General features: G+C 37.1%; 2 protein-coding genes, 2 long non-coding RNA genes and 1 pseudogene across 6 annotated transcripts; all 5 read left to right on the forward strand.

Annotated features, from left to right (window-relative positions):
- Nucleotides 1–4078: 4078 nt before the first annotated feature.
- On the forward strand, nt 4079–6262 carry LOC145222830 (G-protein coupled receptor GRL101-like). The gene is made up of 5 exons (XM_080089047.1): nt 4079–4421; nt 4683–5220; nt 5283–5460; nt 5523–5734; nt 5791–6262. Exons 2-5 carry the CDS (start codon nt 5175–5177, stop codon nt 6081–6083), a joined length of 729 nt encoding a protein of 242 aa, XP_079945173.1. The 5' UTR covers nt 4079–4421; nt 4683–5174; the 3' UTR covers nt 6084–6262.
- A 1293-nt stretch (nt 6263–7555) lies between these two features.
- Nucleotides 7556–24150, forward strand: LOC145223783 (ankyrin and armadillo repeat-containing protein-like; annotated as a pseudogene). Its single transcript, XR_013859500.1, has 23 exons — nt 7556–7641; nt 7794–8019; nt 8389–8457; nt 8884–9056; nt 9604–9763; nt 14308–14501; nt 15979–16086; nt 16506–16623; nt 17012–17065; nt 17248–17452; nt 17732–18162; nt 18362–18487; nt 18549–18736; nt 19088–19280; nt 19376–19551; nt 21101–21245; nt 21283–21444; nt 21501–21610; nt 21667–21789; nt 21844–22142; nt 22285–22461; nt 22674–22728; nt 22785–24150. The product of XR_013859500.1 is annotated as an ankyrin and armadillo repeat-containing protein-like (transcript).
- Nucleotides 24151–24296: 146 nt separating this feature from the next.
- LOC145224564 (uncharacterized) lies at nt 24297–32784 on the forward strand. 2 transcript variants are annotated; one of them, XR_013859690.1, is made up of 5 exons: nt 24297–25506; nt 26834–27071; nt 31212–31371; nt 31923–32011; nt 32144–32784. It is a non-coding gene; the product is annotated as an uncharacterized LOC145224564 (long non-coding RNA). The 2 variants fall into 2 exon arrangements; XR_013859689.1 differs by lacking the exons at nt 24297–25506; nt 26834–27071 and having other exon boundaries at nt 30517–31371.
- Nucleotides 27098–30064, forward strand: LOC145224563 (uncharacterized). The gene is made up of 3 exons (XR_013859688.1): nt 27098–27527; nt 28220–28407; nt 29294–30064. It is a non-coding gene; the product is annotated as an uncharacterized LOC145224563 (long non-coding RNA).
- A 944-nt stretch (nt 32785–33728) lies between the features above and the next one.
- LOC145224059 (uncharacterized) lies at nt 33729–51960 on the forward strand. Its single transcript, XM_080090487.1, has 14 exons — nt 33729–34013; nt 34287–35022; nt 35327–36958; nt 37431–37468; nt 37589–37826; nt 38055–38156; nt 38603–38801; nt 39565–39632; nt 41087–41244; nt 49004–49209; nt 49293–49401; nt 49603–49819; nt 50005–50185; nt 50279–51960. The coding sequence occupies exons 10-13, from the start codon at nt 49023–49025 to the stop codon at nt 50047–50049; spliced, it is 558 nt and encodes a 185-aa protein (XP_079946613.1). The 5' UTR covers nt 33729–34013; nt 34287–35022; nt 35327–36958; nt 37431–37468; nt 37589–37826; nt 38055–38156; nt 38603–38801; nt 39565–39632; nt 41087–41244; nt 49004–49022; the 3' UTR covers nt 50050–50185; nt 50279–51960.
- Nucleotides 51961–72089: the final 20129 nt, after the last annotated feature.

Here is a 72089-nt window from a genome sequence, read left to right on the forward strand (position 1 = left end):
CATAGAACGAAACATACCTGACATGTGTAATATTTTGTTTAACTAATGCCATATCTTGTTTTTTATGTGTCCACAAACTGTACGTGTGAACAACCAACAATAGGGGGTAAGTTATTACTATCCATCGAACGAAACAGACCTGACATGTGTAATATTTTGTTTAACTAATGCCATATCTTGTTTTGCATGTGTCCACAAACTGTACGTGTGAACAACCATCAATAGCGGGTAAGTTATTACTATCCATAAAACGAAATAGACGTGACTTGTGTAATATTTTGTTTAACTAACGCGATATCTTGTTTTGCATGTGTCCACAAACTGTACGTGTGAACAACCATCAATAGCGGGTAAGTTATTACTATCCATAAAACGAAATAGACGTGACTTGTGTAATATTTTGTTTAACTAACGCGATATCTTGTTTTGCATGTGTCAACGTGAACAACCAACAATAGCTGGTAAGTTATTTCTATCCATAGAACGAAACAGACCTGACATGTGTGATATTTTGTTTAACTAACGCGATATCTTGTTTGCATGTGTCCATAAACTGTACGTGTGAACAACCAACAACAGTGGGTAAGTTATTACTATCCATAAAACGAAACAGACCTGACATGTGTGATATTTTGTTTAACTAACGCGATATCTTGTTTTCATGTGTCCACAAACTGTACGTGTGAACAACCATCAATAGCAGGTAAGTTATTACTATCCATCAAGGATGGCAGTACCGTACGTATTGCGTTGACCGTACCACGTACCTCGTTACGTAGAGCGTACCGTACCAAATGTCAAAAATCAAAACGTACCGTACTCAAGGTACGGTACGAAAATTTGCGTACCGTACCTTCAAATAAACCAATCGGGATCAAGTTGGATACATTTTATGACAATATAACATGCACTTAAAGGAGAGGTGTCTAAACAACAAGCTGTCCCATTACAACCAGCTCATTCGAAATGAAAGGTTGATGCGTTTTCTACGATGGTCTCGTGCAGTGACAGTGGGTAATTTTCAACAGCATGTTTCTTAAAAGACAACACCACTAGCTAGCTTTTTCAACTAACTGGAGAATCAATTACAAATGCCGAGTTGATCTCTGTTCTTGTCACGTGCGCGTTTTAATAATACGTCTACGGTACGTGTAACCACAGGCGCCGAGTTTTATAAAAATGCAAGGTGGCGGACGTAAATTATGACGTCACTTTTTGTCACGTCACTAATGCGTGCAACCATACGAACCCACTTCAAAGCCCAAGAAACTTTCAATGGAATGCAACATTCGTTAAATTCTTTTAAAAAAAACATTTTTTTAAATAATATTCAGTTAAAAAAGTTTGCTTTAACGTTTTATTGGTTTAGCAACGTTTAGAAAAAGTTTCATCAAATTGTTGCTCTTGTATCACCCAAAGTCTAAACTAAACTATAACCATTCATTACAGTACAATCGCATTGTACATAATAATGGCCATACATTCACTGCCAACAATTTGTTTGACGTCATAAACAAAGCTCTAACCTAAACACGTTGCAGTTTCCACGCGTTTTGTTGCTTTTATGTCAGCATGCTTGTTTAAGAGCAAAATTGTTCCCAATTTTTTTCATATTTTACGATGTTTCATACTATACCGCTACAGACAAATCAAAATATCCACGGTGGCCGCCACCGTGCTTTACAAACCCACCCCGCCACCGCCCACTCGGCGCCTATGCGCGTAACCCTCCTTTTGCATGTTAAGCACGCATTATTAAACAGTGGCGTCATAAACTTTTTTGAGCACTATTTTGGTACAGGGACACTGTGATGGAATCATATTTTAAACAACTTAAATTCAAGTTTCAGACAATTTTGATATTATCTGCAAATGGTAACAATTCAAAAATGACCGTTTAATCAACATTTAATATGCGTACCAGTACGGTGGTACGGTACGCTTTTGGTACGGTGGTACGCTCTAGTGAAGGACCGTACCACGTACCGTAACCGTACCAAAGCTTTCTTTGCGTACCGTACCTACGTACCGTACTTTTTGATAAAATTTGCTGCGCACCGTACCGTACCATCGTACCGTACTGCCATCCTTGCTATCCATCGAACGAAACACACTTGACATGTGTGATATTTTGTTTAACTAACGCCATATCTTGTTTTGCATGTGTCCACAAACTGTACGTGTGAACAACCATCAATAGCGGGTAAGTTATTACTATCCATAAAACGAAACAGACCTGACATGTGTGATATTTTGTTTAACTAACGCGATATCTTGTTTTGCATGTGTCCACAAACTGTACGTGTGAACAACCAACAATAGGATGTAAGTTATTACTATCCATCGAACGAAACAGACCTGACATGTGTGATATTTTGTTTAACTAACGCGATATCTTGTATTGCATGTGTCCACAAACTGTACGTGTGAACAACCAACAACAGTGGGTAAGTTATTTCTGTCCATAGAACGAAACAGGCCTAAAATGTGTGACATTATGTTTAACTAACGCGATATCTTGTTTTGCATGTGTTTTCGCAATCTGTCCACGTGTGAACAACCAACAACAGTGGGTAAGTTATTTCTATCCATAGAACGAAACACACCTGACATGTGTGATATTATGTTTAACTAACGCGATATCTTGTTTTGCATGTGTCCACAAACTGTACGTGTGAACAACCAACAATACGACGTAAGTTATTGTTATCTATAGAACGAAACAGACCTTACGTGTGTGATATTTTGTTTAACTAACGCGATATCTTGTTTTGCATGTGTCCACAAACTGTACGTGTGAACAACCAACAATAGCCGGTAAGTTATTACTATCCATAGAACGAAACAGACCTGACATGTGTGATATTTTGTTTAACTAACGCGATATCTTGTTTTACATGTGTTTACAAACTGTACGTATGAACAACCAACAATAGTGGGTAAGTTATTATTATCCATAGAACAAAACAGACCTGACATGTGTGATATTTTGTTTAACTAACGCGATATCTTGTATTGCGTGTGTTTACAAACTATACGTATGAACAACCAACAATAGGGGGTAAGTTATTAGAACGAAATAGACCTGACATGTGTGATATTTTGTTTAACTAACGCGATATCTTGTTTTACATGTGTTTACAAACTATACGTATGAGCAACGAACAATAGGGGGTAAGTTATTACTATCCATAGAACGAAATAGACTTGACATGTGTGATATTTTCTTTAACTAACGCCATATCTTGTTTTGCATGTGTCCACAAACTGTACGTGTGAACAACCAACAATAGCGGGTAAGTTATTACTATTTATAGAACGAAATAGACCTGACATGTGTGATATTTTGTTTAACTAACGCGATATCTTGTATTGCATGTGTCCACAAACTGTACGTGTGGACAACCAACAATAGCCGGTAAGTTATTACTATCCATAGAACAAAACAGACCTGACATGTGTGATATTTTGTTTAACTAACGCGATATCTTGTTTTACATGTGTTTACAAACTGTACGTATGAACAACCAACAATAGGGGGTAAGTTATTACTATCCATAGAACGAAATAGACTTGACATGTGTGATATTTTGTTTAACTAACGCGATATCTTGTTTTGCATGTGTCCACAAACTGTACGTGTGAACAACCAATAATAGCGGGTAAGTTATTACTATTTATAGAACGAAATAGACCTGACATGTGTGATATTTTGTTTAACTAACGCGATATATTGTATTGCATGTGTCCACAAACTGTACGTGTGAACAACCAACAATAGAGGGTAAGTTATTACTATCCATGGAACGAAACATACCTGAAATGTGTGATATTTTCTTTAACTAACGCGATATCTTGTATTGCATGTGTCCACAAACTGTACGTGCGAACAACCAACAGTATGAGGTAAGTTATCACTATCCATAGAACGAAACAGACCTGACATGTGTGATATTTTCTTTAACTAACGCGATATCTTGTTTTGCATGTGTCCACAAACTGTACGTGTGAACAACCAACAATAGTATTGGTGCGAAAAATCCAACGCATATTTATTTATATTTGTCGTTTAGTGGGATCCTATCAACAGCGAGCTGTTGTGCGACGGGAAACAAGATTGCCAGGTTCTAATTCGCAATGTTGATCAACGATGGTTCATCCACGACGAGGATCCTCGTCTCTGTGCGCATCGTAAACATTGCCCAACAACAAACCATCGTCTCAACATTCCCCAATCCAAAGTTTGCGATGGCGTTTCGGATTGCAAAGACGGAAGTGACGAAACCGTGGTAGAAATCTCTGGAAAGTTTCGTTCAAAAATCTGCAATGGTTTTATTGACTGCAAAGACGGAAGTGACGAATATTCGGAAACTTGCACAAAACAAGGAAGGGTCAATTGTTCCGCGTTAAATAGAGCTAAGGTATGTTAGCATTTGTGGATTATAATAACAACCCCCACTCTGTTTGTCATTGTAAGATAGGCCCATGTGTTTATCTTATAGGTGAATGTGTTTAGGTTTCCATAAGTAAATCAGAGATTTGTGATTTTACGTTAAACTGTGATGATGAAAGCGACGAAACTAACTGCACGAGTGACGGAAGGCTTGGCTGAAACAAAGCACTTGGTTCCAAGTTCCGACAAACTAGGTGGTTTTTGCAAATATCTGTTTTTCCCTTTTCAGGTTGTCATGGTTACTGAGATGAAACTGTTGGTGACGACAGAATCACAATCGGCCTCATTTCAAACCAACCATCTTCTTGTCTTGAATCTGTCGATTTCTGACCTGCTCATGGGAGTTTGTCTGCTCATGCTCGGCGTTGCTGGTGTTCAATATTCTGGAAACTACTGTGCCATCGACCTTGTTTGGAGGTCAAGCCAGAGGTGCAATTCAATGGGCATTTTGGTTTTGCTTTCCAGCGAAACATCAGTAATTACAATGGTCCTACTGACAGCATTCCGACTTTACGCTGTAAAAAGCATTTTTTAGTGTACTGTATATGTGCTCTGGTGTTTGCAGCAAGCAACTTATGTTTTGCAGCCGTTTAATGCGCCATATTTCCCTAAACTGAAGATTATTGTCCTTACCATCATCTTATCTTGGACAATTTCATTCACACTGGCTTTTATTCCTCTCACGTCTCAATTTCAACATTTGTTTGAAACCAAAGCGTGGATGAAAGAAAATCCGTTCTTTAAAAGTCATGTCGTTGACTTTTCAAGTGAGCAATTGCAACACATGTGCATATTTAATAGTTTTTATCCATCGTGCGTTTTCGTGCAGGCATGGACACTTTCATGAAACGGTTTGTGAAGTTTCAAAACAATTTTACCATTAACGATTCTCAGACACTCGATGGCGCACTGCTAAGAGTACAAAATGTTTATTCTTGGGCGGATTTTGTGGATATTCTTGAAGATTATAACTACACTGAACTGTTTGACATTACAGGATATTTAGGGTATGTAGTTGCAAGCAAATGGGATTATAATAGTTGTTGCTGTAACTGAATGTTATTCTCAGGTACTACAGCACCAACAGTGTTTGCATCAGTAAACTTTACGTGACACCGACCGACAAGGCTTGGCCATTTTCACTTGCCATCATCACTCTAAACTTTTTGGCTTTTATGTTTGTTGCTGTGGCGTACGTTTGGATTTACAAGAGGTCGGCTGCCAGTGGCAGGCAAGTGAATGAGAGGGCCCGAAATGCGAGAGCTGAAAAGCAGAACCAAGGTAAATCTCAAAAGCGCAACTTAAATTTTGCTGCTAAAATCTGGTGTTTGTTGCAGAAATGCAAAAGAAAATCATCCGGCTGGTCTTCACTGATTTCTTCTGCTGGGTGCCAATCTCAATCATGGCTTTCCTAAACTTCGGTGGAACAACTGTACCTCCAGTGATTTACGCCGTGTCAGCAATAATTCTGCTTCCCATCAACAGCTCTCTCAACCACCTCATCTACTCCAACGCCCCGAAAATGCTCTACGATCGAGTTCGGAAGCGTTTCCATGACATCCGACGACGTCAACAGCCACATGACAACCGACGAGTTAACGTGGCAGTTGTGGCTGAAGCCGCCCTCTGACAATCAAACGACAAGCGACACACATGATTGACAAGCGAGCGGCTTAACCGCACAAACCACCTCTTGTGCGGCATGTACATATTTATTGTAATTTTCAGTTGTTTGCGAATGTTTCGCAACTACGTGCCACTTTGATCCTTTTTGTTATTTTGTGTAAAACTGGGAGTCAAATACGTGTTTTTGTTTTGTTTAAAATTTTGTTACAATGTGACTGCTGGGAACTGGCATTTACCGTTACTGTTCATTTACCAAATCCCGGATTGGAGGCAGGTGTTTAAACCCGTTGTTTAATTTTCAGAATATCATTATTTTGAAACAATCATACAATGCTGTAAAGCACACCGCGGCAGAGTTTGGCGCAGTAAACCCGAAAAATATTAAAATCAAAACGCTAGTTTATCATTGTACGGCGAGCCGGACTATTAGTGATTGGGTTTTTAAAACCAGCCTAGAAGTTTGAACTCTGCCACGTTTAAGTCGTAATTTAACTTTCTGTTCACGATCGATTGGTTGCACACAACCTGCATAAAAAACGACAACAAAATGATAAACTTCCAAAGTATTAAGCAAAGTGGATTGTACAAACAATTGTGACACTAAAACGCTGATGTTTATCAGAATCTCAGGAAAATTGTGACCGTTTGGTCGAATGAATTCAAGTGATTGACCGAAATTGAGTTTTTTTTAACTTTTAGATTCGAATTCCGCGCAAACGTAACAAGCAAAGCGTTTTCACGAAAAAATACCCTTCAAAGTTGTCTGACTGTTTGTATGTGTTAAGTGTTGTAAATCACGTGGGATAGATTAGCACGTGACCATGGCGGACCGCGGTCCCCAAAAGGCAACTTGATCAAAGTCAACTGATTAATTAGTTTCGCCCTAACACCATTTCTTTGTTTCTTATGAACACCAGAAATTGTAGCTGTAACGCTTGCGGAAGGTAACAAAAGGAGAAGGAATGAAAACAGAGTTTGATGCGCGAACGTGAACACAAAGTGCCAGGGAAAAATACTTCAAAGTGCATAAAGGTATAACAATGGCGAATGGAAGATAAACAAATCAAAAACAAAACGTAAACGTGGAAAGAAACAGAGAAATTGTACTAAAAACATGTTTTTATAAGTTACTAAAAACAAGCTTGTAAAGGTTGGGAAGCACTGTTGTGGTAAATACATTTTACTGAGCTATAAACAAACACACAACGACAAATGCTAAAACAGATTTTGAAGTGCACCACACGAATCACGTCTGTGCTAATTATGTTTATGCGAAATCATCTGACACAAGTCAGTGTTTGATTATGTTGTCACTTCTTTCCACTGTTTGTAAACCAGTTGTTTTGTTCGGTCAAAACGCGCGGTATACTGATCAAGTAATCGTTGCCCGAAAATTCCACAGGCAGAAAGTTCGGGACTCCAAAGCTGACTTGCAGGGGCACCGAGGTTGATTCGGGACTCCAAAGCTGACTTGCAGGGGCACCGAGGTTGAAGTCAAACAGGTGATTTGCGGCGTTACAAGCACGTGTTGCTGGAAGCGGATGGAGGAAGCCAAGCTACAGGTTCGTCGTTGTTGCTGGATTTTGTTGTTATAAAAACACGCTTTAAGTTTAGGAACCTACCCAGAACCTTGTTTTGCTATTTTTGTTTTTCTTTGTTGCATTTCTCTTTTACGTATTTTACTCCCAACTTTTTTAACACGACGTCGCGCCAGTGATGACGTCATTTTCTGAAAAGCAGCCCACAATCGAAACCCGTATGCATTGTTGCACGATGCGTTTTAAGCATTGTTGATTTGGAAGCGACGATGATCGGATCCATTGAGCGGTTGGATTCCTGGCTTGTCTGCAATACAACCGTGATGACGTAAGATGACTCGGCAAACCAGCGACACCATAATATGGATTTGTCCTGAGTGGAACCGACATTTCAACTTTAAGGTAATTGCACTATATATATATAACGACCATTTTTAATACTAATAAAGTTGTAACATATACGACGTGTTGATGATTTTCATAATTTATATTTCGTTTTATCCAACAGTTTTAAATCCTTCAAAGACATTAGAAAGCTGTATTAAACTCGTTTATTAGCGAATTTCTTTTTCTGACCTCAATTATAAAATCAGCTTTTCAACTAACTGCATAAAATCGTACTTAATTATTTTCACTTTTTTATTTTTTTAAACGTAGTGCTTGGTGGTGTACAGTTTCTTTACGATATCACACATTTTTAAGGCCGTAATTTTTTAAATAGAATGTTTGTATAAAATACATTAGTTATTGACATTATCGCTTTGTTTTCAGATTGTGTTTTTAGTGCGTCAGTCTATTTTCTTCGTTTCAAGTCTGTGGTCAAAATGTCATCGTACAAAAGTGAGTGTTTTCAAAATAATATTTTGCAGCAATTTTATATCAATTTTCTATTATTAACACAACCGTTTAAATTAAACCACCAATATTGGATTGGGAATTTTCGTTGCGCAATAACTGCCGAGGAAACGTCAATCAATATTAACACTAGCGGGATTTCCTGGATATTTATTGTTGTGATCAATGTCAGTTCGAGCTGCAAACATGCGATCTGCAATTGGTTTGCCGAGAAAGAAAATCGGTTCTTCAACACCTATTCGGTATTTTGCCTCGATTTAATCACGTGACGTTCGGCTGGTAAAACCTATTAGCATAAAAACATGTTGGTATGTTTGTAAGCAGTTGGTTCCTTAATTTAATAAGCGTTGAAAAAACATTAGCTTACTAATGCGCTGTAGTTTGTTTAAATACTTCTTTTTGTCCTTTCAGAAATCGTGAAATGTGTCTTGTCTGTGCACATGTCGCGCGTATGAGTGTCTCCTGTCGCGAACGTACTTGCGCTACAGGCGACATGCGACATATCTTCCGCCGTCACGCTTTCTGACCACAACCACATCCACCCGATGTCGCTGCAACAATGGCGTCGACGATTACGTCATCACGTGAGTGACTTGAAACAGTTATGACGTGTATGTAAGGGTTTAACCGGGGTTTCTATACATGGGGAGGATTGTTAATAAAGTCACGAAAATATTGGTGACTATTTTACGGCACAAAACATCGCAAGTCATTTAGTCCTTGTTTGGACATACGTGATTTAAAAGTAATTGTGACGCAATAGAGTCGATCTTTGTAAAAAAATTCATTGCAAAATTTGGAGCTGAAATAATCAAACGCACAAATTTACCGAGCAAAATAACATTATGCAGGAAACCAGTTTTTCAGTAGCGTAGTGAAAATTCCCGTGTTAATTGTTCTTACTTGCGTCGTAACAATCGTGTGACAAAACATCCATTTTATTTTCGTCACTGCTTTTTAAACATTTTAAGGCAAAACCGAGTTTCCTAAACTAAAAGCGAAAAATCTCAGTTACCGTCTGACTTTCCTGTTGAAAATTTTAAACATTGTCGCATTCTAAAAGTTCCTTATATGTTTGCAATAAGATCCTCTGTACACAATATTTACGAGCTGTGGTTTAAATGTTTCCAGGTTGAACTGATTCGTGCAGCGATGGAACGCGACCCGGTGACGCAGAGAAATCTGAAACTTCTGCAATTTATCATCTCTATTTCTGTCCTCTTGGTGGCGCTCCGGCGTCGGTTGATGAAAATCCCTGATTTGGGAGGATTGCCCACCCCTGCTCTATCAGGTGACGAATAATTGAACGGGAAGAGTTGAGTTTATTTCGCGTGGTGAACATAGCGACACAATATTTGCACTAAAACAATCACCAAGCCGGAAATAACTGCGCAACGTTAAAACGTTATTGAGCGCAATACAGTGAAGGGAACAATTGGTGGGTCATGACTAATCCAGCTGCAGGTACACCGTATCGTGGAGCGTTATGTGACAGGGACTCACAAGAAAGTGAGTTTGGTGCATTGTGGTAAACACGACCGGGGGAAGACTTCCTTATTTCACCAAATGTTAATGTAAACATTTGTGGCCTCGTCAGTTCATGCAGAGAAATATAAACCGGTTATAAAGCGATTAACGACTGGATTGTGCGGTTATAATAAAGCGTTACTTACAATCAACTTTGTTGTTTGTTGTTTCATTTTCATGCTCTGGGCGGGCAAAGCCTGAATGCGTCATGCTCGCAATAAGTCCGCCGTATAGCTGCCTGTTTTTATTGTAAGTCGGTTAAATCTTTTTTTATTTAATTTTTTTGACTTATGCAGTTGGTAAGTTGGTGATTTCAATTTAGTTTAACCCATCGGAAACCACTAGGTTGGAGCAATGTGATTTTAGTTTCTTGCTCAGAAAACACAAGCGACCGAGATAGGATTAGAACTCACAACCTTGTGAACATAATGCGGTTGCTCGTTTCTGTGATTTTGTTTTGACACAAAATACTTTATTTCAACCAATTTATGCGGAAGCTTTAAAAATAATCTGAGTTAATGAGGAGTTGCAAGAAATCAGACGTGAATTGGCAATAGCTGCCGATAACAACGTTGCCAAAACGCTCGGATATGTTTACAACAGGGGTCGGCAACACTTGGCACGCGTTCCAAGGTTACCTGCCTTGGTAATTTTCATGGCACGCCAAACGATTTGCGTGTTTATATTGAAGTAACAATTTAACCTGTTACACCGCTTGTTTATAGTTTTTATCATGTCATTGTCTTAAAACTCAGCCTTACAAAACACTCCGCTTTTTATTATTATTGATATCTGCTGTTACGAACCACTATTATTTAGAAAAAACTTTGGCACGCGATGTCATTAAAATTTTAAAATAACATGTAACTTGGCACGCGTCCAAACAGGAGAACGATGTCATCTTGCATCAGCTCACGGGGAAATTCAGTTTGACCTTGACACAGGACATTGAGGTAAGCGTTGTGACGTCAGAATCGTGTAACGTTATAAGTTGAGTGTGTTCTAAACACTGAAGCCAGGTTCTCTGCAAATAAGTATTATGTGCTGGTTATTTACTCGATTGTAAGCCGCATTTTGTGATGTTCTATACTAGATTTGGTTTGGCCAATTTCGTGGTAAGGTCTTGGCTGAAATTTTCGATTGATTCGGTTTAACACTACTTATTTGGGTAGAGCTACTAACATGATACGTTTCTCCTGAACCAAAAGTGCTTAATTTTTGATAGGTGGCGTAAAGAGCTGAATTATTTATTTAGCGGCTATAAATGGGTTGGGCTGGAAAATATTTACATAAAATTTTTACATTAGTAACTAATTTTTTGGGTTAGTTTTATTGAATTTTAAGTGCTAATACCTTACCCCAACCCTAATAGCCCTAACCGTTAGCATTTTTTGAGATATACCGTTTTAAATGAAAAAAGTGCTCTTTGCGCCACCTGTCGAAAATTAAGCACTTTTGGATCAGGAGAAACGTATCGTGTTAGTAGCTCTACCACGTTTACAGACGTTGTCCGATGACGATTTTTTTTTTTTTTTTTTTTTTTTCAAAAATTTTATTAGCATAAAAAATACATACACAAAAGATACACAAAAGAAAGAAAGGTGAAAGATAGAAGAAATCGCACTTAGGTAGGTAGCGAACGAATCATTACAGACCTGCCCATTTTGCTTTATACATCGGGAGTTTATTTCTATTTAAAGCCACAATGTATTCAGAATTCTTTACTGATTTCACTGTGTGATGAAATAATGAAAGTCTAGGAAGTATTTTCGCGTACTTACAACGGTAAATTACGAATCGAGCGCATAAAAGTAAACAGTTCAATAATTTCGATTCGTTGCATACTCCAAATAAAGCGTACACAGGATTAACATCAAGGGAGATTAAAAATTTCGCCGAGATCCATGCAAAGACTTCTTCCCAATAGCTCTGCACACGAATACACTTAAAAAACATATGGCTTATCGTTTCAGTTTCCGTTTCACAGAAAACACATTGGTCTGTATCAGTAATACCAAATGAATACAAAACATCGTTGGTCACAACGGCATGTAAATTTAGTTTTATCTGAAGGGAGCGCAACTTTGTTTCCATTGTCGAATTGTAGTTGGTTTCGTACAGTTTTTCCCAATGGGTAGTATTTGAAGCAAGACCCAAATCCCGTTCCCAGCTTTGTTTTTGTTTTTCCGGGAGAACCGTCGTGTATTGTTTAAGTTTGGTATAAACCGCTTTGGGAGAGTCAAATGTTTCAAAGAACTCGTTGCACAAATTTACCAAACTTGGTTTTTCGCCGGAGTCGTCATTTGTTCGATCCCAATTTGGTGGCAGCGCAGCTATCATTTTAATAAAATTTTTGAATTCGTGATTATTTGGCGTAAAATTGAATTTTGTCGCCAATTTATCGTATGATAGATATTCTCCTGCATTATCTAACAAATTGGAATGGTCCAGAATCCCAGCGTTGACGAGCGATTTTAAATAAAAGGTTCGAGATTTAACCGCAACGGTTTTGCTGACCCACAGCGATCTAGAAAAGGGTTTGGTCGATTCCATTATTTGCATTAACTGTCTGCAATCAGTAATGGTTTTCCTAACTGTTCTAAGAGGAATAATTTGCGAGCATTGTTTTGATGTTGTAGGCAGATTGCCTCGAAACCAACATTCTAACTCCATTTTAGTTATGACACTTGTTTCCAGGTGCTTCCAAGGAGCGCTATAGTTTTCGTCGAAATATTTTGATCCCCATTTAAGGTTTAAGGCCATAATGTAAGTGTCTACATCTAACATATTTGCCCCTCCCTGTTCCAGGTTTGCGATAAGCGTTTTCCGTTTGACTCGTTCCCATTTCAAACTGGAACATTTTAGTTTTTAGTTTGCGTAAAAACGCGCTCGGTAGGGTGATGGGGAGCACACTAACTTTATAAATCAACATGGGAATTATTAGGGTTTTTAAAATACAGATGCGGCCCAAAAGGGTCAAACCACGTGAGGACCAAATATTTAAAATTGTGCTAATCTTGTCGATTACATTCCCAAAGTTTAAAGAAAACAGCTGTTTGGGGTCATTAATGGGAATTTCAATGCCAAGATATCGAAAGGATTCGTGAGGCCATGAGAGACCTTTGTCTGCGTAGGGTTTTTGGTTGGACAAGCGTTTTGACCCCAAATAGAACGCTAGCGATTTTTGCATGTTAATTGTGCAGCCTGACATCTCTGAAAACTTGTTTAATACGCGAAATATTTTGTCGAAATCTGATGGTTCTCCTCTTACAAAAATTAGAGTATCATCGGCAAGAAGTGAAACTTTAGATTCGCGATTGTTTAGTCGTATTCCTATATAGGAATCGTTGCGCAGGGCCGCAGCCAAACATTCTATACACAACAAAAAAAGTGTTGGGGACAGCGGATCGCCCTGTCTTACACCTCTTTCGATCCTAATCTCCCGCGATAGGAAATTGTTGTTAATAATCCTGCTCGTAGGTCGAGCATAACAGCATTTTATCCATTTAATAAGATTCTGACCAAACCCAAAGACGTTTAATACAGAATACATATATTCCCAGTCCATGTCCGATGACGATTGGTGTAATCATGTTGCGGATGAGGCGGGGCGACATCTAGCGAAACTCCTGGCAAACCGACCGCGACAGGAGTATTCCGTCCCGACAACATCGCTCGGTACAAGCGGTGACATGGAGTTGCGAACTTAACACAGAAAATAAACATAAGTGCAAAAAATACTAATATCAGCATATTCCAGGTTATTAAATCAATGCAGAACATTTCCTTACTTGTGGCGCAGGACATCAAACCGCAGTGGGCTATTTTGTTTGAAATTAGTCAACGCATTTGCTTTCCGTCGCCTATCTTTTCTGCTGTGAAATGTAACAGAGGAAGTACTTGTTAGACCAAGTATTGCTCATCCAGCAGTTTTTATTGTAAACAATCGACGTTTCGACGTCCTATACAAGACGCCTTCATCAGGATAATGACATAACTTGCAAGACGAATGTCTTTTAAAGCGACAAAATGCAAAACACACACATGTAAAACAGCGATAACAAGATCGCGCGCTGCAAACTCGCACCACCGTAGAGATAAAACAAGCTCAGTGGTGTAAAAGCGACCGATAATTTATCGGCATTAGAACATCTGTTTTAACGTTCATTGTGTTGGCGCGTGAATGGATGGTCCAAGACTCTAGGAAACTTCGCTTGTGGTAATCAGTTTCCTTCACCAACACCTGAGCAGCGGAAAAATTAATGCTGTGGTGGTGAGTCTTATTTCATGAAGTACTTGTTGTTGCAGATGGGAGTTTGTACCACGTGATCCGTATCCCTCTCACCACTTATTACCCAGCAACTCCGCCCATCCCAGCGTGGCTTCATGCAAGATACCAGCTACTAAGCTCCTACAGACCGAGAAAGCTGCCAATGAACGATCAACAACTCGACGAAATGATGAAAAGAGTCTTTGGGTTCCGCCAAGCTTTGAACAACAAGGTAAGCACGTATGCGCGGGAGTTATATCTACGTTATTAATCGGACAAGTAAGTCTTTTTGTAAGTAAGTAAACTGCGTTGTGGTTTTAAGAGTTCTGGACACAGGAAGTAAGTTTCAATATCTGCTCATAAAAACTGCTACTTCTTGTTCTTGTTCATCAATCTCAATCTGAACTGACTCTTCAAGCGTAGGTGGCTTTCACACGTTTACCGATTGTGCAGTACTATTGTATTGAAACAAAATGTGACAAAGTCATGAGCAACTGCAATCGATTAGTAGCATCAGATATATCACTTTACTTTAGAAGTAAACAAGCTAGGTGAAGTATTTAAAATGAGGCAGCGCAGGTGAAGTATTTGAAGGAGGCAGCGCAGGTGAAGTATTTAAAATGAGGCAGCGCAGGTGAAGTATTTGAAGGAGGCAGCGCAGGTGAAGTATTTGAAGGAGGCAGCGCAGGTGAAGTATTTAAAATGAGGCAGCGCAGGTGAAGTATTTGAAGGAGGCAGCGCAGGTGAAGTATTTGAAGGAGGCAGCGCAGGTGAAGTATTTAAAATGAGGCAGCGCAGGTGAAGTATTTGAAGGAGGCAGCGCAGGTGAAGTATTTGAAGGAGGCAGCGCAGGTAAAGTATTTGAAGGAGGCAGCGCAGAAGCATCTTGGTTGCCTTTTTAGACTAGTGTTGCTCTATTATTCGATGACAGTGAATAGAGAGTCAACAAATAATTTATGCTGCGGTATTGTGTTGATTATGCGAGCTTTTTGACAGTTGGTATTCTATTTTATTGTTGTAGGTTATAGAGTAAAAAAGTGGCGTGACCTGTATGTATTTATTAATATTTTGTTTCAGCTTGTGAGATAAATAAGGTTTTTTGGTGCAGAGTAATTTATGACGCTACAAGTTCTTCCAGTGCATCCAAAATTATATTTACACTCAAGACTTTCCTGCCGAATTTATACAAAGTCCCAGCAATAAATTATATACAACATCTGCAGCTGTACAGTTTATTTCGATTTCTTGTTGACAGTCACAGAAAAAAAACGAGCACACAAATGAGTTAGACAGCAAGTGAGCCACAAATCCCAGGCACTTTGCAAACGTTTCTGAGGAAAGTCAACAGCGATTTTTTAAATGAGGTAACCAAGGCATTTTTTTTCTGCTGAAATTCTCTGTACAAACATATTTTTCTGGTTATTAATGAAAGCATTTTGTCTGGCATGTGTAGTTGAAATGGTAGAGCGCGAGTCCCGGAAAGACTCGAATCCCATCGCAGATTTTTCTAATTTTTTTGTACCCTGTGCCTTGCTGGTCGCTGATTTGTGTTTATGTTTACTATGTCTGACACACAATATTTAAATATTTTAGTTGGAAGTTATTTGTGCGATTGTCAACCTACTAAGTGCGCCAAATAGTGCTCTCAGGTCGGGCAGTTGATGATTGTCACCCACAATAATTTTATAGGTCGTATTTCACATTTGCAGAGAATGGAAGGAAGTCTCAAACTCTCATGCCGTCGTGAACTTGTCACCCCCTTTATCGCCATCATGCGGAAAACTGCAAGCTCGAGTTTATTTTCCCCAGATGTGCAGGTTTGATGGTGACGTTGTTGTTTTTGTGTAGGGCATGACGCTGTTGTTTGTGTGTAGGGGATGACGCTGTTGTTTGTGTGTAGGGGATGACGCTGTTGTTTGTGTGTAGGGGATGACGCTGTTGTTTGTGTGTAGGGCATGACGCTGTTGTTTGTGTGTAGGGGATGACGCTGTTGTTTGTGTGTAGGGGATGACATTGTTGTTTGTGTGTAGGGGATGACGCTGTTGTTTGTGTGTAGGGGATGACGCTGTTGTTTGTGTGTAGGGGATGACGCTGTTGTTTGTGTGTAGGGGATGACGTTGTTGTTTGTGTGTAGGGGATGACATTGTTGTTTGTGTGTAGGGGATGACGCTGTTGTTTGTGTAGGGGATGACGCTGTTGTTTGTGTGTAGGGGATGACGTTGTTGTTTGTGTGTAGGGGATGACTCTACTTCACCACGCTTGCATTCACAACCGGCAGATGATCCTGAGTATTTTTTTTGGGCAGAAACCGAACTTAAACGTGAGACGAACCGAGATTAACCCGCGTTCTACACGTGAGTAAGCACTTTTGTATTATTTGTTTATATTTAACTGCTTTTCGTCTATAAACATAACCTGACAAAAATTTTAATGCCATTACATCATATTTGTTTTCTGGTTATTGCCCGTATGGTCAATACAAGGTCAAATTTAAGACAGGTAAAAGTTTGAATAAACTGTTGCTGCCAGGCATAACGTATCAACAAAATTTTTAGCTCTTCCAGCAGTTTTTTATTGTAATATGTCGACGTTTCGACGTCTCATACGAGACACCTTCATCAGGTTAATGACATAAATTGAAAACACAAAGTTGTAAAGTATCTTGTTTCTTAAGCTAGAAATATTTTACAACTTTTAAATATGGTCGCCATTTTTTCTGAAACGACTTTATGTTGAACTTAGAATTGACAGGTTTCAACGATATACCTGATGACGATTTGTTTGTTGAAAGGACCGGTGAGATTTTTATGAATGGAACTAACCCGCTTGTGTGACGTAATAACCTGCTTGTCGTCATTCAACGTCATCTTTGTTGTTGTTCATTGTAGATTTGTGTTTTTCGCCGACTTTTAATGTTTTGTTGACTGCGTTTTAAACAGAAAGTGATTTTGTTTAAAAACCTTCAATTTTCATGACAGGCGCGACCCCCCCCCTGCACTTTGCTGCCAGATGTGGCGCCCTCGAGTGTGTTACAGCGCTCCTAGCGAGCAAAGTGAACCCAATGGTGAGCGATGCCCGCAATCATTCAGCGATCCACCACGCATGCGCAACAGGTCACACGGCCATTGTGAGGTCACTACTGCGACGTCACCCGAATTTACTGGAAATGCCAGCAACTGGGGGGTGAGTTACGTGGATTAATTTGTTATTTGCGCGAATGTTACCTGGATATTGTTTTTGTGTTTTCAGTGAAAATTCGTCGAGTTTTAACTGAAGGTATTTTTACTTCACTCGTATTCATGCTTCAATCGTCACTAACAAAGCAATCACGTCATAGCGCATATTTAACTCATCAATATTACACAAACGACACTAATCTCAACCAAATGCGGTGGTTTTTTCCCGCCACAATTTATCTTTATGCTACACCTTTACATGCTATGTATAGACAATGTGACCCCCCCTGCTCGCTGCTGCCTCCAACGGCGCTCTTCAAACACTTAAGTTCCTCCTCAAATGTGGTGCAACAATAACTGCTTGTGACGTCAACAATGACGGGCCGATACAGCGCGCTGAGTTAAAGTACCACACTGACTTCATCGAGTAGTTGATCGGGCGCACAAAAAGCCACGATGTGTGGAGAGGTGTTGTTGGTACGTATCAGTCTGTGCATGCGCGCGGCTCGGCCAATAAAAAGCCTTTGTTGACAGAAATGATGGCTGGTCGTCACATGACAAAGCAGGACGCGTCACTTCGGTGTTTGGAAGTTTTGCTCGATCGTTCACCCAAATTCTGGAAACCTCTTCTCGACTCCGGGGCTGTCCCTCATCTTGTTAAGCTGCTCCAAAGTTCGTAAAGAAGACCGAAGTCGGCGACACTGTCGGTTGATTCAGGTCGGTTTTATGTTTCCTTAAAGTTTTGCTACACACGACAAGTACAACTGTCGTTTAATCGTCTCAATTTATTTTTTAAATCCAAAACTTGCACTTTAGCTGTTGTGCTATAGTGTATTAAGCGTTATTACTTGTTTTGCTCTGCATTAAGTTCGGTTGAGTGGATAACTCTCTCAGTTAATGCTTTGTTGTGTTCCAGGACTCGGCAGGGATTTGGACGATGAGAATTGTTCACCGATCCGCTCCTTGGCCTGCTCCGTTATTTGTCTCATGTCAGAACAGGATTCTGTACGGGCCGAAGTTACAAATGCTGGCGCAATGCCAAGTAGGTACCCGGAATTCCCCCAAACCCCCTCAATAAGTTTGCCACATCTATTTGTGTTCAGCTTTGATTTCTTTGTTGAAACCGAGCAACGATGATGATCCGGAGCACCGAGGTTTGGATGACGAGAGATGCGAGATCCAATCGCGTTCTTCTGTCGTTCTCTCGGATCTCGCTCATGTTGACGACAACTCGTCACGCATCGCTGATTACGGTGGTATCCGGCCTCTTGTGGAACTTCTGCAAGTTGATGTGAGTTTACATCGAAATGTTTTAAGTTGAACTTATAAACTTAATGTATCATCAGCGCACAAATTTACGATATTGAAGTCTAGCAGCTGCAGCGTCACATTGACCTCTTATATAAGGCCTGCAGTTTTGTTCTGTTGATTTGATTCTTCAGTAAATCGTTTAGTTTGTATTCCTTTAAAAATCTGCCGCTTACTTGATGCGTGAAGTCGGTTGTTAAATTGACTGCTTGATTCTTGTTTGCATAACCTTAAGCGAGCCCGTTCAGTTTACAAACCGACTTGTTGTTTGTTCCCGAATTCTAAACTTTCATGCAAGTGATTTGCGACCCAGCTAATACGACTTCTACATCAGGTCGTCGATGTCTTAGTGAACGTCATCAACACTCTTGCCTCCCTGTGTCGGGGGGACAAGTCCGGTGCTGGCGACATCCAGCGGAGGATTATGGAGTGCGGAGCTTCAATTTTCTCACGGACGTGACGATGCGTTGCAGACAGCCGCTGCTGACGCAATAGCCGCCGTTTGTGACGAAAACAATGAGAACCAGGTAAACAGTTCTGGAAGGGCATACCCATTCTTTTTCGGTTAATAATGTCTGTTACAGATATAAATCTGTACGATAATGTGATTGTCTTCTTATAGAACGACTTTGTGAATATCAGAGTTCTACCGCCACTGGTGGCGATATTGCGTGGTCACTGCATTCCGGCTCAAATGAAGGCGGCACTTGCAGTTGGATGCATCACCAGAGGGAACTGTGTGCACAACAGGAAGCGTCACTGGAGGGCGCCCCCGCATCGCTCAGCAGGATTTTTCAGGTTTTTGATTCAACCAAATTGAATATTCGTAATGCGTGGCTACAAAGAGAACTACGACACAAAAATAAAATCTAACAAAATTTAAAAACGCGTTATACCGAGTGAGAAGGTTTTAAATGAAAATCGTCTTTAGTGTTTAACGACGAGAATTTTTGGCATTTTCACGCTAATAGCTCTTGACGAGCCAACACAACCTGTACGGAGCCTGTACGATAAAATACTTGCGGCCTGTTATTCCCATAAAAAAAAAAACGCAAATTGGATATGCAATAAACGGAATTCGTCTGTGTTCACGTATTATTGACAGTGAAGCACCAGCCTCCTTAGAGCCTGTTGGGCGGCAGGTATGGTGTCTCAAGGGAATGGATAGATTGATAACACAAGATTCTTCTCCGTTAGGACGCGACCACAATGGCCTTGCAGGAGCTGCGTGCGTTAGCGTGATCCACTCAAGTTGCTCACGATTAACCCGTTGATAGAATCTCACAGCTTTACTTATTTCGTCTGGGTTGTTGCCGAAACTAGCCTGTTCAAGATCTGTGCTTGCAATTAAACCTTGGAAGATTTCACACCTTATCTCCTGCAAACGTCGTCGTAGACCTTCAGCCAGAAATTGATCTCGGTCACTTGTGAATTCGACTAAAGAGATCTCTTCCTCCAAAGAACAAGGCTTGAACTTCAAATCAAACTCTCCAAAGTTAGAATTCCAGACAAAGGTTGGAACTGCGTTCTGAACCACAGTCAAACGATTTATCTCACGCTTAGCGACAGTAGAAAGTTGCAGTGTGTGATTACGGACACGATTTATTTGCTCTTCTTCCTCCTCACGATTTCTGGATTGTCTGTACTGTCTGGAATAGTTAAAGAGTCTTGCGAACCGGATGGAACTACGTCGGAATGAGCCTCTCGCTCGATTCATAGCATTAGCTCAAATATTAGGCACACCAGAGTTGATTAACACTCTGTATTCTTGAATATTTGCTTTAGGCGATATCGTCAGATTAGCTCTTGACCAGCTAACAACAGCAGTGAGATAAAAACCACAATTAGCATCCACAAAAAGAACCCACAAATAGAAGGGCGAAAACATCAAAGTCTACGCTTATATAACAATGTGAAACATTGGCCGGTGTACGAATTCTTTTTCTCATATTACTTATATTATTTATTTTAAGGTAGCCATGTAATTTATAGTGCCATAGCGCCTTTTGGTGAACACCATATGCTTATTCACAGGGTGGAAACGTCGCGTTCTAATACGAATCACAACTGCGGAAACATTGCAAATACCGACGGAAATATGTGTCATAAGGGAATAAACACTATGTTTACTGTTAGATCTTTCTGGAACCCGAAAAATGGCTGGAAATAGCTTATGACTACCATAGAACCGGAACTATAAACATTAGTCTATGCAGAAATGAGGGTAAACATTTCCATTTCGTGGTGTGAAACGTTATTGCGAAATAGCATGCAATAGTTTCCATAAACATTGCACAATAGTGTCGTAAACGCTACAACAGCTACGTCATGAAAACTATTTGTGCAGATTTGGTCGGATGAGGTAAAGGAATGTGGCGCATGCGCACTGTGGGCGTTGGCTGGCAACCACCCGGAGCAGCAGAGAGCTATAGCTGAAAGAATCGGGACCAGCCAAGTAATTGACATGCTGCTTAGCAAGTCCGACAGCAAGTGTGACGTCATTGTCGTACTAACTGATGCCGAATACAGGTTGCCAGGCGGTGGCAGCATGGGGCTGGAAAAGTTCGTCAAGTCAAAGTCGCTTGTCACGTGACAACACCATTCCTCCGCTCATCCGATTGTTGCGATTGGAAAGATCGACTCGGAAGGTCGTCATGGCAACCCTCGACGCTTTAAACAACATGTGCATTGGTGCGTGACAATTGTACTTAAATTCGTAAAGTGTAACTAAACTCACATTGGTTCAGGCGTCGCTCACATTAACAACAAACAAACACAACTTCTCATTGCCGAAGAGGGCGCCATAAAGCTGTTGCTCCACCGGGTCTGGAGGACGTCACGTGATGAGACGATGCAGGTAACACGTCAACATGAAGATGTGTGGCGTCACAACGACACATTGTCTATTGTCAGGTTTGTCAGTTGCACTGCTTGGCTTGTTTGGTGAGCGGATGCCAGGAGAATGAGGAGAAGTTGAATGACCTGGATGGATTCGGATTCGAAATTATTTTGGAAATACTCAACTCCGCCAACCTGGTGCGTCATTATAGTTTTGTTCGGTTGTTTGTGGTAATATACAGTTGTTTTCAGTCAGTAAAGTTTCAAGCAGCCTCAGCTGCGCTCAGCACTTGCTGGAATTTCACGCTTGGGTGGCTTGAATCTCACAACGTTGGAGGATTTGTTTCGCTGCAATGACCCTGGTGGTGATGGCAGGTGTGACGTGTGGAAGTTAGTTCCTGTTGCAAAGTATTTACGGCGTGTTTTGTTTCAGCGGATTACCTGAGCTAGAGTACGCGATGCCATTGTGACGTGTGGGGCAGTACCTAAACTGCTGGAGAAACTTAATTCGAGTGATAAGCTGCTTCGGCAGTCGGCCGCGCAGGCTTTGGGTGGGTTTCGTGTTTACTTGGAGCAGTGATTATTACCTGTTTATGTATTTCTCTGCCTCAACTTTCGATATTTTGTATCTTAACCCCTGCTTTGGTCCTTTACATGTACGTTTGGTTAAATCTCCCACTTGGTACTTGACAGGTTATTTGTCGTTCAACCGAACAGCGAGTCGGGAGTTGATGGCAGCTTGCAGGGCAACAGAAGGAGTTCATTCCAATCTCACTGTGAATTTGGGGGAAGATGGTCGCATTTCCGATGAATTTGTGGCGGAATTCACGACAAGCAACGATTGAAATCCCATCGCTAACAACAAGAAAAGTAATACAGTTTTTTATTTATAGAATTGGTGTGTAAACTGAGTGTAGTGACTGCAAGAGCTGCGTTTCTAGTTTTTAATTTACGAGACAGCACAATTGATAGAACTGTGGGAAGTTTATAATGTGGGCTCGCAGACGTAATTTTATAAAAGGAGCCGATCACTACAAGATTATTGGGAACCACTGACTTGTATTGACCGATTTTTACTTTAGGGATTTCCCGACCTCAGACAGCTTGCTCCACAGCAAACAGGCCTCATGAGAACAGGTGGGAAAGTTTTGCAATCACTCTTTTCTTCGAATTTTATCAAATATTTTATGCAGAAATCCACGCAAATTGTTACGATCAAGATCCATTTCTCCTGCTAATATAATTGTGACGTTAAAGAAGTAAAGTATGACGTCTTAAATCATGATGTCATCCTGTCAAAGACACAGAACAATTTTTTTCATTTATTTTTGCTTAATTTCCGAAAGGAAATATTTGCTTACAATTTTACTTGCAAATATTTACAATTTTAATTAAATTAAAGTTTTTACCTTTTCAGTCACAAACTGTGATTTTTGATACTTTTGTTAGTTTGACTTTATCATTTACTTGATATTGTGTAATATTTTTATCTATGCCTTTCTTTTACCATCATGCATAAGAATTTATGTTTTCGTCCACCACTATTTTTGTTAACATTACTTTTAGCTGCAAACGTTTGTCGTCAATGCTTGGTTTGGCACAAATTGTAATTTGTATCAGCCTGAAGGAGGGCTTTAACCTGGAAATTTCTAAACCTTTTTTGTTTTGTGCCAATAAATGGGTAATAAATTCTTTTTTTTTAATTGATCGCGTGATGACGTTTTGCCGAATGTGTATCGGACTTTGGACTTTCAATTCAAAACATTTTAATTGCATGTAATTATCGTGACGTATTGGCCCGGTCAAACCCGATCATAACTCGCCTTTTTTCTACACAAAAGTTTGACCGGCTATTAAACCGGTTTAAACCTGTTTTCTCATCAACACACCGGTTATAAACTGGCTGAAGGCTATCGTTTTATCGCCCCCCTTACGTGTTAACGTGAAGCAACGTCTTAAACTGCTTCCAGCCATGTTACACTTGACGTTTCTGTAAAGCAGGGGTGGGCAACCTGCGGCCCTTCATCAAAGGTTGTGCGGCCCGCAGAGACGCTAGTATTTTAAAAGTACTGGCAAAAGAGTCCAATTAATACATATTTTTAAACTGATTAATGCGCCTCATGCTAGTTTTCTCCAATGTGGCTAGAACCAAGTACGAATTATACTTGTAGTTGAGCATATTTGGTAAAAAACAAAGCAAAATCACTTTGTGTTATGCACATGTGCGGCCCGCGATCCAATTTTGACATTTGTAATTGGCCCTACAGTAAAAAAGGTTGCCCACCCCTGTTGTAAAGCATTTTAATGAATAATTGCGGTTTAGAACTCAGTTAATATTCTCGGCCGTACACGTTTTACAACCATACCAGTTTTACAACTTGTAATAACATGTGACCTGACCGCTATATAAGCTAGTATCTTTTAGATCTAAAATCAGTTTTTACTTTAGACTTGAAATCTCACAGTTGATTCGTGGCGCGTTGACTTTTGCGTTGCGTGTTTAGCCGCAATTGGCGCTCTCGTGGTATGGTTTATTGAAATATAATGTGGGAACGTTAATTTAGCTTTGCGTCTTTTTAGGTTTGTTTAGGCAGCTTAGTTTGTTTATTGGAGTCAGATATACGGCAGTGTTTTATATTGTCTATCTTGAACAGGGGCGGGCAACATACGGCCCGCGGGCCGGATCCGGCCCGCGACGCGGTTTTCAGCGGCCCGCGGACAGTTTCCGGTCTTACATGATAATGTGGCCCGCGGCCACAGTCTGCCACAATCACCCACTACTTGCTAACTATGTCAAATTATAGTTGTAACGGACAGTCGCTCCCCAATAATAAAAAACTTTCCCGCCGTTGTTACCATTGCACCATACGTCCATTGTTACGACATAACCGCCAACCTTGTGTGTGGCCTGCTTTCACGGTTTCCTTTGTTTCCACACGTGTAGCCTAGTTAGTGTTTCAGCAGTACCCAAGTCTGTGGTGTATGCATTAAATTTGCCGTGGTGAAAAAAGAAAAAAAGTTATATCAGTTAGATTGTTTGGACTGTATTGTAATTGTGACGTTCTTAATCAGTGGTTCTCAAACTCGGTTTTCGGGGCCGCATGCGGCTCCCAACTACTTATATTGCGGCTCGCACCAGACCTCAGAAAACCACCAAACATTGCTATTTTAGCTTTCAAAGTAATAATCTTTATTGATTTTCTCAAGGTTTCGTTTTTTTTGCGGCTCCCTACACACTTAAAAAAATACCATTTGGCCCCGACAATAAAAAAGTTTGAGAACCACTGTTCTTAATTGTATTTGGTTTAGGTCAGGGTTCGCCAACCTTTACCACTCAAAGAGCCATTCGAACCAGTTTCACATAGTACATAAACCCTAGGAGCCACAAAGTCGTTATGAAATGCAACTTCATAAGCGTTTTTTAATTGCATATTATAGGGCACATTGGTAAACCAGCCTTATCAGCAGTGAAAGCAAATTAATCTCCCCATGTAGCGTTAAATGTTCTGTTTTCTTCAGACGCTCATTTTTATTTCTTTGTTTAACACGTTTGTGTCATAACAATTTCGAACAGGTGTTGTTGCGCGGGCACACACACTGCAAACCAAAACAGTATTTAACAACTTGCGCGCCGCCAGCTTGCTTCTTTTTAGAAGCGCGGTGTGTCCGGCATAATCGTCACAGATTTTAAAATCAAATGTTTCAAACATTTGGTAATTTCAAAACCTGAGCCGATATGGAGGGACCAAAGAGCCGCGGGTTGGCGACCCCTGGTTTAGGTGGTCAATAATCCGTTTTAAATCACTGGATAAATACGCGATTAATGTATCGATTCAGGAATCCGGCCCGCCAAGTACTTCATTTTCCCATATCAGGCCCGCCGACTGGAGAAGTTGCCCGCCCCTGATCTTGAAGGTCAGTACAAATGCAAAGTCAAATAAAGAAGTACCGTTTCATTGGCCTAAGAACGATAGTAGGATGCGTCTTTTTGCTGCGAAGTTGATTTAAAAGTTATACTTTTTCGCCTCGATGGAACCCACAGTTCAGGAGTTCGTTAATGTTATTTCCGAATATTATTGAGCGCGAAACATATTTATTAAACAGCTGTGAAAATAAACATTGCGTCATCAATCAGCTGTTTGTTAAGGTAGATACTTTAACACCAAAAACTAGCGGCACTAGAGTCCGGTTCACTTTAGGTCAAATGACAAATAGTTTGTGATAGTTTATAAGTGCTGTTTAAATCATTAGAATGCAACTGTTGCTGTAGTGTGGTGGAAAAAACAATGCCTCATACGCACGATTTTTGGGTTCAAATCCCGTTCAATTTTTGTCTATTTTTTTTCTTTTTTTTGCAGGCTTGTACAAATGCCGACGGTTAGGGCTATTAGGGTCAGGTGAAGGTTTAAAATCAAAAATAACGTTAAAAACAAGCATTTTTTAAACATTTGACCTGACGTTACCTTCTTAAACCTAAAGTGAACCGGACTCCAGTGCCGCTAGTTTTTGGTGTTAAAGCAGTGGTTCTCAACCTTTTTTACTATGCGACCCCCTTTAGAGATTTTCTAACACCACGCGACCCCTTTACACACGCACACACACAGGAAGTTTAACTACCAGCATGTGTTGATTGTGTTCATCACACATTTGCAATCTAACGTGGCTGCAATAGTTCGGCGTTTTGCTGTATTCCGGAAAACCCCTATTTTTCACTAACTATTTCACTATTTCGTGTTTTTTTATGTTAAGAAAAACCAAAACCCGCAATTATAGAAGTATACAATCGCAAATATTGTTGCGCCCGTTCTAAATCAAACGGTCGTGTGAGTTACTATATGCTAAACAAAAGTCACAGGGAAAGTTTTTATGATACAGATAAAATAATTCCGTGTTCGGTTGCGTCTCCGCGACCCCCTCAAAAGTGCTTGGCGACCCCTTGGGGGGGTCGCGACCCCCAGGTTGAGAAACACTGTGTTAAAGTATCTACCGTTTGTTAACAGACGTGGCGAAAATTTTTATCTTAAAAGTTGAGACTGTTTTTGGTCGTTTTGTCGAAAAATTATGAAGATTAACGACAAAATCGTTTGGTAACACGTTTTTGGAATAACATTCTGAAAGTTTTGAGTTTCAATTTAAGTTGGAAACGTCGTTGCCGATGACCCTGTTTTACAGTTTACTAAGAAGGTTTTCCGCCTTATGCGATTTTATTTACGAATTTACCGTGTACTTTATGTTTTGTCAGATTTCTAGAGGATTAATAATAAACGCATTCCAAAGATCTGAATTGCAACAGAGAGAATAATATCCAAAACATGTCTTCTACTCCAGCCGAAATTATGACAAGACTGGGTGCTATTTTTCTTTTGCCTGTCACCTTCCTCATATCACTGTCGTGCCAAGATGGAGCTTATGGGCTTGAAAGGCTGAGGCAGTTTTTCTTTTTAATCCAAGACTTTAAAACAACATTCAGCATCTGAAAGGTAGGTCTGTGTGCTGCAGTATATTGTGATCATTTTAGTAGGTTAGGTGAACCTTTAGGACATTCTCAATCACCTCATTACAGTTTTTTCATGTTTTTAAAAAACAGGGGGTTCAGTTTGGGGGTATGTAAATGTGCATTCATGCGTAACGACAACTTTAAAAGCTCATATCTTGAAGAGCACACTAGCTAGAAAGTTGAGTAATGGCTCAAATGTAAGCTCTTGTTGAGTACCTTACTTGTTCTTCATTTTGTGCTTGCCTTTTGTAATTTGTTTGAAGCTGGGTCATAATAAAAAACGAGTTCATTTTTCAGATATTTTTGTGATACTGCTTCTGTTATCTATATTTTATGTGTCCTATTTTGTGATTAAAAGTTGTTAAGATGCAAAAGTGTAGTGTAGGTGTCTCACTGGATACTGAATGCCACAAAAAGACATATCCAACACAAAAACAAGGTATTTTACCAATTGACTCTCTAACAGATAAAGAGCAAATGCTTCTGAATATCCGAGTTGCTGCTGATAAGGGTAATGAATGTTGTTTGGAGAACCCATGTATTTCCACAAGTACAAATACATTGGTTGGCACCCTTCCTTGCAGAAAAAGTGTTGTGATCCTTTTCAAGCCCACAGTAAACCAGTTAAAAATCGTAATGTACATCCTATCACTTGGGAATGTTACCAAACTTGTAAAAACAATTTAAACATTGTACCGGGGAAAAAGGTGTGTGCCAAATGCAGCACAAGACTTTTTTTTAATGTATATGCTACATGGTTTGGAGTAGCATACTCTTCTCCATTATAAAGCTCTTTGAATGAGACATGATACTGCTGGTTGACTTTTTGCTGACAGCGAGCCTGGTATCAGTAAAAGGCTCAGTAGCAAGAAAAATATGTGTGTATATAATAGTTTTTGACACAGTTAGGCGATGGGGCTGTAGGTACATACCATGCATTGTAAGGCAGATTAATTTATTCATGGTAAAAATCATTAGTTGAGTGTTTCTTGGCACATGCAGGTTCTTCAACCAGTGTCCTCAAATATTTTAGAGGGTCCTTGGTGGATCTTTGGCGAATAGTACCATAACTCATTTTCTCGCTAAACATTATTTGTTTGCCTTACCTACTGCTCTCTGTATATGTTGCAGGTGGCCACATAAGTTCAATTCGCTTTCCATGTGAGCTGTTGTCTTTGCTGGATGCAGGAGGTGGAAGGAATCATTGCAATAAACTCCTATAGGCTACAACATACAGTGCTTTTGCTGCATGTTTAGAAGTATCTACCAGCGTATGCACACAAAAATGTTGTCCTTGCAATTTCGAACAGCTATGCAAGGTAACTACTGTAAATGACACCTACATTTTTTGTTTGTATTCTAATCCTTTATAGTGATTTTTTTTTGGATACCCTTTCGAACACTAGTTTCGTATGCATGGGCATATATATGCAAATTTAATGCTCGGGTGAGTTTGTGCAACTGCTCGGCTGAGCACCAAGCACCAGAATATTCAGTTCTCGGTAGCAAGTACTCTGGTTCTGGCTCAGTGCGGCCAATCCCTAGTATTTACTTTGGTCTATAACACGGATGGCGAACCTTTTCAGTTGAATGGGTCATACATGAGATTATATTTCGGAAAGAAAACAAAGTGGGTCACTTATTTTATTACATGTCAATGTCAATGAGAAGCTTGTTGCTGCATCTTCTCTGCAAGTCTTACAATCCTAGATAGTTTTCAGCTTAATACACGCAGCAGTCATATCCGAGCTAATACGATTCCTGGCACTTGATTTTACCAAATCCATGTGTGCAAACAAGGATTCGCATGAATATTTAAATTTGGGTCACTAAAAAAAACTACAAGTGGGTCATGAAAATTCATGTGGCAGGTCACTTCTTCGCCATCCCTGGTCTATGAGGACATTAAAAAAGCAATGGTTTTAGGTTTGAATATTTTTGCAAATGATCCATTACCATGATAGTAAGTTTTATGTCATTATGAAATGTTTCAAACCCGGGTGATAGACTAGAATGGCATACATAATTTGTTGCTTGTAACTAAGTCACATTGCTAAGCTGTTTATGTTTGGCCTGGAAACCAATTTTCTTAGCCAAGTGTAGGCTGACCCTTGCCGCTAAATATTTTTGACCAGTGTATGCTTGGCAAAGCCACATATACACTTTGATTTCATTTCTAAATGTATTTTTGTATTCTTATTTCAGGCTTGCAAAGTAGCAGAAGGACACATACATACCAACATTTGAGTCATAGCATGGATTTACTGATGGATTATTTTCTTTGTCCCCCCCCCCCACACACACACACACACACTTTCATACGGTATTTTTAAGATTATCCACCAGAGCATTGTTGGTTTAATGTGTCGGGTATGCAAGTTTTTACAGCAAGTGTTTTGTGTTATTGCAAAGTACTGGAACCCCTGGTTTTTGCACCTTTTTCTTCACTGTAGGTTTTTAAAGCTGTTTAATTGAAGCCCATTATAAACTATACTTTACAAATTTACACTCTTTAAGCCATGTGTGAGTATAGTACTGGGACTGTGTCTTTCAGTTTTTCATTTCTGGGTTAATGTGTTGGTCTCAGAAGTTAACATTTGATAAGACATGTTACATTTAAATTCAAGCTGTTATTTTTATGTTTTGATTCAAACAGGCTAACTTATGTAGATATAAACCCCTATGTTTTCTGCACCAATTGTTTAAGTTATTTCTACTTTGTATTTGTCGTCTAAGTGCTGTATATGTTCATTAGTGTGTCCCTTGATTTCACAAACCTTCCTGCTTGAAAACATTTGACATTGCATCGCTTCAGACAGTAAGGTTGCTGAAATAGTTTTAATAGAAGATGTGTTTTGTAGAAGGCATGGTTCCAGTAAATGAAATGTCCTATTTTAGTGGATCCTATTATGTATGCTTTCGCTTGTGTTCAAAATCTGGTGCATGTTTTTGGCGTAAATAAAGTTTTCTTTTAGATCCGTCCGTGTTGTTTTGCATTGTGTAAAATATCTCTTTATTATGTTTGTGTTGTTACTTGATAAGGCAGACAGAGATTTATTTAAACATAGAATAAAAGGAATTCATAAAATCACATGTAAACGTTGAGATTTGTCAAAAAATGTTTGTTGACAAGCTTTTTGTGGAAATTTGGTCACGCACTAACGACCATGTCATGAAAAGTGATACCATAAAAAAATACTTTGTTATCAATTGTGGCATGAATTTGGGGAAAAAATTGCATTTTTGGAGTTAAAATAATATTTGGTGTTTTAATTTACCGCAGTTGTTTAAAACATTTATTAGTAATGTTTTCTGAATCTAATTAACGTGACGCAATAATTCATGAGTTTGCCAAATATGATTTCAGTGGTTAGTTATGACGTAACATTTTTTCAGAAGTTTCCAGTGCCGAAATTTAGCTGTTGCTGGCTATCTCCGGTTTTGTTTTGTGCCAATGAATGGGCAATAAATTCTTTTTCATAAAAATTTGACCGCGTGATGACCTTTTGCCAAATGCAAACTCAAATAAAGAAGTAACGTTTCATTGGTCCAAGAACGATAGTAGATTGCGTTTTTTTGCTGCACAAGTGATTTACAAGTTAAACTTTTACGCCTTGATGGAATTGCAAGTTCAGAAGTTCGTTAATGTGCATTTATTTCCGAAAATTATTGAGCGCGAAACATATTTATTGAACAGCTGTGAAAATAAACATTGCGTCATCAGCGATCAGCTGGTTGTAAACAGACGTGGCGAAAAATTTTCATCTTTAAAGTTGAGACTGTTTTTGGTCGTTTTGTCGCAAAATTATGAAGATTAAAGACAAAATCGTGCTTTTGCTTTTGCTGCCTGATAAGAAGTCGTATTTTGGTAAAAGTTAGTTTCAAAATTTTTACATATTTAATGAGAAAAATAACGGCCCAAGTAGACATAAAAAGCAACTTGCCTCAATATCACTGATGTGGGCATGAGCATTTGCAGAAGCAGTTATAAAATAATAAACCATGTTGCATTTACATCTATTTGAGCTTTTATTTTTATGACTAAATTTATGAACAGATCCATGCATATTGTTTAATATATTTTTACATTAATTATTTTGAACTTACAATTGGATTTTTGCAGAGGTTATGAAGTGCTTGCGATGTCAGTAGATGTCTACAACATGTGGCTGCATCTTGTATTTTCTGATCACTCACTTGTTATAACTGATGTGCAGGATTTTGAAAAACCAAATGTCACTTCAGTTTCCAGGTTTCACAGCTCGTGTGTCTAGGAAATCAAGGTTTGTCTTTGTAACATACATATATTGTAGTTACATCACTAAAAAAATTATATTTCATCACAAAAGACAATTGTAAACAATAAATGTTATTAATCGGGATACACTGCTCTTCGATATCCAAAATACTGAAAAACAGTGACTGATCGTTTTTTAGTGATTTATTTTTTTTAAATGTTAAATGTGCTCAAAAAAAGCATCGTCAGTTTCTGTACCCCTCACATCCATGGAGATCATAACATAATTCATAACAAAAAGTATATAAGCTTATGTCAATAGACTTACTATAACTATTCAAATATCATCAGTAGTTGCTGAAAATGAATGAAATGTTGTAACATCAGCTGCTGTAATCATGTCTCGTGAGTGTAAATTGTCTGCTCCACTCTAATTATAACAGTGGAATTATAAATGTAAACCAAATTCAGAAAAGTCTTTCTGATTTAATTTATTTAGTCAAATTCTTGTTTTGTTTTTGTCACTGATTTAAATCACTGGGGCACAAAACCCTGTTTACATGTAATAATAGTTTCTTCCTTATGGTGTTTTTGCAGACTCTTCCTGATTGTGCTGAGTCAGCTGTTTTGTTTCGGTTTTAAATGACGGCAGAGTCAGGATTTGGAAAATCGATGACCAAACATGTGTACGAACCTTATATATTGTGGCTGTTTGTAGGATATATGTATTGGACGATCAATAAGAACATTATATATTGTGGCTGTTTGTAGGATATATGTATTGAACCAACAATAAGTTAGTTATTGAATATTTGTAGGTTCTGAAACACACAATTCTATTGGAAAGTATGGAGAAACACTCCACGGACACTAAAACATCGGTTGAAGCACGTTGCATTTCTGTTCATAATGACGGCAAACACATGCGGTTGGCGACAGGAGTCGGAGTATCCAGCAGTATGTATTCAACATACTTCCTAATTCAATTTGTAGTCATCTTTATGTCTGGGCACATTGGGGAATTCTGCACACAATTTAACACTCTTTATCATAAATATGCATCAGTAATTTCATCGCTGGTTTCTAGGCTGCACCTATTTTAGCTTGTTTTTCCAAGCCACAGTAAATTTGGAATTTGGTTTTAAGTTGTTATTTTGGATTTGTTTTTTTGTAATCCTTAAGACTAAATAGTTTTGCGTTTTTTATGACAACCAATCATTTGTTTTTAGTGTGTACGACCTTATGACATTTAAGAGGATATCATTTATTTCGTCACACGACGGGGATATATTAAGCATGGATTATTCTCACCGTGGTTCGATGCTTGCAAGCGCGAGTAGAGATCGATGTGTTCACATGTTTACTGATGATTATATTCCGTCCAACACGATAGCTGATCATTCTGCTGCCGTCACTGCTGTGAAGTTTGCGAACCGAGATTATGAGGTAAACTGTCATGTAGGGATGTTGAAACTAGTATAACTAGGTATTTTAGAATAGTTGTTTCGATTCTAGAATATCTAATCCAAGTCTTATATAATTTTGTCACAATATTGTGATCTGGACAACAATGTTTCCCGAGGTAAACTGTCACTGGTGTGGCTATTTCCATCCAGTTGACATAGAATGTAATACAAAGCACTAAGTATCATTTGCACCAACTACAATAGACTGCATTAAAACGCTGGAATTTAAATCATACAAGTTAACAAGGGTAAATTTGGAAAATGAAACATGCACGGTTAAGTGATTTGCCTTTGAACCAAATATGTAACATTTGAAAATCTGACTTTTTTCCAAACCTTCCTTTGTACATTGCTTTTTACTTTGCCTAAGCGTTCTTAAGTACACACATATGTACATATATATATATACAATTATTGCGTGGAATCAGTGACTCAATCATCAATGATACCTTCCCAGAATTCATTATTTCAAGTTTCCAAAAACTGTGCAGTGACCCATTACAGTATCCAAAATGGGCTGTTGATGCACTTAATTCTGTAAATGTCAAAATTAAGGTGACAATCCTGAGGTTAAAGTTGGGATTTTAAATTGAATTCACAATAATGTAAACCTAAATAGCATGATATATACATATATATATATATATTAGTCACAGTGAAACTGTCCAGTTTTCTGCTACCAAATGTGTAACATTTAAAAATCTGACTTTTTTCCGAACCTTTCTTTGTACATTGCTTTTTACTTTGCCTAAGCTTTCGTAATTATATATATATATATCAGTCACAGTGAAAGTGTCCAGTTTTCAGCTGCATTTGTTTTTGTACCACTTTTGTGATTTTTGTGTTTTAGTCTCATTATGTTGTTTAACAGAGAGCATAGTTGTTTAATCTTGATGCTGACAATTCTTGGTCTAAATAAGATTTATAATTACAGTTTGGACTAATGAGCTGTGGAACAGACAAGTGTCTCTACTACTACAACTGACATCAGTTGAGAACAACATTACATTGAGAAACACTCGATGGCTGACATGGACATTGTTGAGTAAGCAAATCCACAAAATTTTAAACCCAGCCATTCTAACTGTGGATTTTATTCATCGATGATTCAGTGCTAGTTGCGTGCAGCTGCAATTTAACCGAATATGACATCTTTGGTGCAAAACGCTTGTTGCAACCTCGTGTGTTGATAAAAACATCTATGTCCTCCAGTACACCACAGGTCAGTGTTGGTTTGCATTTAATGAGAAAATTGAAAAGCAATTTGCAGTTATGCAGTATTAATAAGTATTTCCACTTAATTCAATCAAACATGTTTTATTCATGTCAAATGACTAAATGTGTGTCTAGCAAATTTACTCATGGTAGGAATTTCACAATACTGGCCTTTTACAAGTTTGCATTTTTTCTGCATCAGTTTTTAAATTGCTTTAATGTATTTGCAACTGCTTTTCCAATTAACATTTTTAACAAGAATCTTTTGTTTGTCTCGCAGGAGATTGTATTTGCATGATCAGCCGGCATTCAGAGGTAACGGTTGCTCTCACTTTCGACCACAATTCTCACTTAATCTCCGCATCTGCCGACAGTTGCATATTTGGGCGGACATTTAGCCATCGGGTGACAGAAGAGCTCAAACAAACCCAGAAAGGTGCCACCTCCATGCCTGGAAGTCCAGATTTAAATAAAACCTCATATTTTGCTACAAACGACTAGTTTACAGTAGAAATAATCGATGATTCGACGCATCCTAGTAATGTTGACATCCCGTTCAGTGATGAGTTTGACGACCCTTCAACTTTGACATTTCACAACAATCCAGGTAATGTCCCTTGCTGCGATTTCCAAATGATTTGTCCGTTAGTTGAGGTGTTTGCAGAGGTTTGATATGTTACTATTATCATATTTATTGACATTCAGAATACACTTTTTTATTTTTTTATGATTCCTTTATTGTTTTTCTTATTACACACATCAGTACAAACTTCATTATGCAAATTTAATTTGTAAAGAAGTGTCAACATTTTTATGCATTTTGCTGGTTTGTATTTATTTTGTTTTGCTTTTTAAGAACTTACAATTGCTTTTTCAGATGCTGAGCAACAAAATGCTGATGAGTCATTGTTGTCAAAGTGAGTGACTAAGCAGTTGTCCAACGATGAGTCAGGGTTATTAAGCAACAAACCTTTACCTGAACTGGGGAAATGGGAGATAAATTACACAAAGAAAAGGTGGGATGTTGGGATTTAACTTTACAAATATGTGACAGACTAAAAACTTTGACAAGTCTGAAGTCGTCCACTGTTTTATTTAGACATATATATTTCACCTAAGTAATAGGCAGTGTTAGTTTCTAAAAACAACTAAGTCACATTGCTAAGCTGTTTATGTTTGGCCTGGAAACCAATTTTCTTAGGCAAGTGTAGGCTGACCCTTGGGGCTAAATATTTTTGACCAGCATATGCTTGGCAAAGCCACATATACATTTTAAACTTTGATTTCATTTCTAAATGTCTTTTTGTATTCTTATTTCAGGCTTGCACAGTAAAAGAAGGACACATACATACCAACATTTGAGTCATAGCTTGGATTTACTGATGGATTATTTTCTTTGTCCCCCCCCCCCACACACACACTTTTATACGGTATTTTCAAGATTATCCACCAGAGCATTGATGGTTTCATGTGTCGGGTATGCAATTTTTTTACAGAAAGTGTTTTGTGTTATGGCAAAGTACGGAAACCCCTGGTTTTTGAACCTTTTTCTTCACTGTAGGTTTTTAAAGCTGTTTAATTGAAGCCGGTCATAGAATATACTTTACAAATTTACACTCTTTAAGCCATGTGTGCGTATAGTGGGATTGTGTTTTTCCGTTTTTGATTTTGGGTGTAATGTGTTGGTCTCAGAAGGTAACATAAGATAAGACATGTTACATTTAAATTCAAGCTGTTATTTTTATGTTTTGATTCAAACAGGCTAACTTATGTGGATATAAACCCCTATCCTTTCAGCACCAATTGTTGTTTCTACTTTGTATTTGTAGCCTAATTGCTGTATATGTTCATTTGTGTGTCCCTTGATTTCACAAACCTTCCTGCTTGAAAACATTTGACATTGCATCACCTCAGACAGTAAGGTTGCTGAAATAGTTTTAATAGAAGATGTGTTTTGTAGAAGGCATGGTTCCAGTAAATGAAATGTCCTATTTTAGTGGATCCTATTATGTATGCTTTCGCTTGTGTTCAAAATCTGGTGCATGTTTTTGGCGTAAATAAAGTTTTCTTTTAGATCCGTCCGTGTTGTTTTGCATTGTGTAAAATATCTCTTTGTTATGTTTGTGCTGTTACTTGATAAGGCAGACAGAGATTTATTTAAACATAGAATAAAAGGAATCCATAAAATCACATGTAAACGTTGAGATTTGTCAAAAATGTTTGTTTACAAGCTTTTTGTGGAAATTTGGTCACGCACTAACGACCATGTCATGAAAAGTGATACCATAAAAAAATACTTTGTTTTCAATTGTGGCATGAATTTGGGAAAAAAATTGTACTTTTGGAGTTAAAATAATATTTGGTGTCTTAATTGACCGCAATTGTTTTCAAACTTTTTTGGTACAGTTTTCTGAATCTAATAAATGTGACGTAATAATTCCTAAATTGACAAATATGATTTCAGTGTTTAGTTATGACGTAACATTTTTTCAGAAATTTCCAGTGCCGAAATTCAGCTATTGCTGGCTATCTCCGGTTTTGTTTTGTGCCAATGAATGGGGAATAAATGCTTTTTCATAAAAAAAATGATCGCGTGATAACCTTTTGCCGAATGCAAACTCAAATAAAGAAGTAACGTTCATTGGTCCAAGAACGATAGTAGATTGCGTCTTTTTGCTGCACAAGTGATTTACAAGTTAAACTTTTACGCCTCGATGGAATTGCAAGTTCAGAAGTTCGTTAATGTGCATTTATTTCCGAAAATTATTGAGCGCGAAACATGTTTTTTGAACAGCTGTGAAAATAAACATTACGTCATCAGCTGTTTGTAAACAGACGTGGTGAAAATTTGTGTTTTATACATACTTTGTTTGTGTCTTAAAAGTTGAGACCTTGAGACTGTTTTTGGTCGTTTTGTCGCAAAATTATGAAGATTAAAGACAGAATCGTTAGGTAACTCAGCAGGGCTGCCACTCCTGCTGCCATTTTTCCCAAGATCTTGGGATTTCAGTGCTGAGCTTGGGACTTTGGGAAAAACGTTTTAAATCTTGGGATTTTTTTGTATTATCCGTTGAATACGTTTAAGGTTAACTTATTACCATTTTTCATCAAAAATAATCGTTTTTCAAAATCCATTTTTTGAATTAACAGTTTGCATAACAGTGCTTTGTCAATTTAGTGATCGAAGCCGTGTAAGTTGATTGAAAAACACTGTCAAAACTAGTAAGTCAGGCCAGCATTATTGCTTTTTCGATGTATCATGTACCAGTAAAAAGATGTACACAAAAACTATTTTTTCTTTCGTATTTTACTGGTATTTCTTAGAGTCTGTTTGAAGGTACGTGGTGGCTGGGTTCTGGCGTACTATAATAATTATGTTGCCTGCACTAGATTAGATATATATTGTGTGTTTGCCATTTTTTAGGTGATCTTGTGATTTTTCGACAAACCTTGGAATTTTTGGTAAGTGAACCTTGGGATATTTTAAAATTCTCAGTGGCAGCTCTGTGATCCTGTTTTACAGTTTACTAAAAAACTTTTCTGCCTTGTACGAACTTTAACTTGTACCTTATGTTTTGTCAGGTTTCTAGAGGATTAATATTCATTTCATTGTCAAGATTTGAATTGCAACAGAGAGAATGGCATCCAAACTTTGTCTTCTACTCCAGCTTAAATTATAATAAGATTGGGTGCTATTTTTCCATTGCCGTCACCTACCTTATATCACTGTCCTGTGAAGATGCAGCTGGTGGGCTTGGACGGCTGAGGCAGTTTTTTCGTTCTAAGCAAAGACTTTAGAACAACATTCAACATCTGAAAGGTAGGCATGTGTGTTGTAGTTTTCTACTGTTTAGCTGTTAACCTTGGAACAGTACTATACAGCCGAATTATGTCCAATTGGTACCTAGTCCGAAATGGCCTGTGCGATAATTTGGATTTTCTCTTGTATCCTAATGCTGTAAAATTTAGGGATACAAATATGATATAGAATCAAATGCATTTAGTGCTATGATTTGATCTTAAATTTATATTGTTGATTTTGTTTTAGGTTTGAGATATTGGCTAACCCGCTGAGGCATACACTTATGATGCCAATTAGAAAACTGATGGATATTATTTTTTTGAAGACAGCACAGCATCTATTAATGAGGTATTTTAATGTGAGGTGATGTGTTAACTTTTATTTGTTTGATTTTAATGTATATGCTACATGGTTTGGAGTAGCATACTCTTCTCCATTATAAAGCTCTTTGAATGAGACATGATACTGCTGGTTGACTTTTTGCTGACAGCGAGCCCGGTATCAGTAAAAGCCTCAGTAGCAAGCAAAAATGTGTATGTATATATATAATAGTTTTTGACTCAGTTAGGCGATGGGGCTGTAGGTACATACCATGCATTGTAAGGCAGATTAATTTATTCATAGTATAAATCATTAGTTGAGTGTTTCTTGGCACATGTAGGTTTTTCAACCAGTGTCCTCAAATATTTAAGAGGCTCCTAGGTGGATCTTTGGCGAATAGTACCATAACACATTTTCTCGTCAAACATTATTTGTTTGCCTTACCTACTGCTCTTTGTATATTTATGTTGCAGGTGGCCACATAAGTTCAATTTGCTTTCCATGCGAACTGTTGTCTTAGCGGGATGCAGTGGTGATGCAGGAGGTAGAAGAAATCATTGCAATAAACTCCTTTGGGCTACAAAATACAGTGCTTTTGCTGCATGATCAGAAGTATCCACCAGCGTATGTACACAAAAATGCTGTCTTTGCAATTTCGAACAGCTATCCTAGGTAAATGCTGCAAAATGACACTTATACAATTAGTCTTTTTCCTGTTTTTTTTGTAGTGTAATGTTTATGTGTTGTCCCTGAACAAATCCCACAGCCTGGCAATGAGTTGTGGCAGACATATTGTCATCTTCTGCTTTAGAGTGTAGAAAACAAATATAGGATCGATGCATTTACTGCTTTGATTAGATCAGTGGTTCTTAACCTTTTTCTGTTGTTACCCACAAAATGTTTTGATGGATATCAATTACCCCTTTTTAGAAAAATATCACCTAACATTTTTGGGGTCTAAATTATTCTTACTACTACAAACGAAACAAATGCTACCTCATGCCTGTGATGCCTATCACTAACTGGACTATACCGTCAATTGTATACGAAACAGATATTTACAAGAGACTCTAGTTCTAGTTTGATGACATCACAAATAGCATGGTTATGAGTGAAACATATTGAGACTGTTAGAGTAGAAGTGCATAACAACATTTGCCATCGAAGTTACTTCTTTTTTATTTTGAAAACGTTGCAGGACGCAGAGAAATTTATTTAGTTTGACTTTTTATTGAATTATTTTGAATAAATTTTACCCTCATTACAAAATTTTTGCTGGTTACAATAATGATAATTAAGAATCTAAAAATAACTATAACAGAAAATCTATGTTACCCCTTTTAAAATGCCAAATTACCACTTTGGGGGTAACTACCCACAGGTTAAGAACCACTGGATTAGATCTTAAATTTATATATTGTTGATTTTGTTTTAGGTTTGAAATATTAGCTAACTTCTTTGTTTTGGAAGACAGCACAGCATCTTTTAATTAGGAATTTTAATGTGAGGTGATATGTTAACTTTTATTTGTTTGATTTTAATGTATATACTACATGGTTTGGAATAAAATACTCTTGGAGTAGCATGTTTATCGAAAGCATTCGTGACCCCCACTAAAATGGTGAACAACCCTATCTTAGGTCGCAACACATAGGTTAAACACCACTGGTGTAGATTCTGCTCAAACCATTGGTAGCTGTTTTTTTTTTGTTGTTTGATGCACAGGTATATTTTCCTATTAGATGTTAAACTTTTCTGTTTTTAACAGGTTTGTTTGGTCACATGATCCAACATGTGTTCATCCCGATTACAAGTGACATCCATCATGAGTCTTTTATGCAAGCCTGATATAGAAAAGATTGGATTATTATGGATCCCTTTCCCTGAAGGGGACACATATTGATTTTACTCAAAATGTTTTTGTTTTTTTCTTCTCTTTTCTCCTACCCAAAGTTTGTCCGATTTTTTTTTTTCATTTAATGTTTGATGGCTTTTCCTGAAATTTACACAGATGGTAGATATAGTTATGTAGATGTGCATCCCACTTTGTTTTTGTTGATAACCCCAGTATTTACCCCACTAGCCCCCTAAAATAGGTATTTTCCCCCGACTTGTTTTTCTATCAAATGCTTGATGGATGTGGCTGAAACTTATACAGATGGTAGATATAGTTATGTAAATGTGCATCCCACTTGGATACTCGTAGTATTTACTCCACCAGCCCCCTAAAATGGGTGAGTTTGTAAACAATGTCAGAATTGGCTAAAATTTGGATAGCTTGTAAAGTATGCCAATTATCGTTATTGCACCATTGCAGTTCGGGGGTTGTTAACAGCCCTTTGACGTCAGAAACATTAATGGTTGTTGCTCAAAACACCTCTAGTGGTTGAAATTTTAAATGTTGGCAGATTTGACTGAAATTTTGCAGTACTATGAATTGAGTCATTGTGGTTTCCGACTTTTAAGTTTGTTTGTGTTGAACCTCAATTAGTTATCCTACTAGCCCCTTACAATGAGTTTTTCAATTTAAATAGTTTTTACTCCATATAGCATATTTAAATATGCACAGTACCAATCACTGTGTTTGTCTTCACAATACCAAACTTACTCATTGTTATCTATTGAATTGCATTATTTTCAACTTTGCATGTGTGGGGACCCATGAGTTTTTGCCTGCAGAAACAACCAAGGTTATAAAAGACGATGGCTAATATGGGACTCAATACAAAATAAGCATAGGAAATTAATTTATGTTTTAAAATAGATCATAGTGTTTCTGCAAGGGCAATGTGTTCTAAGCCACCCTTCTAGTTTTCTGTTGTTTAATGCCCCAATGTATTCCTTTGAGATGTTAAACTTTTCTGTTTTTAACTGGTTTGCTTGGTCACATAATCCAACATGTGTTCATCTCAACATTTTTTGTTTGCCTTACCTACTGTTCTTTGCATGTATTGTAGGTGACCAAATAAGTTCCATTCGCTTTCCATGTGAGCTGTTGTCTTAGCAGGATGCAGTGGTGATGCAGGATGTGGAAGGAATCATTGCAATAAAAAGTGCTTTTGCTGCATGATCAGAAGTATACGCACAAAAATGTTGTCCTTGCAATTTCACACAGGTAACCAAGGTAGCTCCTGTAAATGATACCTATTTTTGTATTTATATTCCTGTTCTTTGTAGTGCAGTGTTTATGTGTTGCCCACAAACAAATCCCACAGCCTGTTCTTGGAAACTCTTTGGCACACTGCAGGGCATAAATATGCAAATTTCATACTCGGGTCAGTTTGTGCAACTGCTCAGCCGAGCAGCGAGCATCAAAACAACAGTGCTCGGTACCGAGTACTCGGGTTCTAGCTCGGCTTGGCCCATCCCTTGCCAATAAGGTACATAAGAACGACCTGATTTAATCGCGTTAATAGTCGTGCCCCCGAAAAACAGTATGAAGTTCGCTTGTCATTTCCGTTTTGCTTACATGAACGAATTGAAACTTTTCAAGCTATGTCTGACTGCAATTCCGAATTGGCTCGTGAAAACCGTTTAATTTTATCTCATTTCGTTTACGTTTTATGGCCAATAAGGTATATTAAGAACGACCTGATTTAATCGCGTTAATAGTCTTGCACTCGAAAAAAAATGAAGTTCGCTTGTCATTTCCGTTTTGCTTACATGAACGAATTAAAACTTTTCAAGCTATTTCTGACTGCAATTCCGAATTGGCTCGTGAAAACCGTTTAATTTTATCTCATTTCGTTTACGTTTTATGGCCAATAAGGTATATTAAGAACGACCTGATTTAATCGCGTTAATAGTCTTGCCCTCGAAAAAAAAATGAAGTTCGTTTGTCATTTCCGTTTTGCTTACATGAACGAATTGAAACTTTTCAAGCTATTTCTGACTGCAATTCCGAATTGGCTCGTGAAAACCGTTTAATTTTATCTCATTTCGTTTACGTTTTATGGCCAATAAGGTATATTAAGAACAACCTGATTTAATCGAGTTAATAGTCTTGCCCTCGAAAAAAAATGAAGTTCGCTTGTCATTTCCGTTTTGCTTACATGAACGAATTGAAACTTTTCAAGCTATTTCTGACTGCAATTCCGAATTGGCTCGTAAAAACCGTTTAATTTTATCTCATTTCGTTTACGTTTTATGGTCAATAAGGTATATTAAGAACGACCTGATTTAATTGCGTTAATAGTCTTGCACTCGAAAAAAAAATGAAGTTCGCTTGTCATTTCCGATTTGCTTACATGAACGAACTGTAACTTTGCAAGCTATGTCTAAATGCAATTCCGAATTGGCTCGTGAAAACCGTTTAATTTTATCTCATTTCGTTTACGTTTTATGGCCAATAAGGTATATTAAGAACGACCTGATTTAATCGCGTTAATAGTCTTGCCCTCGAAAAAAAATAAAGTTCGCTTGCCATTTCCGTTTTGCTTACATGAACGAATTAAAACTTTTCAAGCTATTTCTGACTAAAATTCCGAATTGGCTCGTGAAAACCGTTTAATTTTATCTCATTTCGTTTACGTTTTATGGCCAATAAGATATATTAAGAACGACCTGATTTAATCGCGTTCATGGTTGCCTACGAAAAACAGTATGAAGTTCGCTTGTCATTTCCGTTTTGCTTACATGAACGAATTAAAACTTTGCAAGCTGTGTCTAAATGCAATTCCGAATTGGCTCGTGAAAACCGTTTAATTTTATCTCATTTCGTTTACGTTTTATGGCCAATAAGGTATATTAAGAACGACCTGATTTAATCGCGTTAATAGTCTTGCACTCGAAAAAAAAAATGAAGTTCGCTTGTCATTTCCGTTTTGCTTACATGAACGAATTAAAACTTTTCAAGCTATTTCTGACTGCAATTCCGAATTGGCTCGTGAAAACCGTTTAATTTTATCTCATTTCGTTTACGTTTTATGGCCAATAAGGTATATTAAGAACGACCTGATTTAATCGCGTTAATAGTCTTGCCCTCGAAAAAAAAATGAAGTTCGTTTGTCATTTCCGTTTTGCTTACATGAACGAATTGAAACTTTTCAAGCTATTTCTGACTGCAATTCCGAATTGGCTCGTGAAAACCGTTTAATTTTATCTCATTTCGTTTACGTTTTATGGCCAATAAGGTATATTAAGAACGACCTCATTTAATCGCGTTAATAGTCTTGCACTCGAAAAAAAAATGAAGTTCGCTTGTCATTTCCGATTTGCTTACATGAACGAACTGTAACTTTGCAAGCTATTTCTGACTGCAATTCCGAATTGGCTCGTGAAAACCGTTTAATTTTATCTCATTTCGTTTACGTTTTATGGTCAATAAGGTATATTAAGAACGACCTGATTTAATCGCGTTAATAGTCTTGCCCTCGTAAAAAAATAAAGTTCGCTTGCCATTTCCGTTTTGCTTACATGAACGAATTAAAACTTTTCAAGCTATTTCTGACTAAAATTCCGAATTGGCTCGTGAAAACCGTTTAATTTTATCTCATTTCGTTTACGTTTTATGGCCAATAAGGTATATTAAGAACGACCTGATTTAATCGCGTTCATAGTTGCCTACGAAAAACAGTATGAAGTTCGCTTGTCATTTCCGTTTTGCTTACATGAACGAATTAAAACTTTGCAAGCTGTGTCTAAATGCAATTCCGAATTGGCTCGTGAAAACCGTTTAATTTTGTCTCATTTCGTTTACGTTTTATGGCCAATAAGGTATATTAAGAACGACCTGATTTAATCGCGTTAATAGTCTTGCACTCGAAAAAAAAATGAAGTTCGCTTGTCATTTCCGATTTGCTTACATGAACGAATCAAAACTTTTCAAGCTATTTCTGACTGCAATTCCGAATTGGCTCGTGAAAACCGTTTAATTTTATCTCATTTCGTTTACGTTTTATGGCCAATAAGGTATATTAAGAACGACCTGATTTAATCGCGTTAATAGTCTTGCCCTCGAAAAAAAAATGAAGTTCGCTTGTCATTTCCGTTTTGCTTACATGAACGAATTGAAACTTTTCAAGCTATTTCTGACTGCAATTCCGAATTGGCTCGTGAAAACCGTTTAATTTTATCTCATTTCGTTTACGTTTTATGGCCAATAAGGTATATTAAGAACGACCTCATTTAATCGCGTTAATAGTCTTGCCCTCGAAAAAAAAATGAAGTTCGCTTGTCATTTCCGATTTGCTTACATGAACGAATTAAAACTTTTCAAGCTATTTCTGACTGCAATTCCGAATTGGCTCGTGAAAACCGTTTAATTTTATCTCATTTCGTTTACGTTTTATGGCCAATAAGGTATATTAAGAACGACCTGATTTAATCGCGTTAATAGTTGCTTACGAAAAAAAAAATGAAGTTCGCTTGTCATTTCCGTTTTGCTTACATGAACGAATTAAAACTTTTCAAGCTATTTCTGACTGCAATTCCGAATTGGCTCGTGAAAACCGTTTAATTTTATCTCATTTCGTTTACGTTTTATGGCCAATAAGGTATATTAAGAACGACCTGATTTAATCGCGTTCATAGTTGCCTACGAAAAACAGTATGAAGTTCGCTTGTCATTTCCGTTTTGCTTACATGAACGAATTAAAACTTTGCAAGCTGTGTCTAAATGCAATTCCGAATTGGCTCGTGAAAACCGTTTAATTTTATCTCATTTCGTTTACGTTTTATGGCCAATAAGGTATATTAAGAACGACCTGATTTAATCGCGTTAATAGTCTTGCACTCGAAAAAAAATGAAGTTCGCTTGTCATTTCCGATTTGCTTACATGAACGAATTAAAACTTTTCAAGCTATTTCTGACTGCAATTCCGAATTGGCTCGTGAAAACTGTTTAATTTTATCTCATTTCGTTTACGTTTTATGGCCAATAAGGTACATTAAGAACGACCTGATTTAATCGCGTTAATAGTCTTGCCCTCGAAAAAAAATGAAGTTCGCTTGTCATTTCCGTTTTGCTTACATGAACGAATTGAAACTTTTCAAGCTATTTCTGACTGCAATTCCGAATTGGCTCGTGAAAACCGTTTAATTTTATCTCATTTCGTTTACGTTTTATGGCCAATAAGGTATATTAAGAACGACCTCATTTAATCGCGTTAATAGTCTTGCCCTCGAAAAAAAAATGAAGTTCGCTTGTCATTTCCGATTTGCTTACATGAACGAATTAAAACTTTTCAAGCTATTTCTGACTGCAATTCCGAATTGGCTCGTGAAAACCGTTTAATTTTATCTCATTTCGTTTACGTTTTATGGCCAATAAGGTATATTAAGAACGACCTGATTCAATCGCGTTAATAGTTGCTTACGAAAAAAAAAAATGAAGTTCGCTTGTCATTTCCGTTTTGCTTACATGAACGAATTAAAACTTTTCAAGCTATTTCTGACTGCAATTCCGAATTGGCTCGTGAAAACCGTTTAATTTTATCTCATTTCGTTTACGTTTTATGGCCAATAAGGTATATTAAGAACGACCTGATTTAATCGCGTTCATAGTTGCCTACGAAAAACAGTATGAAGTTCGCTTGTCATTTCCGTTTTGCTTACATGAACGAATTAAAACTTTGCAAGCTGTGTCTAAATGCAATTCCGAATTGGCTCGTGAAAACCGTTTAATTTTATCTCATTTCGTTTACGTTTTATGGCCAATAAGGTATATTAAGAACGACCTGATTTAATCGCGTTAATAGTCTTGCACTCGAAAAAAAATGAAGTTCGCTTGTCATTTCCGATTTGCTTACATGAACGAATTAAAACTTTTCAAGCTATTTCTGACTAAAATTCCGAATTGGCTCGTGAAAACTGTTTAATTTTATCTCATTTCGTTTACGTTTTATGGCCAATAAGGTACATTAAGAACGACCTGATTTAATCGCGTTAATAGTCTTGCCCTCGAAAAAAAAATGAAGTTCGCTTGTCATTTCCGTTTTGCTTACATGAACGAATTAAAAGTTTTCAAGCTATTTCTGACTGCAATTCCGAATTGGCTCGTGAAAACCGTTTAATTTTATCTCATTTCGTTTACGTTTTATGGCCAATAAGGTATATTAAGAACGACCTGATTTAATCGCGTTAATAGTCTTGCACTCGAAAAAAAAAATGAAGTTCGCTTGTCATTTCCGTTTTGCTTACATGAACGAACTGTAACTTTGCAAGCTATGTCTAAATGCAATTACGAATTGGCTCGTGAAAACCGTTTAATTTTATCTCATTTCGTTTACGTTTTATGGCCAATAAGGTATATTAAGAACGACCTGATTTAATCGCGTTAATAGTCTTGCCCTCGAAAAAAAATGAAGTTCGCTTGTCATTTCCGTTTTGCTTACATGAACGAACTGTAACTTTGCAAGCTATTTCTGACTGCAATTCCGAATTGGCTCGTGAAAACCGTTTAATTTTATCTCATTTCGTTTACGTTTTATGGCCAATAAGGTATATTAAGAACGACCTGATTTAATCGCGTTAATAGTCTTGCCCTCGAAAAAAAAATGAAGTTCGCTTGTCATTTCCGTTTTGCTTACATGAACGAATTAAAACTTTTCAAGCTATTTCTGACTGCAATTCCGAGTTGGCTCGTGAAAACCGTTTAATTTTATCTCATTTCGTTTACGTTTTATGGCCAATAAGGTATATTAAGAACGACCTGATTTAATCGCGTTAATAGTCTTGCCCTCGAAAAAAAAAATGAAGTTCGCTTGTCATTTCCGTTCTGCTTACATGAACGAATTAAAACTTTGCAAGCTGTGTCTGACTGCAATTCCGAATTGGCTCGTGAAAACCGTTTAATTTTATCTCATTTCGTTTACGTTTTATGGCCAATAAGGTATATTAAGAACGACCTGATTTAATCGCGTTAATAGTCTTGCACTCGAAAAAAAAAATGAAGTTCGCTTGTCATTTCCGTTTTGCTTACATGAACGAACTGTAACTTTGCAAGCTATGTATAAATGCAATTACGAATTGGCTCGTGAAAACCGTTTAATTTTATCTCATTTCGTTTACGTTTTATGGCCAATAAGGTATATTAAGAACGACCTGATTTAATCGCGTTAATAGTCTTGCCCTCGAAAAAAAATGAAGTTCGCTTGTCATTTCCGTTTTGCTTACATGAACGAACTGTAACTTTGCAAGCTATTTCTGACTGCAATTCCGAATTGGCTCGTGAAAACCGTTTAATTTTATCTCATTTCGTTTACGTTTTATGGCCAATAAGGTATATTAAGAACGACCTGATTTAATCGCGTTAATAGTCTTGCCCTCGAAAAAAAATAAAGTTCGCTTGTCATTTCCGTTTTGCTTACATGAACGAATTAAAACTTTGCAAGCTATGTCTGACTGCAATTCCGAATTGGCTCGTGAAAACCGTTTAATTTTATCTCATTTCGTTTACGTTTTATGGCCAATAAGGTATATTAAGAACGACCTGATTTAATCGCGTTAATAGTCTTGCCCTCGAAAAAAAATAAAGTTCGCTTGTCATTTCCGTTTTGCTTACATGAACGAACTGTAACTTTGCAAGCTATTTCTGACTGCAATTCCGAATTGGCTCGTGAAAACCGTTTAATTTTATCTCATTTCGTTTACGTTTTATGGCCAATAAGGTATATTAAGAACGACCTGATTTAATCGCGTTAATAGTCTTGCCCTCGAAAAAAAATAAAGTTCGCTTGTCATTTCCGTTTTGCTTACATGAACGAATTAAAACTTTGCAAGCTATGTCTGACTGCAATTCCGAATTGGCTCGTGAAAACCGTTTAATTTTATCTCATTTCGTTTACGTTTTATGGCCAATAAGGTATATTAAGAACGACCTGATTTAATCGCGTTAATACCCAGTCAAAAATTTTCTACACCTAACGCCCGGGCCATACCCGACCAACACTCGTTTATCTATCGTTTATGCCAGGATCGGCCGATTCATACTTAACAGAGCATACGCCATATTTATATCTATGGGTCTTACATGGTTTCGCCATACTAGGGCCTAAAATGGCAAATGTGGTATAATTACAGTTGGTATTAAAAAGATTAAGCAAGAAATTGCCATACTTGGGTGCCGAGAGTGTGGCGCCACACCTGTTCGGGTCTGGCGAAATGCTGTATCTGAGGGAATATTAAGCTATTGGTTGACAATGTTATTATTGACACCATTTTCACAAGATAGTTTTAAAGCAATTCGTACGACGACTTGAATTGGTGAACATTAAAAAATTAAAAGTAATGCAATTAATGTGTGATCATTATCTTTTTGTACCTTGAGCGAGCCTAAAGTTGACGTGACGGTTCGTTAGCGCCTAATCTTTGACAACTCAGGGCTTCAATAACATAAATATTACACATAGCCTATCACAAATCATGTCAACTGTCAAGTAAACGTAGTCGAACCCAAATTGCACAATACTTGCGCAATCATTTGACCTATGAACTTTACGAAACGTTGTCTGTCGTGATTGGTTAATGCTATCTTGAACGTTTTGAATCCGGACTAAGAGCGATCACGTGTTGCTTGGCGGCGGGAAAGTTTTAATCAAGGAGGTTTACGAGTGTACGACGAGTCGACGACTATATTGTTTTTTTGGATCTGACTAAAAGACGTAGGTTAATGATGCCAGCCAAAAAGGGTACAGCGTACAAAACATTCAGCAACTTAAAAAGAACTCGAAATGGAGAAGGAAGCAATCTTCGAAGAAAAGAAAACTACAAGCAGCAGCTGTAATAATTGCTGAAAAGACCCAGAATATGAGTGAAAAGGATTTTGAATTGCTAAAAGATAACCAAGAAATAAGAAAGCGTGTTATGTTGCCATACAAAGAAAAAATTGTTGCTATTAATTTACTGCAAATTTAAAATTATGTACGGTTTCAAAGGATTTTACAAAGCTAAGAAATGAAAAACTTTGTGGGCGTAAAATTTGCTGATGGCACAAATGATGTTGTGCCTAAAGGATGGTTGGTTGGCACAGATGTATGTAAATGGCCACCAGAGATTTGTAATGTGCAGGATTTAACCAAAAAAGAAGTTGTGGCAGAAGAAGAATGGTGCACATGCCCTTGTATTGTTCTCTTCCAAGCTAGTAAGTGTATTAAGATATTTGTTACAAGCATGGTTTACTTGATTTTTTCTTTGCAGGTACTTATGACTGATGTATCAAAAAAGGATACACCCAAAGTAATTTGGAGGACTCTGAGTCAGATATATCCATTGAAGAAGAACCACATCAATTGAAGATTTCACCATTAATAAGAACAGACTCATCACAAAAAATGTATGTATATATCACTAGCTCCTCAAAAATGTATATAACTTATCACTAGCTCCTAAGTGACATCTAATTGGTGGATTAATGTTGACTGCATTTTGTTGTGTACAAAATTCCATTTGTTTTAACATATTATTTCTTTGTCATAATTGTTGTGAAAAATCAAATCAAATGGTTTAAAATTTAAATGATTTCTTTTGTGTTTAGAAATACATTTAAACGGCCATTACCACCAAAGCAAAGACCTTTAAATGGTAATGAATATAAATCCCTAATAGCCAAGATGGAAAGTAAGGATGACAAACTGGAGACTATTGTGGAGATACTGAAACAAAAAGAAGTGTGTGCAGCTGTGACAGAAACCCTCTTTCCAGAGCCAGCTGACAATGAAAAAGATCTGGTAGAATTGATCACTCAAATTAATGTAAGCTGCATTTTCACCTAAAATGGAAATAAAATTTAATACTCTTAATTGTCAGGTTGTGTGTTAACAAAATCTGTTTTTTTACATGTAACTTGAATAATCATTTCGATGCCAGCCCTACCAAATGATGACAATTTAAACAGTTTTATATGTTTGATCATAATTGCATGTTTACATACTTGAAGGACAAGAAAAGAATCGGCAAAGTAATTGATATGGACGGCCTGTGAGGCACATTACGCAACTTCATCAAGTTGTTCATGACGAAAAATCTGGCACTTTAATTTTCCTGGAGTGGATTGGGTTGTGGAAGAAAACAGACAAAAATTTATTTTAAAACTCATCCTTTGTTTGCCTTTTTCATAGGTAACACATGATTTTGTTTTGTTGTAATTAACATTGCAATGATATGGATTTTAAAAATTCAGGTCATTGAATTTTAGGTTTGATGTTTTTTAGATGTGCTGCCATACACCAGACACAATGGTGCCCGTCACCAGAAAGTAGCCACTGCAGTCAAAAGGGTCCTTCCAGGGGTTGGTGACTGGGATGGCGGTCATGTGAAAAGGGCAAAAACCCAACAGCCAAATGAAAACCCAGGTGTTGACACTGACTCTTGCGATGATGCATAAGTATTGTCTTTATGCGCGCCATGTGACTTAGAATGCTTTTGGCCAAAACATCCAAATTGTCTGTTCTATGCCAGTGTTTCCCAACCTATGGGTCGCGACCCAAAGTTGGGTCGACTGTAAATTCTGTTGGGTCGCCAGTTTTTGTGACAATTAGAGCATTTACGTTTCGTAGCGTTATTTTGTTATTTCCCAAGGATATTAATTGTTTCCCAATAACAATTTCATGACTATTTGGCGTGATAGTGAATTATTCTGTTTGTGACGTCATAATGGTTGTGTGAGATCACTGTTAAGCGTTGTGTGGCTCATAATGCTTTGAACCAGCTCTAAAGTTGGCGGAAAAACGAATAATTTTTGTTTGATGTTTTTATTTTTCAAACTAGCGTAGTAATTTTCAAAAAACTTTCCTGATTTACAAACAAAAATACAACCCAAATAGTAAGAATGCATATCCATGGGTCGCGAGAAGCCACAAAACAAAATTTTGGTAAGTATTTGGGTCGCGACAAAAAAGGTTGGGAACCACTGTTCTATGCTATGTGCTGGCCATCTAAACTGTTTGTTTAATGCTTTGTACCGGCCCTCCTAACTGTGTGTCTTATGCTTTGCAAAGGCCATCTAAACTGTGTGTCTTATGCTTTGCACAGGCCATCTAAACTGTGTATCTTATCACTCTTATGCTTTGCACCAGCCATCCTAACTGTGTGTGTTATACTTTGCCACAGCCCTCCTGACTGTGTGTCTTATGCTGTGCACAGGCCATCTAAACTGTGTGTCTTATGCTTTGCACAGGCCATCTAAACTGTGTGTCTTATGCTGCGCACAGGCCATCTAAACTGTGTGTCTTATCACTCTTATGCTTTGCACCAGCCATCCTAACTGTGTGTGTTATACTTTGCCACAGCCCTCCAGACTGTGTGTCTTATGCTGTGCACAGGCCATCTAAACTGTGTGTCTTATGCTTTGCACAGGCCATCTAAACTGTGTGTCTTATGCTGCGCACAGGCCATCTAAACTGTGTGTCTTATCACTCTTATGCTTTGCATCAGCCATCCTAACTGTGTGTGTTATACTTTGCCACAGCCCTCCAGACTGTGTGTCTTATGCTGTGCACAGGCCATCTAAACTGTGTGTCTTATGCTTTGCACAGGCCATCTAAACTGTGTGTCTTATGCTTTGCACAGGCCATCTAAACTGTGTGTCTTATGCTTTGCACAGGCCATCTTAACTGTTTGTCTTATCACTCTTATGCTTTGCATCAGCCATCCTAAATGTGTGTGTTATACTTTGCACAGGCCATCTAAACTGTGTTGTGTGTCTTAAGCTTTTCACAGGCCATCTGAACTGTGTGTCTTATGTTTTGCACAGGCCATCTTAACTGTGTGTCTTATTCTTTGCATCAGCCATCTTAACTGTGTCTCTTATGCTTTTCCCAGGCCATCCATCAAAACCAGGCGTCCTTTATATTTCGTTTTGTACTTCTTTTTAATACATTGTCAGGAAATATTATTGGAAGTGTCATATTGAAAGGCGGCAAAGTTTGGCAGTGCCAAGGATAATATATGATTGGTTATGTGTGGTACAAACAATACTTAAATGAGGACCTAGTATGGCGGAAAACCGGGCCGTCATACGTGGTTATTATCTTAGGCCGAGCGTACGGTGTCATGTATGAACCAAACATAACTGGAACGTTCGGCGCCAAGCTCGAAGTGTTTCATTGTTGAACATACGCCACACATATATGCCAACTTAAGCAAGGCACCCAGGTGCCGCCCATGTGAGGCTGCCAAGCGTTACCAAACATAATTATGCTTGGCCCGGACATAAATTTTTGACTGGGTAGTCTTGCCCTCGAAAAAAAATGAAGTTCGCTTGTCATTTCCGTTTTGCTTACATGAACGAATTGAAACTTTTCAAGCTATTTTAGACTGCAATTCCGAATTGGCTCGTGAAAACCGTTTAATTTTATCTCATTTCGTTTACGTTTTATGGCCAATAAGGTATATTAAGAACGACCTGATTTAATCGCGTTAATAGTCTTGCCCTCGAAAAAAAAATGAAGTTCGCTTGTCATTTCCGTTTTGCTTACATGAACGAATTGAAACTTTTCAAGCTATTTCTGACTGCAATTCCGAGTTGGCTCGTGAAAACCGTTTAATTTTATCTCATTTCGTTTACGTTTTATGGCCAATAAGGTATATTAAGAACGACCTGATTTAATCGCGTTAATAGTCTTGCCCTCGAAAAAAAAATGAAGTTCGCTTGTCATTTCCGTTCTGCTTACATGAACGAATTAAAACTTTGCAAGCTGTGTCTGACTGCAATTCCGAATTGGCTCGGGAAAACCGTTTAATTTTATCTCATTTCGTTTACGTTTTATGGCCAATAAGGTATATTAAGAACGACCTGATTTAATCGCGTTAATAGTCTTGCACTCGAAAAAAAAATGAAGTTCGCTTGTCATTTCCGTTTTGCTTACATGAACGAACTGTAACTTTGCAAGCTATGTATAAATGCAATTACGAATTGGCTCGTGAAAACCGTTTAATTTTATCTCATTTCGTTTACGTTTTATGGCCAATAAGGTATATTAAGAACGACCTGATTTAATCGCGTTAATAGTGTTGCCCTCGAAAAAAAATGAAGTTCGCTTGTCATTTCCGTTTTGCTTACATGAACGAACTGTAACTTTTCAAGCTATTTCTGACTGCAATTCCGAATTGGCTCGTGAAAACCGTTTAATTTTATCTCATTTCGTTTACGTTTTATGGCCAATAAGGTATATTAAGAACGACCTGATTTAATCGCGTTAATAGTCTTGCCCTCGAAAAAAAATGAAGTTCGCTTGTCATTTCCGTTTTGCTTACATGAACGAATTAAAACTTTGCAAGCTATGTCTGACTGCAATTCCGAATTGGCTCGTGAAAACCGTTTAATTTTATCTCATTTCGTTTACGTTTTATGGCCAATAAGGTATATTAAGAACGACCTGATTTAATCGCGTTAATAGTCTTGCCCTCGAAAAAAAAATGAAGTTCGCTTGTCATTTCCGTTTTGCTTACATGAACGAATTGAAACTTTTCAAGCTATTTCTGACTGCAATTCCGAGTTGGCTCGTGAAAACCGTTTAATTTTATCTCATTTCGTTTACGTTTTATGGCCAATAAGGTATATTAAGAACGACCTGATTTAATCGCGTTAATAGTCTTGCCCTCGAAAAAAAAATGAAGTTCGCTTGTCATTTCCGTTCTGCTTACATGAACGAATTAAAACTTTGCAAGCTGTGTCTGACTGCAATTCCGAATTGGCTCGGGAAAACCGTTTAATTTTATCTCATTTCGTTTACGTTTTATGGCCAATAAGGTATATTAAGAACGACCTGATTTAATCGCGTTAATAGTCTTGCACTCGAAAAAAAAAATGAAGTTCGCTTGTCATTTCCGTTTTGCTTACATGAACGAACTGTAACTTTGCAAGCTATGTATAAATGCAATTCCGAATTGGCTCGTGAAAACCGTTTAATTTTATCTCATTTCGTTTACGTTTTATGGCCAATAAGGTATATTAAGAACGACCTGATTTAATCGCGTTAATAGTGTTGCCCTCGAAAAAAAATGAAGTTCGCTTGTCATTTCCGTTTTGCTTACATGAACGAACTGTAACTTTTCAAGCTATTTCTGACTGCAATTCCGAATTGGCTCGTGAAAACCGTTTAATTTTATCTCATTTCGTTTACGTTTTATGGCCAATAAGGTATATTAAGAACGACCTGATTTAATCGCGTTAATAGTCTTGCCCTCGAAAAAAAATGAAGTTCGCTTGTCATTTCCGTTTTGCTTACATGAACGAATTAAAACTTTGCAAGCTATGTCTGACTGCAATTCCGAATTGGCTCGTGAAAACCGTTTAATTTTATCTCATTTCGTTTACGTTTTATGGTCAATAAGGTATATTAAGAACGACCTGATTTAATCGCGTTAATAGTCTTGCACTCGAAAAAAAAATGAAGTTCGCTTGTCATTTCCGATTTGCTTACATGAACGAACTGTAACTTTTCAAGCTATTTCTGACTGCAATTCCGAATTGGCTCGTGAAAACCGTTTAATTTTATCTCATTTCGTTTACGTTTTATGGCCAATAAGGTATATTAAGAACGACCTGATTTAATCGCGTTAATAGTCTTGCCCTCGAAAAAAAAATGAAGTTCGCTTGTCATTTCCGTTTTGCTTACATGAACGAATTGAAACTTTTCAAGCTATTTTAGACTGCAATTCCGAATTGGCTCGTGAAAACCGTTTAATTTTATCTCATTTCGTTTACGTTTTATGGCCAATAAGGTATATTAAGAACGACCTGATTTAATCGCGTTAATAGTCTTGCACTCGAAAAAAAAATGAAGTTCGCTTGTCATTTCCGTTTTGCTTACATGAACGAATTAAAACTTTTCAAGCTATTTCTGACTGCAATTCCGAATTGGCTCGTGAAAACCGTTTAATTTTATCTCATTTCGTTTACGTTTTATGGCCAATAAGGTATATTAAGAACGACCTGATTTAATCGCGTTCATAGTTGCCTACGAAAAACAGTATGAAGTTCGCTTGTCATTTCCGTTTTGCTTACATCAACGAATTAAAACTTTTCAAGCTGTGTCTAAATGCAATTCCGAATTGGCTCGTGACAACCGTTTAATTTTATCTCATTTCGTTTACGTTTTATGGTCAATAAGGTATATTAAGAACGACCTGATTTAATCGCGTTAATAGTCTTGCACTCGAAAAAAAAAATGAAGTTCGCTTGTCATTTCCGATTTGCTTACATGAACGAACTGTAACGTTGCAAGCTATGTCTAAATGCAATTCCGAATTGGCTCGTGAAAACCGTTTAATTTTATCTCATTTCGTTTACGTTTTATGGCCAATAAGGTATATTAAGAACGACCTGATTTAATCGCGTTAATAGTCTTGCCCTCGAAAAAAAATGAAGTTCGCTTGTCATTTCCGTTTTGCTTACATGAACGAATTGAAACTTTTCAAGCTATTTTAGACTGCAATTCCGAATTGGCTCGTGAAAACCGTTTAATTTTATCTCATTTCGTTTACGTTTTATGGCCAATAAGGTATATTAAGAACGACCTGATTTAATCGCGTTAATAGTCTTGCCCTCGAAAAAAAAATGAAGTTCGCTTGTCATTTCCGTTTTGCTTACATGAACGAATTAAAACTTTTCAAGCTATTTCTGACTGCAATTCCGAATTGGCTCGTGAAAACCGTTTAATTTTATCTCATTTCGTTTACGTTTTATGGTCAATAAGGTATATTCAGAACGACCTGATTTAATCGCGTTAATAGTCTTGCACTCGAAAAAAAAATGAAGTTCGCTTGTCATTTCCGATTTGCTTACATGAACGAACTGTAACTTTGCAAGCTATGTCTAAATGCAATTCCGAATTGGCTCGTGAAAACCGTTTAATTTTATCTCATTTCGTTTACGTTTTATGGCCAATAAGGTATATTAAGAACGACCTGATTTAATCGCGTTAATAGTCTTGCCCTCGAAAAAAAATGAAGTTCGCTTGTCATTTCCGTTTTGCTTACATGAACGAATTAAAACTTTTCAAGCTTTTTGTGACTAAAATTCCGAATTGGCTCGTGAAAACTGTTTAATTTTATCTCATTTCGTTTACGTTTTATGGCCAATAAGGTATATTAAGAACGACCTGATTTAATCGCGTTAATAGTCTTGCCCTCGAAAAAAAAATGAAGTTCGCTTGTCATTTCCGTTTTGCTTACATGAACGAATTAAAACTTTTCAAGCTATTTCTGACTGCAATTCCGAATTGGCTCGTGAAAACCGTTTAATTTTATCTCATTTCGTTTACGTTTTATGGCCAATAAGGTATATTAAGAACGACCTGATTTAATCGCGTTAACAGTCTTGCCCTCGAAAAAAAATGAAGTTCGCTTGTCATTTCCGTTTTGCTTACATGAACGAACTGTAACTTTGCAAGCTATTTCTGACTGCAATTCCGAATTGGCTCGTGAAAACCGTTTAATTTTATCTCATTTCGTTTACGTTTTATGGCCAATAAGGTATATTAAGAACGACCTGATTTAATCGCGTTAATAGTCTTGCCCTCGAAAAAAAATGAAGTTCGCTTGTCATTTCCGTTTTGCTTACATGAACGAATTAAAACTTTGCAAGCTATGTCTGACTGCAATTCCGAATTGGCTCGTGAAAACCGTTTAATTTTATCTCATTTCGTTTACGTTTTATGGTCAATAAGGTATATTAAGAACGACCTGATTTAATCGCGTTAATAGTCTTGCCCTCGTAAAAAAATAAAGTTCGCTTGCCATTTCCGTTTTGCTTACATGAACGAATTAAAACTTTTCAAGCTATTTCTGACTAAAATTCCGAATTGGCTCGTGAAAACCGTTTAATTTTATCTCATTTCGTTTACGTTTTATGGCCAATAAGGTATATTAAGAACGACCTGATTTAATCGCGTTCATAGTTGCCTACGAAAAACAGTATGAAGTTCGCTTGTCATTTCCGTTTTGCTTACATGAACGAATTAAAACTTTGCAAGCTGTGTCTAAATGCAATTCCGAATTGGCTCGTGAAAACCGTTTAATTTTGTCTCATTTCGTTTACGTTTTATGGCCAATAAGGTATATTAAGAACGACCTGATTTAATCGCGTTAATAGTCTTGCCCTCGAAAAAAAAATGAAGTTCGCTTGTCATTTCCGTTTTGCTTACATGAACGAATTAAAACTTTTCAAGCTATTTCTGACTGCAATTCCGAATTGGCTCGTGAAAACCGTTTAATTTTATCTCATTTCGTTTACGTTTTATGGCCAATAAGGTATATTAAGAACGACCTGATTTAATCGCGTTAATAGTCTTGCCCTCGAAAAAAAAATGAAGTTCGCTTGTCATTTCCGTTTTGCTTACATGAACGAATTGAAACTTTTCAAGCTATTTCTGACTGCAATTCCGAGTTGGCTCGTGAAAACCGTTTAATTTTATCTCATTTCGTTTACGTTTTATGGCCAATAAGGTATATTAAGAACGACCTGATTTAATCGCGTTAATAGTCTTGCCCTCGAAAAAAAAAATGAAGTTCGCTTGTCATTTCCGTTCTGCTTACATGAACGAATTAAAACTTTGCAAGCTGTGTCTGACTGCAATTCCGAATTGGCTCGTGAAAACCGTTTAATTTTATCTCATTTCGTTTACGTTTTATGGCCAATAAGGTATATTAAGAACGACCTGATTTAATCGCGTTAATAGTCTTGCCCTCGAAAAAAAATGAAGTTCGCTTGTCATTTCCGTTTTGCTTACATGAACGAACTGTAACTTTGCAAGCTATGTATAAATGCAATTACGAATTGGCTCGTGAAAACCGTTTAATTTTATCTCATTTCGTTTACGTTTTATGGCCAATAAGGTATATTAAGAACGACCTGATTTAATCGCGTTAATAGTCTTGCCCTCGAAAAAAAATGAAGTTCGCTTGTCATTTCCGTTTTGCTTACATGAACGAACTGTAACTTTGCAAGCTATTTCTGACTGCAATTCCGAATTGGCTCGTGAAAACCGTTTAATTTTATCTTATTTCGTTTACGTTTTATGGCCAATAAGGTATATTAAGAACGACCTGATTTAATCGCGTTAATAGTCTTGCCCTCGAAAAAAAATGAAGTTCGCTTGTCATTTCCGTTTTGCTTACATGAACGAATTAAAACTTTGCAAGCTATGTCTGACTGCAATTCCGAATTGGCTCGTGAAAACCGTTTAATTTTATCTCATTTCGTTTACGTTTTATGGTCAATAAGGTATATTAAGAACGACCTGATTTAATCGCGTTAATAGTCTTGCCCTCGAAAAAAAATGAAGTTCGCTTGTCATTTCCGTTTTGCTTACATGAACGAACTGTAACTTTGCAAGCTATGTCTAAATGCAATTTCGAATTGGCTCGTGAAAACCGTTTAATTTTATCTCATTTCGTTTACGTTTTATGGCCAATAAGGTATATTAAGAACGACCTGATTTAATCGCGTTAATAGTCTTGCCCTCGAAAAAAAATGAAGTTCGCTTGTCATTTCCGTTTTGCTTACATGAACGAATTAAAACTTTTCAAGCTATTTCTGACTAAAATTCCGAATTGGCTCGTGAAAACTGTTTAATTTTATCTCATTTCGTTTACGTTTTATGGGCAATAAGGTATATTAAGAACGACCTGATTTAATCGCGTTAATAGTCTTGCCCTCGAAAAAAAATGAAGTTCGCTTGTCATTTCCGTTTTGCTTACATGAACGAATTAAAACTTTTCAAGCTATTTCTGACTAAAATTCCGAATTGGCTCGTGAAAACCGTTTAATTTTATCTCATTTCGTTTACGTTTTATGGCCAATAAGGTATATTAAGAACGACCTGATTTAATCGCGTTCATAGTTGCCTACGAAAAACAGTATGAAGTTCGCTTGTCATTTCCGTTTTGCTTACATGAACGAATTAAAACTTTGCAAGCTATGTCTAAATGCAATTCCGAATTGGCTCGTGAAAACCGTTTAATTTTATCTCATTTCGTTTACGTTTTATGGTCAATAAGGTATATTAAGAACGACCTGATTTAATCGCGTTAATAGTCTTGCCCTCGAAAAAAAAATGAAGTTCTCTTGTCATTTCCGTTTTGCTTACATGAACGAACTGTAACTTTGCAAGCTATGTCTAAATGCAATTCCGAATTGGCTCGTGAAAACCGTTTAATTTTATCTCATTTCGTTTACGTTTTATGGCCAATAAGGTATATTAAGAACGACCTGATTTAATCGCGTTAATAGTCTTGCCCTCGAAAAAAAATGAAGTTCGCTTGTCATTTCCGTTTTGCTTACATGAACGAATTAAAACTTTTCAAGCTATTTCTGACTAAAATTCCGAATTGGCTCGTGAAAACTGTTTAATTTTATCTCATTTCGTTTACGTTTTATGGCCAATAAGGTATATTAAGAACGACCTGATTTAATCGCGTTAATATTCTTGCCCTCGAAAAAAAAATGAAGTTCGCTTGTCATTTCCGTTTTGCTTACATGAACGAATTAAAACTTTTCAAGCTATTTCTGACTGCAATTCCGAATTGGCTCGTGAAAACCGTTTAATTTTATCTCATTTCGTTTACGTTTTATGGCCAATAAGGTATATTAAGAACGACCTGATTTAATCGCGTTAATAGTCTTGCCCTCGAAAAAAAAATGAAGTTCGCTTGTCATTTCCGTTTTGCTTACATGAACGAATTGAAACTTTTCAAGCTATTTCTGACTGCAATTCCGAATTGGCTCGTGAAAACCGTTTAATTTTATCTCATTTCGTTTACGTTTTATGGCCAATAAGGTATATTAAGAACGACCTGATTTAATCGCGTTAATAGTCTTGCCCTCGAAAAAAAAATGAAGTTCGCTTGTCATTTCCGTTCTGCTTACATGAACGAATTAAAACTTTGCAAGCTGTGTCTGACTGCAATTCCGAATTGGCTCGTGAAAACCGTTTAATTTTATCTCATTTCGTTTACGTTTTATGGCCAATAAGGTATATTAAGAACGACCTGATTTAATCGCGTTAATAGTCTTGCCCTCGAAAAAAAATGAAGTTCGCTTGTCATTTCCGATTTGCTTACATGAACGAACTGTAACTTTGCAAGCTATGTCTAAATGCAATTCCGAATTGGCTCGTGAAAACCGTTTAATTTTATCTCATTTCGTTTACGTTTTATGGCCAATAAGGTATATTAAGAACGACCTGATTTAATCGCGTTAATAGTCTTGCCCTCGAAAAAAAATGAAGTTCGCTTGTCATTTCCGTTTTGCTTACATGAACGAATTAAAACTTTTCAAGCTATTTCTGACTGCAATTCCGAATTGGCTCGTGAAAACTGTTTAATTTTATCTCATTTCGTTTACGTTTTATGGCCAATAAGGTATATTAAGAACGACCTGATTTAATCGCGTTAATATTCTTGCCCTCGAAAAAAAAATGAAGTTCTCTTGTCATTTCCGTTTTGCTTACATGAACGAATTAAAACTTTTCAAGCTATTTCTGACTGCAATTCCGAATTGGCTCGTGAAAACCGTTTAATTTTATCTCATTTCGTTTACGTTTTATGGCCAATAAGGTATATTAAGAACGACCTGATTTAATCGCGTTAATAGTCTTGCCCTCGAAAAAAAAATGAAGTTCGCTTGTCATTTCCGTTTTGCTTACATGAACGAATTAAAACTTTTCAAGCTATTTCTGACTGCAATTCCGAATTGGCTCGTGAAAACCGTTTAATTTTATCTCATTTCGTTTACGTTTTATGGCCAATAAGGTATATTAAGAACGACCTGATTTAATCGCGTTAATAGTCTTGCCCTCGAAAAAAAATGAAGTTCGCTTGTCATTTCCGTTTTGCTTACATGAACGAATTAAAACTTTTCAAGCTATTTCTGACTAAAATTCCGACTTGGCTCGTGAAAACTGTTTAATTTTATCTCATTTCGTTTACGTTTTATGGCCAATAAGGTATATTAAGAACGACCTGATTTAATCGCGTTAATATTCTTGCCCTCGAAAAAAAAATGAAGTTCTCTTGTCATTTCCGTTTTGCTTACATGAACGAATTAAAACTTTTCAAGCTATTTCTGACTGCAATTCCGAATTGGCTCGTGAAAACCGTTTAATTTTATCTCATTTCGTTTACGTTTTATGGCCAATAAGGTATATTAAGAACGACCTGATTTAATCGCGTTAATAGTCTTGCCCTCGAAAAAAAAATGAAGTTCGCTTGTCATTTCCGTTTTGCTTACATGAACGAATTGAAACTTTTCAAGCTATTTCTGACTGCAATTCCGAATTGGCTCGTGAAAACCGTTTAATTTTATCTCATTTCGTTTACGTTTTATGGCCAATAAGGTATATTAAGAACGACCTGATTTAATCGCGTTAATAGTCTTGCCCTCGAAAAAAAAATGAAGTTCGCTTGTCATTTCCGTTCTGCTTACATGAACGAATTAAAACTTTGCAAGCTGTGTCTGACTGCAATTCCGAATTGGCTCGTGAAAACCGTTTAATTTTATCTCATTTCGTTTACGTTTTATGGCCAATAAGGTATATTAAGAACGACCTGATTTAATCGCGTTAATAGTCTTGCCCTCGAAAAAAAATGAAGTTCGCTTGTCATTTCCGATTTGCTTACATGAACGAACTGTAACTTTGCAAGCTATGTCTAAATGCAATTCCGAATTGGCTCGTGAAAACCGTTTAATTTTATCTCATTTCGTTTACGTTTTATGGCCAATAAGGTATATTAAGAACGACCTGATTTAATCGCGTTAATAGTCTTGCCCTCGAAAAAAAATGAAGTTCGCTTGTCATTTCCGTTTTGCTTACATGAACGAATTAAAACTTTTCAAGCTATTTCTGACTGCAATTCCGAATTGGCTCGTGAAAACTGTTTAATTTTATCTCATTTCGTTTACGTTTTATGGCCAATAAGGTATATTAAGAACGACCTGATTTAATCGCGTTAATATTCTTGCCCTCGAAAAAAAAATGAAGTTCTCTTGTCATTTCCGTTTTGCTTACATGAACGAATTAAAACTTTTCAAGCTATTTCTGACTGCAATTCCGAATTGGCTCGTGAAAACCGTTTAATTTTATCTCATTTCGTTTACGTTTTATGGCCAATAAGGTATATTAAGAACGACCTGATTTAATCGCGTTAATAGTCTTGCCCTCGAAAAAAAAATGAAGTTCGCTTGTCATTTCCGTTTTGCTTACATGAACGAATTAAAACTTTTCAAGCTATTTCTGACTGCAATTCCGAATTGGCTCGTGAAAACCGTTTAATTTTATCTCATTTCGTTTACGTTTTATGGCCAATAAGGTATATTAAGAACGACCTGATTTAATCGCGTTAATAGTCTTGCCCTCGAAAAAAAATGAAGTTCGCTTGTCATTTCCGTTTTGCTTACATGAACGAATTAAAACTTTTCAAGCTATTTCTGACTAAAATTCCGACTTGGCTCGTGAAAACTGTTTAATTTTATCTCATTTCGTTTACGTTTTATGGCCAATAAGGTATATTAAGAACGACCTGATTTAATCGCGTTAATATTCTTGCCCTCGAAAAAAAAATGAAGTTCTCTTGTCATTTCCGTTTTGCTTACATGAACGAATTAAAACTTTTCAAGCTATTTCTGACTGCAATTCCGAATTGGCTCGTGAAAACCGTTTAATTTTATCTCATTTCGTTTACGTTTTATGGCCAATAAGGTATATTAAGAACGACCTGATTTAATCGCGTTAATAGTCTTGCCCTCGAAAAAAAAATGAAGTTCGCTTGTCATTTTCGTTTTGCTTACATGAACGAATTGAAACTTTTCAAGCTATTTCTGACTGCAATTCCGAATTGGCTCGTGAAAACCGTTTAATTTTATCTCATTTCGTTTACGTTTTATGGCCAATAAGGTATATTAAGAACGACCTGATTTAATCGCGTTAATAGTCTTGCCCTCGAAAAAAAAATGAAGTTCGCTTGTCATTTCCGATTTGCTTACATGAACGAACTGTAACTTTGCAAGCTATGTCTAAATGCAATTCCGAATTGGCTCGTGAAAACCGTTTAATTTTATCTCATTTCGTTTACGTTTTATGGCCAATAAGGTATATTAAGAACGACCTGATTTAATCGCGTTAATAGTCTTGCCCTCGAAAAAAAAATGAAGTTCGCTTGTCATTTCCGATTTGCTTACATGAACGAACTGTAACTTTGCAAGCTATGTCTAAATGCAATTCCGAATTGGCTCGTGAAAACCGTTTAATTTTATCTCATTTCGTTTACGTTTTATGGCCAATAAGGTATATTAAGAACGACCTGATTTAATCGCGTTAATAGTCTTGCCCTCGAAAAAAAAATGAAGTTCGCTTGTCATTTCCGTTTTGCTTACATGAACGAATTAAAACTTTTCAAGCTATTTCTGACTGCAATTCCGAATTGGCTCGTGAAAACCGTTTAATTTTATCTCATTTCGTTTACGTTTTATGGCCAATAAGGTATATTAAGAACGACCTGATTTAATCGCGTTAATAGTCTTGCCCTCGAAAAAAAATGAAGTTCGCTTGTCATTTCCGTTTTGCTTACATGAACGAATTAAAACTTTTCAAGCTATTTCTGACTGCAATTCCGAATTGGCTCGTGAAAACTGTTTAATTTTATCTCATTTCGTTTACGTTTTATGGCCAATAAGGTATATTAAGAACGACCTGATTTAATCGCGTTAATATTCTTGCCCTCGAAAAAAAAATGAAGTTCTCTTGTCATTTCCGTTTTGCTTACATGAACGAATTAAAACTTTTCAAGCTATTTCTGACTGCAATTCCGAATTGGCTCGTGAAAACCGTTTAATTTTATCTCATTTCGTTTACGTTTTATGGCCAATAAGGTATATTAAGAACGACCTGATTTAATCGCGTTAATAGTCTTGCCCTCGAAAAAAAAATGAAGTTCGCTTGTCATTTCCGTTTTGCTTACATGAACGAATTAAAACTTTTCAAGCTATTTCTGACTGCAATTCCGAATTGGCTCGTGAAAACCGTTTAATTTTATCTCATTTCGTTTACGTTTTATGGCCAATAAGGTATATTAAGAACGACCTGATTTAATCGCGTTAATAGTCTTGCCCTCGAAAAAAAATGAAGTTCGCTTGTCATTTCCGTTTTGCTTACATGAACGAATTAAAACTTTTCAAGCTATTTCTGACTAAAATTCCGACTTGGCTCGTGAAAACTGTTTAATTTTATCTCATTTCGTTTACGTTTTATGGCCAATAAGGTATATTAAGAACGACCTGATTTAATCGCGTTAATATTCTTGCCCTCGAAAAAAAAATGAAGTTCTCTTGTCATTTCCGTTTTGCTTACATGAACGAATTAAAACTTTTCAAGCTATTTCTGACTGCAATTCCGAATTGGCTCGTGAAAACCGTTTAATTTTATCTCATTTCGTTTACGTTTTATGGCCAATAAGGTATATTAAGAACGACCTGATTTAATCGCGTTAATAGTCTTGCCCTCGAAAAAAAAATGAAGTTCGCTTGTCATTTCCGTTTTGCTTACATGAACGAATTGAAACTTTTCAAGCTATTTCTGACTGCAATTCCGAATTGGCTCGTGAAAACCGTTTAATTTTATCTCATTTCGTTTACGTTTTATGGCCAATAAGGTATATTAAGAACGACCTGATTTAATCGCGTTAATAGTCTTGCCCTCGAAAAAAAAATGAAGTTCGCTTGTCATTTCCGATTTGCTTACATGAACGAACTGTAACTTTGCAAGCTATGTCTAAATGCAATTCCGAATTGGCTCGTGAAAACCGTTTAATTTTATCTCATTTCGTTTACGTTTTATGGCCAATAAGGTATATTAAGAACGACCTGATTTAATCGCGTTAATAGTCTTGCCCTCGAAAAAAAAATGAAGTTCGCTTGTCATTTCCGATTTGCTTACATGAACGAACTGTAACTTTGCAAGCTATGTCTAAATGCAATTCCGAATTGGCTCGTGAAAACCGTTTAATTTTATCTCATTTCGTTTACGTTTTATGGCCAATAAGGTATATTAAGAACGACCTGATTTAATCGCGTTAATAGTCTTGCCCTCGAAAAAAAATGAAGTTCGCTTGTCATTTCCGTTTTGCTTACATGAACGAATTAAAACTTTTCAAGCTATTTCTGACTGCAATTCCGAATTGGCTCGTGAAAACCGTTTAATTTTATCTCATTTCGTTTACGTTTTATGGCCAATAAGGTATATTAAGAACGACCTGATTTAATCGTGTTAATAGTCTTGCCCTCGAAAAAAAAATGAAGTTCGCTTGTCATTTCCGTTCTGCTTACATGAACGAATTAAAACTTTGCAACCTGTGTCTGACTGCAATTCCGAATTGGCTCGTGAAAACCGTTTAATTTTATCTCATTTCGTTTACGTTTTATGGTCAATAAGGTATATTAAGAACGACCTGATTTAATCGCATTAATAGTCTTGCACTCGAAAAAAAAATGAAGTTCGCTTGTCATTTCCGATTTGCTTACATGAACGAACTGTAACTTTGCAAGCTATGTCTAAATGCAATTCCGAATTGGCTCGTGAAAACCGTTTAATTTTATCTCATTTCGTTTACGTTTTATGGCCAATAAGGTATATTAAGAACGACCTGATTTAATCGCGTTAATATTCTTGCCCTCGAAAAAAAAATGAAGTTCGCTTGTCATTTCCGTTTTGCTTACATGAACGAATTAAAACTTTGCAAGCTGTGTCTGACTGCAATTCCGAATTGGCTCGTGAAAACCGTTTAATTTTATCTCATTTCGTTTACGTTTTATGGCCAATAAGGTATATTAAGAACGACCTGATTTAATCGCGTTAATAGTCTTGCCCTCGAAAAAAAATGAAGTTCGCTTGTCATTTCCGATTTGCTTACATGAACGAACTGTAACTTTGCAAGCTATGTCTAAATGCAATTCCGAATTGGCTCGTGAAAACCGTTTAATTTTATCTCATTTCGTTTACGTTTTATGGCCAATAAGGTATATTAAGAACGACCTGATTTAATCGCGTTAATAGTCTTGCCCTCGAAAAAAAATGAAGTTCGCTTGTCATTTCCGTTTTGCTTACATGAACGAATTAAAACTTTTCAAGCTATTTCTGACTGCAATTCCGAATTGGCTCGTGAAAACTGTTTAATTTTATCTCATTTCGTTTACGTTTTATGGCCAATAAGGTATATTAAGAACGACCTGATTTAATCGCGTTAATATTCTTGCCCTCGAAAAAAAAATGAAGTTCTCTTGTCATTTCCGTTTTGCTTACATGAACGAATTAAAACTTTTCAAGCTATTTCTGACTGCAATTCCGAATTGGCTCGTGAAAACCGTTTAATTTTATCTCATTTCGTTTACGTTTTATGGCCAATAAGGTATATTAAGAACGACCTGATTTAATCGCGTTAATAGTCTTGCCCTCGAAAAAAAAATGAAGTTCGCTTGTCATTTCCGTTTTGCTTACATGAACGAATTGAAACTTTTCAAGCTATTTCTGACTGCAATTCCGAATTGGCTCGTGAAAACCGTTTAATTTTATCTCATTTCGTTTACGTTTTATGGCCAATAAGGTATATTAAGAACGACCTGATTTAATCGCGTTAATAGTCTTGCCCTCGAAAAAAAATGAAGTTCGCTTGTCATTTCCGTTTTGCTTACATGAACGAATTAAAACTTTTCAAGCTATTTCTGACTAAAATTCCGACTTGGCTCGTGAAAACTGTTTAATTTTATCTCATTTCGTTTACGTTTTATGGCCAATAAGGTATATTAAGAACGACCTGATTTAATCGCGTTAATAGTCTTGCCCTCGAAAAAAAAAATGAAGTTCGCTTGTCATTTCCGTTCTGCTTACATGAACGAATTAAAACTTTGCAAGCTGTGTCTGACTGCAATTCCGAATTGGCTCGTGAAAACCGTTTAATTTTATCTCATTTCGTTTACGTTTTATGGCCAATAAGGTATATTAAGAACGACCTGATTTAATCGCGTTAATAGTCTTGCCCTCGAAAAAAAAATGAAGTTCGCTTGTCATTTCCGATTTGCTTACATGAACGAACTGTAACTTTGCAAGCTATGTCTAAATGCAATTCCGAATTGGCTCGTGAAAACCGTTTAATTTTATCTCATTTCGTTTACGTTTTATGGCCAATAAGGTATATTAAGAACGACCTGATTTAATCGCGTTAATAGTCTTGCCCTCGAAAAAAAATGAAGTTCGCTTGTCATTTCCGTTTTGCTTACATGAACGAATTAAAACTTTTCAAGCTATTTCTGACTGCAATTCCGAATTGGCTCGTGAAAACCGTTTAATTTTATCTCATTTCGTTTACGTTTTATGGCCAATAAGGTATATTAAGAACGACCTGATTTAATCGCGTTAATAGTCTTGCCCTCGAAAAAAAAGTGAAGTTCGCTTGTCATTTCCGTTTTGCTTACATGAACGAATTGAAACTTTTCAAGCTATTTCTGACTGCAATTCCGAATTGGCTCGTGAAAACCGTTTAATTTTATCTCATTTCGTTTACGTTTTATGGCCAATAAGGTATATTAAGAACGACCTGATTTAATCGCGTTAATAGTCTTGCCCTCGAAAAAAAAATGAAGTTCGCTTGTCATTTCCGTTCTGCTTACATGAACGAATTAAAACTTTGCAAGCTGTGTCTGACTGCAATTCCGAATTGGCTCGTGAAAACCGTTTAATTTTATCTCATTTCGTTTACGTTTTATGGTCAATAAGGTATATTAAGAACGACCTGATTTAATCGCATTAATAGTCTTGCACTCGAAAAAAAAATGAAGTTCGCTTGTCATTTCCGATTTGCTTACATGAACGAACTGTAACTTTGCAAGCTATGTCTAAATGCAATTCCGAATTGGCTCGTGAAAACCGTTTAATTTTATCTCATTTCGTTTACGTTTTATGGCCAATAAGGTATATTAAGAACGACCTGATTTAATCGCGTTAATAGTCTTGCCCTCGAAAAAAAATGAAGTTCGCTTGTCATTTCCGTTTTGCTTACATGAACGAATTAAAACTTTTCAAGCTATTTCTGACTAACATTCCGAATTGGCTCGTGAAAACCGTTTAATTTTATCTCATTTCGTTTACGTTTTATGGCCAATAAGGTATATTAAGAACGACCTGATTTAATCGCGTTAATAGTCTTGCCCTCGAAAAAAAAATGAAGTTCGCTTGTCATTTCCGTTTTGCTTACATGAACGAACTGAAACATTTCAAGCTATTTCTGACTGCAATTCCGAATTGGCTCGTGAAAACCGTTTAATTTTATCTCATTTCGTTTACGTTTTATGGCCAATAAGGTATATTAAGAACGACCTGATTTAATCGCGTTAATAGTCTTGCCCTCGAAAAAAAAATGAAGTTCGCTTGTCATTTCCGTTTTGCTTACATGAACGAATTAAAACTTTTCAAGCTATTTCTGACTGCAATTCCGAATTGGCTCGTGAAAACCGTTTAATTTTATCTCATTTCGTTTACGTTTTATGGCCAATAAGGTATATTAAGAACGACCTGATTTAATCGCGTTAATAGTCTTGCCCTCGAAAAAAAAATGAAGTTCGCTTGTCATTTCCGTTGTGCTTACATGAACGAATTGAAACTTTTCAAGCTATTTCTGACTGCAATTCCGAATTGGCTCGTGAAAACCGTTTAATTTTATCTCATTTCGTTTACGTTTTATGGCCAATAAGGTATATTAAGAACGACCTGATTTAATCGCGTTAATAGTCTTGCCCTCGAAAAAAAATGAAGTTCGCTTGCCATTTCCGTTTTGCTTACATGAACGAATTAAAACTTTGCAAGCTGTGTCTAATTGCAATTCCGAATTGGCTCGTGAAAACCGTTTAATTTTATCTCATTTCGTTTACGTTTTATGGCCAATAAGGTATATTAAGAACGACCTGATTTAATCGCGTTAATAGTCTTGCCCTCGAAAAAAAATGAAGTTCGCTTGTCATTTCCGTTTTGCTTACATGAACGAATTAAAACTTTTCAAGCTATTTCTGACTGCAATTCCGAATTGGCTCGTGAAAACCGTTTAATTTTATCTCATTTCGTTTACGTTTTATGGCCAATAAGGTATATTAAGAACGACCTGATTTAATCGCGTTAATAGTCTTGCCCTCGAAAAAAAATGAAGTTCGCTTGTCATTTCCGTTTTGCTTACATGAACGAATTAAAACTTTTCAAGCTATTTCTGACTGCAATTCCGAATTGGCTCGTGAAAACCGTTTAATTTTATCTCATTTCGTTTACGTTTTATGGCCAATAAGGTATATTAAGAACGACCTGATTTAATCGCGTTAATAGTCTTGCCCTCGAAAAAAAAATGAAGTTCGCTTGTCATTTCCGTTTTGCTTACATGAACGAATTGAAACTTTTCAAGCTATTTCTGACTGCAATTCCGAATTGGCTCGTGAAAACCGTTTAATTTTATCTCATTTCGTTTACGTTTTATGGCCAATAAGGTATATTAAGAACGACCTGATTTATTCGCGTTAATAGTCTTGCCCTCGAAAAAAAATGAAGTTCGCTTGTCATTTCCGTTTTGCTTACATGAACGAATTAAAACTTTTCAAGCTATTTCTGACTAAAATTCCGACTTGGCTCGTGAAAACTGTTTAATTTTATCTCATTTCGTTTACGTTTTATGGCCAATAAGGTATATTAAGAACGACCTGATTTAATCGCGTTAATAGTCTTGCCCTCGAAAAAAAAAATGAAGTTCGCTTGTCATTTCCGTTCTGCTTACATGAACGAATTAAAACTTTGCAAGCTGTGTCTGACTGCAATTCCGAATTGGCTCGTGAAAACCGTTTAATTTTATCTCATTTCGTTTACGTTTTATGGCCAATAAGGTATATTAAGAACGACCTGATTTAATCGCGTTAATAGTCTTGCCCTCGAAAAAAAAATGAAGTTCGCTTGTCATTTCCGATTTGCTTACATGAACGAACTGTAACTTTGCAAGCTATGTCTAAATGCAATTCCGAATTGGCTCGTGAAAACCGTTTAATTTTATCTCATTTCGTTTACGTTTTATGGCCAATAAGGTATATTAAGAACGACCTGATTTAATCGCGTTAATAGTCTTGCCCTCGAAAAAAAATGAAGTTCGCTTGTCATTTCCGTTTTGCTTACATGAACGAATTAAAACTTTTCAAGCTATTTCTGACTGCAATTCCGAATTGGCTCGTGAAAACCGTTTAATTTTATCTCATTTCGTTTACGTTTTATGGCCAATAAGGTATATTAAGAACGACCTGATTTAATCGCGTTAATAGTCTTGCCCTCGAAAAAAAAGTGAAGTTCGCTTGTCATTTCCGTTTTGCTTACATGAACGAATTGAAACTTTTCAAGCTATTTCTGACTGCAATTCCGAATTGGCTCGTGAAAACCGTTTAATTTTATCTCATTTCGTTTACGTTTTATGGCCAATAAGGTATATTAAGAACGACCTGATTTAATCGCGTTAATAGTCTTGCCCTCGAAAAAAAAATGAAGTTCGCTTGTCATTTCCGTTCTGCTTACATGAACGAATTAAAACTTTGCAAGCTGTGTCTGACTGCAATTCCGAATTGGCTCGTGAAAACCGTTTAATTTTATCTCATTTCGTTTACGTTTTATGGTCAATAAGGTATATTAAGAACGACCTGATTTAATCGCATTAATAGTCTTGCACTCGAAAAAAAAATGAAGTTCGCTTGTCATTTCCGATTTGCTTACATGAACGAACTGTAACTTTGCAAGCTATGTCTAAATGCAATTCCGAATTGGCTCGTGAAAACCGTTTAATTTTATCTCATTTCGTTTACGTTTTATGGCCAATAAGGTATATTAAGAACGACCTGATTTAATCGCGTTAATAGTCTTGCCCTCGAAAAAAAATGAAGTTCGCTTGTCATTTCCGTTTTGCTTACATGAACGAATTAAAACTTTTCAAGCTATTTCTGACTAACATTCCGAATTGGCTCGTGAAAACCGTTTAATTTTATCTCATTTCGTTTACGTTTTATGGCCAATAAGGTATATTAAGAACGACCTGATTTAATCGCGTTAATAGTCTTGCCCTCGAAAAAAAAATGAAGTTCGCTTGTCATTTCCGTTTTGCTTACATGAACGAACTGAAACATTTCAAGCTATTTCTGACTGCAATTCCGAATTGGCTCGTGAAAACCGTTTAATTTTATCTCATTTCGTTTACGTTTTATGGCCAATAAGGTATATTAAGAACGACCTGATTTAATCGCGTTAATAGTCTTGCCCTCGAAAAAAAAATGAAGTTCGCTTGTCATTTCCGTTTTGCTTACATGAACGAATTAAAACTTTTCAAGCTATTTCTGACTGCAATTCCGAATTGGCTCGTGAAAACCGTTTAATTTTATCTCATTTCGTTTACGTTTTATGGCCAATAAGGTATATTAAGAACGACCTGATTTAATCGCGTTAATAGTCTTGCCCTCGAAAAAAAAATGAAGTTCGCTTGTCATTTCCGTTGTGCTTACATGAACGAATTGAAACTTTTCAAGCTATTTCTGACTGCAATTCCGAATTGGCTCGTGAAAACCGTTTAATTTTATCTCATTTCGTTTACGTTTTATGGCCAATAAGGTATATTAAGAACGACCTGATTTAATCGCGTTAATAGTCTTGCCCTCGAAAAAAAATGAAGTTCGCTTGCCATTTCCGTTTTGCTTACATGAACGAATTAAAACTTTGCAAGCTGTGTCTAATTGCAATTCCGAATTGGCTCGTGAAAACCGTTTAATTTTATCTCATTTCGTTTACGTTTTATGGCCAATAAGGTATATTAAGAACGACCTGATTTAATCGCGTTAATAGTCTTGCCCTCGAAAAAAAATGAAGTTCGCTTGTCATTTCCGTTTTGCTTACATGAACGAATTAAAACTTTTCAAGCTATTTCTGACTGCAATTCCGAATTGGCTCGTGAAAACCGTTTAATTTTATCTCATTT

Source organism: Phallusia mammillata, chromosome 4 (assembly GCF_965637545.1).
Source record: "Phallusia mammillata chromosome 4, kaPhaMamm4.hap1.1, whole genome shotgun sequence".
In the NCBI taxonomy this organism is placed as follows: domain Eukaryota; kingdom Metazoa; phylum Chordata; class Ascidiacea; order Phlebobranchia; family Ascidiidae; genus Phallusia; species Phallusia mammillata.

Excerpts from the sequence above, each read along its gene's own strand:
- LOC145222830 (XM_080089047.1), top strand. The coding sequence starts at position 5,175 with ATGAAAGAAAATCCGTTCTTTAAAAGTCATGTCGTTGACTTTTCAA. Across the intron at positions 5,461-5,522 it reads GACATTACAGGATATTTAGG|GTACTACAGCACCAACAGTG; the intron begins GTATGTAGTTGC and ends TGTTATTCTCAG. Across the intron at positions 5,735-5,790 it reads AGCTGAAAAGCAGAACCAAG|AAATGCAAAAGAAAATCATC; the intron begins GTAAATCTCAAA and ends TGTTTGTTGCAG.
- LOC145224059 (XM_080090487.1), top strand. The coding sequence starts at position 49,023 with ATGAAAAACTTTGTGGGCGTAAAATTTGCTGATGGCACAAATGATGTT. Across the intron at positions 49,210-49,292 it reads TATTGTTCTCTTCCAAGCTA|GATACACCCAAAGTAATTTG; the intron begins GTAAGTGTATTA and ends GTATCAAAAAAG. Across the intron at positions 49,402-49,602 it reads ACAGACTCATCACAAAAAAT|AAATACATTTAAACGGCCAT; the intron begins GTATGTATATAT and ends TTTTGTGTTTAG.